Genomic DNA, 60,948 nt, shown 5'->3' with positions numbered 1-60,948 from the left:
TCTTTGTCTTCTCACATCAAAGATCATTTACTTGTGACAAAGCAGAAAGAAACTACGAAAGACGACTCGTGTACACAAGGCAACGCGTTCAAGTTTGCTTTTTGCGTCACGTCTGTAGTTTGGTTCGTTTTTTAAAACTGGAGCCAAAGAAAGAAAAACTTCAGACACATTTAAAGGTACAGTGTGTAGTATTTAAGGATCTATTGGCAGAAGCGTTCTATATTAAGTATGTTCTTCTCTTCAGGGAGCCGGCCGCCATGTTTCTACAGTCTCATAGAACCAAGAAACCAAACAATGACTCCAGTTCTCTACACGCTTGTAACACGGGAGAAGTTTCAGTTGGTTGCATTCTGCATCCTCTCCTCTAGATGTCACCAAATCTCACACACTGCACCTTTATAAAAAAACCTAACTACAGACGAAGAAACGTGAAAATGAACCCTCTTGTCTTCGTATCCACATCACTGATTATGTTTGATGGAGCATGAACGCACCAGTGGTCATCCCCAAAGTATCATCACATTAAAACACACCGACGCTCCGCCTCTAAAACCTTTCACATTACGTCACCAAGAGACCAGGACGCCTGCCGTCTAAGAATCTCAGTCTGCCCACCGGAGAGGCGTTCACTGTCACTCTGGAGCAGGTTGATGGCGGTCGCACCCACCCACCCACCCCCCCACCCCACCCCACAGGAAGGAGGGACACTCGCTCGCTGGAGAAAAGGCAACCAGAGAACATTCAAATCATAGAAAAAAAAAAAAGTAAACAAATAAATAAGGCTATGACAAAACAATATATATATATTTATAGATGTAAAAAAAAAAAAAAAAAAACGAAAAATGTGCAGCGATTCCAGTATCATCTTCACACAAAAATGTTCATATCTCTATAATAACAATCTAGAATCATTTATTTATTCTGTGTTTTTCTTCCTGCATCGCTGTCAGCTTCTCCGTACCAACCAGCTCGACACCAGCAGCCGCTCTGCGTGTGCTCACGACCGGAAAACATTTTAAAAAGCCAGTCTGCCGTTTCAGAAAGCAAAAATAAAAATATCCACAAGTACTTCCTGCTGGAAGCAGAGATTCTGAGGGAGCTGGCTGGGAGTGTTTGAGATGTGTCCCCGTCCTCTCTGGGTCTCCATCTGTGGCTCGGTGGAGGGCTGGCTGGTTGGCACCGCCCGCCCGGCAGTCCCATGGCGTTAAAATCTAACCAACACATCAGCAACAAAAAAAGAGACGTATCCAGAGCCAAAACAACCCCCGAAAAACCCTTCAGCAGGACAACAAACGAGAACAATATGGTGGTAGAAAGACAGTTTCAATCACTCACACACACACACACACTATCAGATATACACACACACTATCAGATCTACACACACACCACACACACACAATCTCTCACACTGCAGTCATTGAAATACTGGAGTAATTAAACTGCTCTATACATGAGCATTTCCCACTTTCTACACATTTACACTGAATATGATTTGACCTCATATTCTTACAAGCTCCTCCCTCTTTGCCCCACAGCCAATGGGGGGGAGTGGAAGTAAACTGGGGAGTAATACTGCATCTACATCAGGTGAGTGTGGAGTAAAACCACAGGAGGACCCTGCGCTCGTTATCGAAGCTCGGGAAGAGAAGAAGAAGAGGCAGCAGGGGGCGTGGTCTCCTGGAGAGAGTGGGCGGGTCTCATGAAAAGGAAGGAAGAGCAGGTGAGTCACTGATCGAGCCGACTGTCTGCAGGATTGTGGGTAATGTCATTCCAGCGATGAAGAAGAAGACCCAAAGGGTGTTTGTAGATGAAGAGGGGGGTGAGGGGAGTTGAAGTGGAGAGGGGGGGTAAGAGAGAGAGGTGTGTAGTTCTCGTCAGCGGTGGTCGTTTCTCTTGTCGTGGGCGTGTCCTGACCCCGGAGGGGGCGGGGTCTACCTGTCCTTCAGCTCCTGAGTGACGCGCTTGGTGAATCGGCCGCAGAGCAGCCCCACCATGAAGAGCAGCGCCACGCCGGCCCCGATCACAGTCAGGATGTAGTTCTTGGACGGCGACGTCATCACCTGCATGGCCAGGTCTGAGAAGCCCTCGGCAGGAGCCACCTGACAGGAAGTGAGGAGTTCACATCAGCGTACTTCATGCCGTTCCAAAATAAAAGCCCCTTTAAGTCAGGTTTTCCTACAGCTTGACAACTCACTTTCAAAATGAAGCTTATTTACAACTGATTTTATGTAGCTCGTGTATCTACAACAAAATAAAAGCCCCATTTCACAAATTAATTCAATTTCAAATTAAAAGCCCATCTACAACTGATTTTATGCTGCTCATTTCACCCATTTCAAAGTAAAAGCCCATATAAAGTATATTTTGCACAGCTCATTGAGTCAGTTTCAAATAAAAGTTCACTTTTTTTTGCAGCTTAATAAATTTCCAAAATAAAAGGACTCCTTTAAAACGATGTTCTAGAGCTCATTCAGTCAATTTCAAAATAAGAAAAGCTTTTAAACAGTTCATGCTGGTTCACCCAATTTAAATGTGAACGTGAATCAGACTAAAAGCTTGTTACATCAAATTAAAGCTAAATTGTTCAAATAAATAAAAGACGCGCAACTCTTCACCACACTGTTGAGAAAGTAAAGCAACTCACAGTTTATGTTTCGCTGAGGACAAATCTTTGAGCATTTTATTGTCGTCGTCTTTGTTTTATTAAATTTTGTGACGTTTTTTCTGAAACTTTGGAAAGTTGAAGCTGATACAAAGAACTCTCATCAAATGTACATTCTCTAGAAAGCATCTTACATTTAAACGATCGGTCTTCAAATGTGTTGTTTTTTTAAAGTTGGACGTACCTTTGCAGCGTAGCTCCACATGTCGATGCGATCCTGAAGCCTCTTCTTGCACTCCGGCTGCAGACGAACACGTTTGTCCTGCAGCGCCTCCATCAGACACGACATCTCTGAGGAAGCAACGCAACATTCATCAGACACGACATCTGAGAAAGCAACGCAACATTCATCAGACACGACATCTCTGAGGAAGCAACGCAACATTCATCAGACACGACATCTGAGAAAGCAACGCAACATTCATCAGACACGACATCTCTGAGGAAGCAACGCAACATTCATCAGACACGACATCTCTGAGGAAGCAACGCAACATTCATCAGACACGACATCTCTGAGGAAGCAACGCAACATTCATCAGACACGACATCTGAGAAAGCAACGCAACATTCATCAGACACGACATCTCTGAGGAAGCAACGCAACATTCATCAGACACGACATCTGAGAAAGCAACGCAACATTCATCAGACACGACATCTCTGAGGAAGCAACGCAACATTCATCAGACACGACATCTCTGAGGAAGCAACGCAACATTCATCAGACACGACATCTCTGAGGAAGCAACGCAACATTCATCAGACACTACATCTCTGAGGAAGCAACGCAACATTCATCAGACACGACATCTCTGAGGAAGCAACGCAACATTCATCAGACACGACATCTCTGAGGAAGCAACGCAACATTCATCAGACACGACATCTCTGAGGAAGCAACGCAACATTCATCAGACACTACATCTCTGAGGAAGCAACGCAACATTCATCAGACACAACATCTCTGAGGAAGCAACGCAACATTCATCAGACACGACATCTCTGAGGAAGCAACGCAACATTCATCAGACACTACATCTCTGAGGAAGCAACGCAACATTCATCAGACATGACATCTCTGAGAAAGCAACGCAACATTCATCAGACACGACATCTCTGAGGAAGCAACGCAACGTTCATCAGACACTACATCTCTGAGGAAGCAACGCAACATTCATCAGACACTACATCTCTGAGGAAGCAACGCAACATTCATCAGACACTACATCTCTGAGGAAGCAACGCAACATTCATCAGACACGACATCTCTGAGGAAGCAACGCAACATTCATCAGACACGACATCTCTGAGGAAGCAACGCAACATTCATCAGACACGACATCTCTGAGGAAGCAACGCAACATTCATCAGACACAACATCTCTGAGGAAGCAACGCAACATTCATCAGACACGACATCTCTGAGGAAGCAACGCAACATTCATCAGACACGACATCTCTGAGGAAGCAACGCAACATTCATCAGACACGACATCTCTGAGGAAGCAACGCAACATTCATCAGACACGACATCTGAGAAAGCAACGCAACATTCATCAGACACGACATCTCTGAGGAAGCAACGCAACATTCATCAGACACGACATCTCTGAGGAAGCAACGCAACATTCATCAGACACGACATCTCTGAGGAAGCAACGCAACATCCATCAGACACGACATCTCTGAGGAAGCAACGCAACATTCATCAGACACGACATCTCCGTTTGTTGTCTTGTGCAGCTTGTTGCTGCAACGTTTGAGGCCGGAGGATTTAGAGACGAACGTAAGAAGCTATTTATTTTATTAAATCTCTTTATTTTGGTGCTGATTAAGTAATTCAACAAACTTGTGTTAAATAATGTTTGTAGACTTAATGTTTGTTAAAGAGAAGTAAAGGCTGTTAAAACATCTAAACTTTACATCTTAAGCATCTTATCACACTTATTTTTGTTGCACTTTTATTTCTCAAGAGTCAAAAATAAGCTCTATGTCAGAAGAATTCAAAAGAATGAACTTTCACTTTAAATCTATTTAATACAGTTCAATACTGATCATATCTGACTTCCTGTGTTCATTTCTTCTGTTCCTGTTTGTTTGTTTGTTTGCTTGCTTGCTTGCTTGTTTGTTTGTTTGTTTGTGTGGACTCACGGCGGCCCCTGCCAGGTGGGATGGCTGCACATTGATGTTTGATGTCCAGAGCGCACGCCGTGTGGAGGACGGGGTCCACGAAGATGTCCGCCTTACTCTCCTTCAGCATGTTCAGCACCTCCTGCAGGAGGAGGAGGAGGAGGAGGAGGAGGAGGGATGGGGGAGTAGAAGAAGGTGATGATAAGAGGCAGATGAGGAAGAGGAGAAAAAGGTTTCAAACCCTGCAGTCTGAAAAAATGTCTCGTACTCGATGCTGAACATTAGATTATTTTCCACAGAAACTTCTCCTCGTCATCTATCATTTCATATTTAATATAAGTTATCATATATTATGAAAAGTTATCATGAATTCTGTGAATGCTAGTTGAGGGAACGGTTGTGTGTGAAAACCCGAGCCGTGACGGCGCTGTGGTTTCCTGCGCTCCCCGGCGGTCAGTGAAGGCAGCGCGCAGCTTTCTTTACCTTCTTACATCCTTCCTGTTTGACCTTCAGCAGGTTGACCTTCAGACACTCCTCCACCTGCCCCGTCTGCTCCTGAGCCGCCGCTTCCTCCGGACACAGCCGGGAGATCTGAAAGACATAAAACAGCTGTTTGTGTGCTGCCACAGAGCCTTTGAGCAAGGCACCGAGCCCCCACGGTCCACATCTTTAACATAAAGAAGAAAGATCTCCTCAGCTGTTCTCATCTGCTCAGCAACCACTCCACAAATATTGAGCTTTGATTCGGTTTCTTTTTCTGACGGAATCGTTCATCACAAATGATGTGTTCAAGGACCGTCGGAAAGATCAAAATGTGACCATTAAGACAGTTTTCAGTTCACAGCTTCTGACTGTGAAACTGTTTGATTTTGGTGATTTTTTAAAAGAAAACATGCTTTTCATTCAGAGCGTTAACATTCTAGACTGACTAATACCACGAGGCTTTCAGTGTGTGTGTGTGTGTGTGTGTGTGTGTGTGTGTGAGTGAGAGAAAGCATGAACGTATGAACCTCCTGTGTGCAGTGGATCTGCAGCTGAGGGTCCAGTCTGTAGTCCAGAGCCGACTCTTGCAGGACGACCTGGATCTGAGCCTCGCAGTCTGGAGACAAACGCTGTGACAACAAACACACAGTTACATCTCTATGACTTAAATTACTTCCAAGAACTTTCCAGGACTCAAGTTTCTTATCGAGGTTAACTGTCTTCAGGCCTTCTTGATTTAAAATGGTTCTTGATTTAATATTCTGTATCTACATGTTCATTGTAAGAAAGATAAAACAGCTAATTCAAGGACTCTGAGGAGCCTTTTATTTGGAGCATGTTGGACGAGTTGTTTCCAGCGGAGACGATCAACGCGTCTCACCTGGTCGGCGTATTTGAGCTTGAGGCAGGCGATGACCTGACCCTCCAGCTCGGTGTCGGCCGTCGCCTTGTTCAGGATGGGCTGACAGAACTTGGGGATGTCGGCTTTACAGGCCTTCCTCAGCACCGGGTTCAGCCTGTAGTCTGGAAGAAAACACGCACACGGATACAGCAGTTTTACTCGTGAGGTAGAAGTCAGATGTAATTATTAAGCCGAGAGTGAGTGAGTGTGTGAGTGAGTGAGTGAGTGAGTGAGTGAACACCTGTGTTCTGGGTGATCTGTCTCTTGGTGATCATCTGTTTGCATTTAGGATCCATCAGCTCACTGTTCTTGTTCTGCTTCAGACACTGAAGAACGTTCTTTCCCTCCGACTCCGAACAGAACCGCTGAAAAAACACATTTCTCAGAATTTCTGTAGTTCAATTCACCGCGTTCACACGGCGGCCATCTTGCTCTTTTGTCACACTATATAGCTTTGTTGAAGTGGTCCAGCTAAGTGTTGAAATCATGGAAACGTGAGCAGATAAGTCCACAATGTTCCCCAAAAGAATCCAGAGACATCCACAATGTTGAAGCAAAGACCACCGGCATGTGACAGCGGGCTAATGCTAGCTGGTTTTACTGGCCTACCCCGATCACGCGGTGCAGGTTTTACTGGCCTACCCCGATCACGCGGTGCAGGTTTTACTGGCCTACCCCGATCACGCGGTGCAGGTTTTACTGGCCTACCCCGATCACGCGGTGCAGGTTTTACTGGCCTACCCCGATCACGCGGTGCAGGTTTTACTGGCCTACCCCGATGACGCGGTGCTGGTTTTACTGGCCTACCCCGATCACGCGGTGCAGGTTTTACTGGCCTACCCCGATCACGCGGTGCAGGTTTTACTGGCCTACCCCGATCACGCGGTGCTGGTTTTACTGGACTACCCCGATCACGCGGTGCAGGTTTTACTGGCCTACCCCGATCACGCGGTGCAGGTTTTACTGGCCTACCCCGATCACGCGGTGCAGGTTTTACTGGCCTACCCCGATCACGCGGTGCTGGTTTTACTGGCCTACCCCGATCACGCGGTGCTGGTTTTACTGGCCTACCCTGATCACGCGGTGCTGGTTTTACTGGCCTACCCCGATCACGCGGTGCAGGTTTTACTGGCCTACCCCGATCACGCGGTGCAGGTTTTACTGGCCTACCCCGATCACGCGGTGCTGGTTTTACTGGCCTACCCCGATCACGCGGTGCTGGTTTTACTGGCCTACCCCGATCACGCGGTGCAGGTTTTACTGGCCTACCCCGATCACGCGGTGCAGGTTTTACTGGCCTACCCCGATCACGCGGTGCTGGTTTTACTGGCCTACCCCGATCACGCGGTGCTGGTTTTACTGGCCTACCCCGATCACGCGGTGCTGGTTTTACTGGCCTACCCCGATCACGCGGTGCTGGTTTTACTGGCCTACCCCGATCACGCGGTGCTGGTTTTACTGGCCTACCCCGATCACGCGGTGCTGGTTTTACTGGCCTACCCCGATCACGCGGTGCTGGTTTTACTGGCCTACCCCGATCACGCGGTGCTGGTTTTCCTGGCCTACCCTGATCATGTGCTTGCAGACTTTCATCAGCTGGTAGTCCAGCTCAGGATCAACCATCTCCACCTCCTGCAGCTTGAAGATCCGCTGGTGGCAACGCTGAGTCAGCTGACGCTTGTTCTCCTTCAGACACTCGATGACCTGCAGAGACAGAAACCGACAGATGTGATGCAACTTCAATCTCAAAGTTAATTCTACAGTCTTTCACACAATAAAGTCCTGCAAAGCAATATATGAACAGTGACTGAAGCACATAGTACCACACACACCTGTCCTCTGTTTATTAAGGAGTGTGTGTGTGTGCTGACCTGTGCGTTGCCGAAGGCCACGTTCTGACACAGTCGGTTGATGTCCTGCTTACAGGAGTCGTACAACTCCGGCTCCAGACGGATGTCCTCCGACTGAGAGAGACAGAGGGAGACAGAGTTTAGAGGATTTACAGATAAAAACACGTTTAATCTGCAGGAGAAGAAGAAGAAACTCAGACCGGCTTAAAGGAAACGCGTCAAGAGAAGAAGAGTAAAGATGCGTTTGCTGTCGGCCTGCTGAGGTTTTTACAAGCTGGACATCAAATCCAGTGAACTACTCTCTGAATACTGACCGACACACACATCCTGTCTGATGGAGAGCTACACACAGTGCACACCTTTATGTGCTAACATCTGTAACATCTGGAGTAAATCTTGTGTTAAAGCAGCAGTTTACTTCCTGTGGCTTTGGAATCAATCTGGTTCAGGTGTCCTCTTACTTTTGTCTTCAGTGCGTCAACTTTAAATGTCTTTCAGTTAAAAAAACAACAGGTTGTGTTGTCTCGTTGTCTGAGCTGCTGTCTGAGCCAATCAGACTGTGTTTGGTGACCCCCCCCCCCCCCCCCCGTGTCAGAACGTACCATCTCCACCTCCTCCACCCGCAGCTGTTTACGACACTTGACGGACACCCGCTGCTCCTTGGCATCCTGCAGGGTGTCGTTCCTCACCGTGGTGCTGAGACAGATCACCACGTCCACCCTGGGGGGGGGGGGGGGGGGGGGGGGACAGAGACAGAGTTCAGAGGTCAACACTCGTTCCAGAGCTTCATGTCAGATTCTCCTCCTCTCAGCTGTGGATTCAGATTCTTCTCGTTGATATTGTGATGAGTAAGAGGATGTTAAAATGCCTCCAGTGTTTCTCAATAATTACGCTTTCATAATGGAGAGACAGGATTTATGAGCCTCTCCAGAAATAACACGGCACTGATTTTATGTAACGAAGTGAAATATTAAACCTTTAAATTCCTCCCAAAAAGCAACAACCTGCTCTGAACGGCTGGAAACGTCGTTTTTTCCAGACGTCCACACAAAAGAAAAGAAAGAAGTCAGAGAAACACTGAGCTGAGCGGCCGTCATTTACTAAAACACCTGCAACACAACAAGAGCATCACTTTCCACCTTTGAGCTCAGAATAGTCAGTCACATGGTGTTCTCCCCAAAGGTCCACTGAGAACAGACAGGAAGTGGACCTTCTGTTGTTACAGGTGTGACGTCACAGTCTAGTTGAGCGTCTTACTTCTTCTTGATATTGGGACACAGCTTGAGGACGTCCTCCTTGCAGGCCGTCTTGAACTTGTAGGAGAAACGGAAATCTTTGATCTGAATCTGTGGACGGACGGAGCAGCTCGTTAGATGAAACATGCAGAGCACGTCTGAGAACTCGTTGAGATAAAGCACCAGCAGAACGAACACACGCTTTATGTTTGAGAAGACGCATGAGTATCATCGGCCCCGTTGCATGTCAGCGGAGATGGAAAACATCATGACGACACACTGTGATCCGTCTGCTCACCAGCTGGAAGTGAGTCACTCCCACAGAACACTTCTCATTCATCTCCTTCTGGTGTTTGTTCTGAACCAAACACTCCATCAGGTCACCACTGTTGATCTGGTTGTCTGCTACCTCCTGAGACAGAGAATATTTCATCAGTTAGAAACATGTTGTGAATTTTGGAAATGATCACATCCATATTTCTTCAGTAGATCTTGACGTTTGGAGTTATTGGATCAGAGACTTACGTGGCAGTAGGTCTGGACGACGGCTTCACACGCCTGCATCAGCAGAGCCTCCATCTGAATATCCTGAGGACACAAAGATGGAGTGAGACCAGATCACCTTTGGTTAAACTGCTCTCATCCAGCAGGAGAGAGAGGCTGGTTTACAGTCCGGAGGAGGACTCAACCAAATGCTCCCACTCTCTCCATTAACTTCTGTTCTCTGGCATTAACCGGTAACTTATCGGTGTGAAGTAAATGTTTATGGCGCAATGTGATGGCGTCAGAATAACGACACCATTACGGCGTTTGGACTGGTTCCCTGTAAGCCTCACTGTCACTCTGCAGCGCGTCAACCATTGAGCAACGAAACAGGAAGAGATTAGCGCTTCCGTTTCTCAAGTTGGCAACATGGTTAAAAAATGGTAAAAATGTGTTCAGTTATGTAGAAACGTTAACTTGGACCAGACTATTTGACACCAGGCCTCCTGAACCTGCTCCAGAGTGTTGCATTATGGGTAGCAGCAGCGGGTGTGGCGGTTACCTCAGACTCCAGCTCCGTCAGGTTCCCCACCACGTCCCTGCAGTCGGACACCAGGTCCTCCAGGTGGTCCTGCAGACACTCCAGCTCCTGCCCGGCCTCCGTCTTCTCGCTGCACCACTTCCCCAGGTCGGTCATGCATCGTCTCTGGAGCTCCGGGTCCAGCTTCACGTCCAGCGCCCTCTGGTGGAGGATCCTCTGCACCTCCACCTTACAGTCCCTGGAGAGCTGGGGGGGGGGGGGGGGGGGCACGTCGGGTTAGAAGAAGAAGCGACTTCACGTCTGTTGTTGGAGGCCTCAAACTGATACTCCACTCTCATTATTCATGAAAAGTGTCCGTTTGAAGATGTGTCAGCAGGTTTATTAAGATATTCATAAAGTGATTCACAACAGAAGACAAAGGCAACTAGGGACACAATCCTAACGATGCCCTTCCCTTGAGGAAGCAGACAAAGGAGGAGAATGATTGTCGTGTTTCACCAGGCGACGGATGAATACTTTGTCCAGTAGAGCTTCAGAGCACGAGTAGAAAAGTGGGAAATCTTCATCGTACGTTCTAGAAACTTGACGACGCGACGACTTGCAGGGTAACAACGTATCCGAGTGGAGTATCACTTTAAGGACGGCCAACACATCGCATTGTTTAAATCAAGAAGTTAATTTCGCTCCAGTTGATTCATCAGCGTAACCACGTTTACCACGATTGGAGATCTGCATCGATTCTTCACGTCACAGTTCAGCGTCAATTTTTCACACAATTACCCTTTACAATCAGCTCCCACATGCACCGATATTAGATACGAATTAAAACCACCAGTCATCATCATCATCATCATCAGTTCAGCAGCACGACGTACTCACAGTCAAACCCTGGTTTCCTGCTTCAGCCTCCCCACTGAGGAGCTACGAGAACATGCTCTGGTCAGTGAGAATGTTCAGACTTCCTGCTTATTTACTAAATGTTTTATTGTTCTTCTCTATGCTGCTCCAGTGTGACTACAGTGTGCACGAAAACCATGAAAAGTCTAGAAACTTGGATCGACACTTTAAAAAGGGAAGTTTTTCAACCCGTCTTTGTCGTGTTTCAGTGTCTAAGAGACCAACGGGACGAGTCTTTGAAACCAGTGCAGCTTTGACGGAGAGCGCTGCAGCCGGCAAACAGGCTGGAATGTGATGTTTTGGGGAAACTGCCATTTACGTCCACTAAAAAATGCTTGTTGTTGCCACTAACAGACTCAGATTATTATCAGTGTCTGACAACATTATGGAAAGAACCCTACAGAGAAATAACACATTTTGCTGTTTGTTATTTTGTGTAACAAAGTCTCGCTCAAGAGAAGTCTCATTCTGAAACACCGTGAGAAGCAGGTGAGAGTTCAGCTTAGTGTCTAAAAGACTTTAAATATCACGGCTGAATATTTAGATGTGGATGTGAATCTCCAGAAGGAGACTTCTCAGAGCGAAACACACAAACACACAAAGGTAACAGAAGGTTGTTGCATTTCTCTGCAGGGTTCTGTTCATAATGTCGCCCGACACTAAGAATCACTTTTAATGGAAGTAAATGGCGCCGAGGAGTTTCACCGATGACATTGCAGCCTGTTCAGCGGCTGTTGTCTGCAGCCTTCTCCTTCAATACTGGACCAACAGAAACTGTCTCCATTCCTCACTGAGACACAGAAACAGGTTGTAAAATACCAAAGACTCATCGATGACGGAGCTCAACGGCCGCACAGACTCTTCTCTGGTGTAGCTGTTTAAAGTACACATCTAATTGAAATGTTGTCGGCCAGATTATTCAAAGTCAAAAGAAGCCACAGCAGCAGACATGTTGAATGAAGCGTCGCTGCTGCGTGGACGAGTGAACGGATGCTAGAGACTCACCCTCCGGCCCTGCTCCACCGAGCGGTAGGCGTGGCGGTAAAGGCAGGAGAAGATGGCGCCGGGCGGCATCATCTCGCTGGTATCGTTCCAGCCGTGAGCGTGGCAGAGCCGGGCGGCATCGCCCTGACACTTCTTATACAAGATGGGATCCAACCTGGCGACAACGCAGGGAGGAGTTATGAACTACCCGACATGATTTGGTGTTATTGATAGTTATTGAATCGCAAGAACACCGATCAGCAACATTAGAGTGAGTATCGCGTCGCATGCAGCTTGATCTCTGCTTCAGCTGTGAGGAATATGAAAAGTTCATCAACAGAGAAACATTTGTTCAAGAAATGAATTTGCTGTTTTCAAAGTCGTCCTATGAAGCTTTGTTAGATATTTAAATAGAGTCAACGATCAAAGACAACATGTTATTAATGCTCTGCTCAAGTTACAGATTTTAGTCTATTTTTCTTCCACAACTCGTCTTCTTTCAGACGAGAGGAAAGAATTCATTTTACTACTTTGTCTGTTTACGTCTGTAGATTTCTCAAATTCACCAAAAGTTACAATTAGATAATGCCTCATTTGCATATTTAAACATCACATGTCAGTAAACTTGTAATACTAAAGATACTTTTCTTACTGTCAGCAATGAACTGGAGACGTTTCATGGTGATATCCATTCGTTCATTTTACAACCGCATTCACTTCTCCAGCATTTCAAAGATGGAGCGTTGAATTCATTGGTCGTTTAATAAAGAACATCGTTCATTTAAAGAACAGGGCTGTGCTGCAACAGGTTCATTTGGCACAGAACTATTCCTTATTGTATCTCTCGGTAAACAGGAAGTAGTTTGGCTGTGTTTTCTCATCTCAGATTTATTGGGACTTTAGTCACAAGCAGCTTCTACGGGAAAGACAAAGCTGCAGTGTTCCTCTCGTGGAGGACCAGGATTATCTGCACTTACTTCCAGTCTCTGGCGATGAAGTACTGCAGCTCCAGCAGTCGGTGCTCACAGTCCTCCACCATCTTCTCCGTGTACAGATGCTCCATCAGACACGACAGGATCCTGCAGCAGCAGCACACAAATACAGCCGTCACCGATTTATCAAACCTCCATCGTGTATTCTGACACATTCCAAACATGCACAACTTTATTCCTTTCATGAGCATTTAAACTGAGACGCCAAACATCAAATCTTTTTACAGAAGGTTAAACTTACAATTAAAGTTTCTTTGAATCAGATTAAATGAACTCTGGGTCGTTACATCAGTGAATAAAAGAGAAATTAAATGAATAAAAAGGTGAAAATGAGAGATTACCATAAATCACAACTCCTATATTACGCAAACACTGTGCAGAATCACATCATTTAACCTTTAAGTCACCGAATGTTTCTAAAAGAAAAATCAGGTCATTAGGTTTGATTCCAGGAAGCATTTTATTTAAAATAAATGAAAATTCACTTTTGTGGAATATTTCGTAATCAACCCTCTGAACCCCAAAACACCACCGGCAGGATGGAAAAGCATGTTTTTATTTAAACAATTGCCAAAACTACACCGTTCATCACAGCCAGAAGCTGTAAAAACTGCCATAATCGTCAGATTGTCATCTTTCCGACGGCCCTTGAACACATCATGTGTGATAAACGCTTCCGTCAAAAAAAGAAACCAAAACTGAGCTGAAAATAAACCGAATAAACCGTTTGAAGTAACCAGAGGACGATGATTACAAATCAAATCAAATAATAATAATAAATGCTCATTGTGTCTGCCTCTGATTAAACACATACAGTATGAATACAACCGTATGACGTGATGGTGAATATGAAGAAGAAGTGCTGGAATCTGTTGACGTTTTAGTGATTTTGACAAAACTGAAGCTGATGAATGAAGCGGTTTGAAACAGGACTGTGAGGACATGCACTCAGGTTCAACCAGCTTTCACTGCTTTTTACCAACTGGTTGTAAAAGTTGTGACTTTGTGTCTTTTTTCAGCCTCAATATTTCATTTTCAGACGGCAGAATGTGATTTGGTTGTATTTAAGTTTTCAATCAGAACGCTTCAGTGTTTAAATGAAAACATTCCTGAAAACATGCAAACTTTATAACATGTGATGTGAAGGGATCGTTGTTATTCTACTTATCAACGCCTTCATCCGTCAGCTTCTAGTAAAAATAATAATCTTGTACTTTCATCCTCGCCCCTCCCTCCTCCATCAAAAGGGTGAAATGACATCAGAGCTAAAGTCTGTTTCGGTAGAATGTGTGCAGACGGAGCGAGTGACGGAGGAACCCCGTCCTCCAATGAACACGGAGCGGATGAAGCGGTCGCGTTCCACTCACATGGGGTCTCCGCTGCGGATGTGTTTGCAGGCGGTCTGGATGACGGCGTCGCAGGCCTCGTTGAGCGCTCGGTCGATGCGGTAGTCGGCTCCGGGGTCGGCTTCCTGGATGAGAGTCTGGAGCTGAAGACACAAAACAACAACGACATCAACGACAACAACAGGAGCTGGAAGCTCCCTCTCCTCTCTGGGCGCTGCTGGTCTGGGTGTCAAGAACTGGGAGTCTGTTCAGAAAGAAGAAGTTGACTTCTGATGACTGAATGAAAGCCTTCGGGAGGATCAGGACACGTGGACCAGAGCAGCCGGGGCCCAAACCGCATGAATAGTTCTGATGCAACCGTCCCGCCCTCGGTGTGCGACGGAGCCTTTTACTTCTTACAAACACCTCCTCATGACGTGGCTGCTGATGTATTGACATGAATGGCGACTCACCGCCCTCTGACAGTTGGGGTCGATGGAGCCCATGTCTCCTCGGCCGACCCTCATCAGGCAGTGCAGCGTGCGTCCTTTGCGGTGCAGGCCGGCGCAGTGGCCCTCGATCTCGCTCCGGCAGTGCAGCACGATCTCCGGACTCAGAGAGAAATCCTCCATCAGCATCCGCCGGTAGTCCATCATCTCGCCCTGACACTCGCCGCTGACCACGCGGCCTGAAAGCAACACAGAAGTTGATGGAGCCGGTGATGCCGTTTTGACGTTTCTTCTTATTTTGGTGTTTTTTAAAAGACTGAATTGTGGATTCACAGAAACTTGATTTTTAAAAGACCGACGGAGCGGCCGGAGTTGAGGCCTCACAGGTGTGAGTCGGTGCGACTGACCTCTGTGAACAGCTGACTCCAGACAGAGCAGCAGGTAGGCGAGGCGAGCCTCTCGGGCTCGGGGCATGTTGACGTCGGCGCTGCAGTGGTACTTCCTCAGGTCCGACTTGCAGGCTTTGGCCAGCGAGTAGCTCACCTTGTAGTCCTGAGCGATCAGCTTCTGCCTGGTGGTCAACGCCTCGCGGCACTGAGGACGCAAAGAGAGGCCGAGGAGGTTCAACGTATGTGGTCGTGGCTTTTCTCTCAGCCCGGTTCATCCAACACGAGCATCTGAAAGTAAGCAGCGTCTCACTCACCCTCTCACTCATCGCATCCTCAAACTTGTGATTGAAGAGACATTTGTAAACGCGTCCCTCTCCGGCCAGAGTCTGGAAACATAAACCAAATAAACACAGAGTGCATGAACAGAAGAGATTCTATTGCATAAAGTGGACAGAATGTTATTTATGAAGGAAGCCGCCTCAATATGAAGCTTCCTCGAGCTTCTGGAGGCACCACAGACCGGATCGTGGCGCCGTGGATCACCTTGTCACAGAAGCGCTCCCGGTCTTCGCGGCAGGAGAAGTAGAGGTACCGGTCCAGGTGGAAGTCGTCCGAGGACAGCTCGGCGACCCTCATGATGGACTTCTTACACTCGTCCTTGATGGGGTGCGCCCCCGGCTGCTCCTCGGCCTCCCGTACCAGACCTTTCTCCAGACAGGCGATCACCTCGCCCTGAGAGTGGACGTCCTGCACGGCACAACGAGGCGTCAGAGGCAAAACATCTGTTCTACAAACAGTGTCCTGATGCGTAGAAGTCAGGGACTGAATAAGAAGCGGACGACGTCGTGATGTGACCAATGGATTTGAGGACGACGGGTTTTGAAGACTCAAGTTCGGCATTTTTAGTCATCGCCATCTTGGGATTGGGCCGTCGCCATCTTTGATTTTGAAACTAGAGACTGAGACCATAAACTCATGTTTACAATGTTTACTGAGGGAATAAATCAAGAGAGAAGTAGAGTCATTTTCTCATAGACTTCTATACAACCAGAGGAGTCGCCCCCTGCTGGTCACTAGAGAGAATGCAGCTTTAACACATGAAGCAATGGATCCACTTTAAAGAACCGGAGGTTGCTGCTTGTTAAAATTCTCGAGTGTCGACACATGAAAACATGTTGGTGGTGTTTATTATCTGTCCGGGTACAACAGCAACTATCATCTGAAACATAGAAACTTAGAAAGTAATAAGCTGAGCGACGTCAAGAACGTTTCCCTCATCGAGGTACCGGTAGTAGTAGTGAAGGCTTTTGATGTAAAATACACATCCCAGCTTCACACGGGGCCGTTCACAGCAGCACTAACCCACAGAGCGAGCTTTCCTTTCCCTCCAGAATCACTCCGTCTGTAGCGTCTGGGATGTTTTACGGTCGGTAACAGACGAGCTCAGTGTGAACGTGCTCCGTCTCATCCGCCACTGAAACGAGCCGTCGTGACAAAAAATCCCCGATAAGGAAGCCGACCCAGCTCCCCGCTGACGAATGAATAATTTGCTCCCGAGTTCTAATTGTGCCGGCGTGATATCCCATAATAAGCGCGTGTCTAACGGTTGACTGAGCAGCAGAACACGTTCACAGGAGATCGATTCGCTCTGCTAGCTGACAACTGCTCCAAAGTTCTTTTCTCACAGGCTCTGGTTTTTGACAGACAGGCAGACAGACAGACAGGCAGACAGGCAGGCAGACAGGCGCACACACACACACACACACACGATCTGTCGGATGAGTCAGCAGCTTCTTTGACCCGTTTGAGGTTTGAACCTACTGAGCTTCCGTCTTTATCGCCGTTCACTCGTGTCGACACACATGCAGCGTCACTGCAGAGAGGAACCGGTTCTACCACCACCACCAACGTGCAGCGTCACTGCAGAGAGGAACCGGTTCTACCACCACCACCAACGTGCAGCGTCACTGCAGAGAGGAACCGGTTCTACCACCACCACCAACGTGCAGCTCAACTCGAGGTTTCATCGACTTTTAGGAAGAAATAAACCGAAAAACGTTGACGTGAAAACGTGTCCGCTTGCTGTTAAATCAGCTGTAACTCAACAGTTCTAGCTCACATGTTACATCTTCTAGTAAGACGTCTCATTTTTGCTGAATCCATTAAACCGTCCACCTCTAAACTCAGCGCATACGTAGTTCATTCTAAAAAGAGAATTCTTATTCCTTATTTTAACTCATAACCAAAGAACACATCAATATTCACAAGAAATTACCGTTTGTTCCAGCTTAAATCTGCTGAATATAAAACTATTTTTACTTATTTTTCTTACAAAAATAATGTGATGAAACTCAAACCAGGCTTCAACGAGAGCGAATGATTAAGCGAATGACTCGGCCCTGAACAGAACCGAGCTGTACCGGGTCAGAGTTCATGTCTTTATCCTGCGTCTCACCTTCTCTCCGGTGCTGATGCTGCCGCAGCGCAGCGTGTTGATGTCCTCGCGACACTTGTCCATGAAGCCGCAGATCAGCCGGTAGTCGCTGAAGACGATGGTGGTCATCTTGGTGATGTACTGGTTGCACTGGTAGTCGCTGATGTTGCCCCGGTGGTCCACCAGGCAGGACACCAGGTAGCCCCTCCCCAGCTCCTCCGCCGCACACTCTTTAATCTGAGTGAAGAGCACAGACCGCTCAACAACCCGAAGGAACTTACCCGGTGTTACCCGGAGAGGCACGTCTCTAAAACGTTAGTGGAGCCAACATTAGCATGTATGTTAGCACCTCTATGCTACGCTAGCTACTGAAGGGATACTGAATGACTAACAGTGAATAAAGAGGACCAGTTGTTCCTTCATGTCATTGTCTTCTGTCTGGATCTCCAGCTGATGTTTCACTTTCTCTTTAACCTGTTTTCACATCCTGGATTCATCCTTCATTCGATATTTATTCAGTGAACGTAGTTAGTGACAGTGTGGGCTCCAGGGGGGAGGGGCTTAGCCGAGGGTCAACTCATCATACTTACACATTTCAATACTTAATCTACAAAGTTTTTAAGAGTCGTTTTATGAATAAATAATACTACACGATAAACAGAAGGCTTCAAATAGATCCAGTGATCGCTGTTGGCAGACACCGATCAATGATCCGCCCCAAAAATCCCGACAGTAGCAACGTTATTACACACAACTACACGCAGCATCCTTTCTAAAACCACTGCGTTCAGTTTGAGGTTTCCTCGCTGAAGTCATTTAGCCGCAGAGGTTCGGTTTCAGCGACTGACCTCAGAGATGGTGGTCTTGCAGACCTCGACGGCGACGGACTCAAACTTTGGGTCGGTGGTCAGGTTCAGCTTGTAGTTCCACAGCAGCTGGAGGAGGAAGGATGCAGAAAACATCTGGATTCACACACACCATCCACATACTAGCAGAGTCTAAACTACCTGGACCATCGAGCTGCTGGATCTCCAGTTGGGATTGTTTTGTCTAAACTATTTTTTTTAAGATGAAGACTAAAGAGAACTTTGAGTCTTTTAAGTTAAGCTAACAGACAGATGGATGAAATCATAGCAGCTAATGAACTTGTATGTCATGTAGTTGAAAGCGCCAGAAAAGGCTGGTAAGTGGACATTGAATTGGGATTTAACCCAATCAGAAGACGTCTGGATCAATGGATACTGGTTGTTTGAGTGAATGTAGGTACTAAACTCCTCTTCAGTGCTTTTATGCTCAACATACACTACACAGAATTGCAGTGCAAACAAGGGGGCATGCTGGGAAGTGGTGTTTTAGGGAAGGCGAGACACTTACATGGTTGCATTCGGTTGCAATCTCAGTTTCCTGAAAAAGAAGGAGAGAAAGGAGACGTTAGAGAGAATACATCGGAGGCAACTTCAGGATTCAGAGCATTTCTCCAGAGACTCTTTGAGAGGTCGATGAAAGCGATTCGGCTCTCGTCCAAGATTAAACGTACCACACTGCCGTTCCTCAAGGCTGCAAGAAACGTGCAGGAATGTAAAGTTGGAGGACACAGCCGGTGCATCCCATAATCCATTGCAAGCTTGTCTGTAGAGTAACGGTGCGTTCAGGCGCCTGTTTAGTCTAGCAGCGGTGCAGACATTATGGTTCAACCCGTCTCATTTAAAAGGCCTTCAAACACGAGGCCGTGACTAAGAAACCGATAAAACAGATTCTTAGAGGCAGAGGACCAACTACCAGGATCATGAACCGTTTAGAAACCTTTAGAACGAGATGCAGCTTCGGCCCACCAGCCCTCAGTAGGACCACAGACTCTGTAAGAAGACAACGTCATCGGGACGTCACTCACTGGCTTTTTCACCGTCACCATCTTGGATTACGGCCGCTGCCATCTTGTTTTTTTGCAACCAGTGAACAGGAAGTGACCATATCTGGACTGAGGAGTGACGTAGAGACGCCGTATACGTCTCTGGTGGAGACCTGTCAATCACAGTAGCCCCGCCCTAAAGCATCCCCTGCTTTATGGTCTGTGTGACTCTAAATGGACCATAATGTACTAAATGAACATCATGCTGTATTGAAGAAGACTTGAAACTAGAGATTGAGACATAAACTCATGTTTACAATGTTTACTGAGGGAATAAATCAAGAGAGAAGTAGAGTCATTTTCTATAGACTTCTATACAACCAGAGGAGTCGCCCCCTGGTGGACACTAGAGAGAATGCAGCTTTAACACAGCTTTGACATCACTCGGCAGAACCGGAGGCTGCGGCATGAGTAGGAAACGCCGACTCAGGACGCAGCTTCTTATTGTCCTGCTTTGTTGACCTGAGGTAACCCGTCTGTCTGCTGCTGGTCGAGACAGGAAGTCAAAGAGTTTGACTGTTTACCACACGGCAGCCAGACCACAGCCCAGGAATAGGCCGTGTGTGTGTGTGTGTGTGAGAATATTCACGTGTTCTGTTTGCAGTGCACTTTACACACAAGTGTCACAAAAGCTCTTCACACAGACCGTGAATGCGTCTCTGCTCATACTGAGGCTGTTATAAACAGCACAGCGCTGACTCAGTGGTCGACTGAGAGGAAATAAAACAAATAAATGGTTCTGGAGAAATGACCCGAGAGTTCAGATCACGCCTTTATTATTTTACGAGGTACATATCTGAATATTTCAGGAGTCTGACATGAAAACAGCTTGTGTGTTATTTAATTCGCAGCTGGTCCTGCTGTGTGTTCCCTGTAGAGACACGGTTTGTTTTTAGAAAGAGAAACTCATCTATGGGCTCCAGTCAATTACACCACAGTGATTTGTATATTGTTATTGTTGATGAGGACTAAAGCTGTAATTCCAGTGCTTTCCAACGTGCACCTGAACGCAGCATCATGCTTTTTGTATTTTTTGGACGGAGCCGGTCAGTCTGACACCGATCAGAAGGCAAAAAGGCCTTTTGTTTGCTTTTTCTGTGCTTCTGGCCCCGCGGGGAGAAACCCCGCCTCTGCACGCGCTCAGTCCACCTCTGGACCACCACGGCTGCAGAGCACAGAGTGACTCATGTGGGAGTCTGTCCGGCTCCGTCAGAGCATCCGAGAGCCCAAACCTACTGTTGCTGTAACCCTCTGAACACAAAGCAGTTTTAAGGCGTTTGTTATGCTCCTCACATCTTTCTCTCCGTGGCGTTGATCCTTCTCTGGAATCTAAAGTGCTGCTCCTCTGAGGAAACAGATCCATGATGACCAGAAGTAGAGAACTAGAACGTCTTCATAGTTTCACTGAGGAGCTCACAATTCAATGTTTTTTACAGAATCTGGTTACTTCGAACGCTTTATTCAGGGAGATATTTTAAATAAGACTTGTAGAATAAAATGTTTTTGATGAAATAATCAGGATTTTAAGCTTCGTTTTTGTTGCATTTTCTGATGCAACCGTTTCCCGTCACGCATGATGTGTTCAAGGACCGTTGGAAAGATGAAAATCAGATAATGACTGTCTTTAAAGCTTCTGGCTGTGATCAACTGTGTAGTTTGGGGTTCAGAGGGTTAAAAGCCCAAATAAACGATGAATCCAGCCTCTGAAAAACACATGAAAACTGGAAGAAATAACAGATTATGTAGCAAAAGGATATGAACGGTTCAGGAGAATCAGATACAGACTGCTGTATGAGTTGCATGTGTGTCAAACTGTGAGCAGATGTTGGAGATGTAATCCAACACAATGGGAGGATTCAGACACACCCTCACACACTGGAACATTTACAGATCTGCCTTTGTGACGACGGCCGTCTCATCTCAGAGAAGCAGATAAATGAAACTTAATCAGCTCTCGTCTCATTAATGTTCCGTCTTGGGAACAACCGACGTGAGGTTGAGCTATAATTGGATGTGGGTGACAGGAAGAGAGAGAAAGAGGAAGAGAGAGAAAATGACATGAAGTGATGGAGAGATAGAGACCAAGGTGATGTCTTGAAGGTTACCAGTCAACCATTTCTTGGCCTTTTGTTGCCGTCAGCGGCAAATATTTGTGTTATCGGGGCCGTTGGTGACTGAGAAACTTGGCAGTATGTTGAAGGTTAGTCACATTTAAATACATTCAAAAGTAAACTTGAAGTTTCAGGCGTGAAGAGGTGGTCAAATAGAGCCGGCGCACACAGATCACAAGTTTAAGCTTTGATTCGGTTTATTTTCCTGATGGAAGCGTTTGTCCCACATGATGTGTTCAAGGACCGTCGGAAAGATGAAAATATGACGATAATGACATTTTTTTACAGCTTCTGGCTGTAACAAACGGTGACATGAAAGTCTTTGTTTCGGACAATAACAGCGTACTTCAGGGATTCAGTTTTTTTTACTTTATCTGTCCAAGTAGCAGTACTCTGTAAAGTACATTATATACATTAGTAGAAGACACAGAAGACAATGTAGCAGTACTCTGTAAAGTACATTATATACATTAGTAGAAGACACAGAAGACAATGTACTCTGTCGTCTCTGGAGTGTTTTAGTTCCAGGGAAAAGGAATCGTAATGCTCCGTCTTAGACTGTGTGTTTTTATATGTTTTTGGCAACAGTTTGTGTTTCCTGTTTCAACATGACATCAACAAAGGCCGACGCTGGCCGGATTTGAGGGTTTCATTTCTCGTGTTGCTCAACAGCAACAGCAGCTGAAAACATCGCAACAAGTCTACCGTTCCACAGCGAACGTCCTGCCGCATTAAAGCGATAGCCAATTAAATAAAACATGGGAGCCGGACTCACGGAGGCTTCACGCGACTGACGGGTCACAGTGAAAACCTTCACTCTCCAGAACCGCCTCCTCCTCCTCTCTGGAGGCTCTGCACCACGTACACAAAACCACAGCAAACCAGCAGGAAGGCCGGAGACACAAAAATGCTACGAGTCTAAAAGCAGCTCTTTAATCGGAGACCTCGGCAGCAGCGGCCGAGGACGGACGAGGTGGACGTCTGCAGAGAGACGTCACACCCAAAAACTAAAACCTGCTTCACTGAGAGGAGCTGCATTCACGTCAACAAACCATAAACACACAAGACGTTTGTTCTGAGAAAACAAAGAAAAACGAACAATAACTACCGTTACACCTCCGACCACACCTCAAAAAATGAAATGGTAATAATATCAAGAAAATGTAATTTAAACAAAAAGATAATCAATTGTGAACATAATTGGCAGTTCAGCTCTACTTCAGGTGGTAGTTTTGTCTCAACAGTCCAACTGAAGCCGAAAATATTACTCCATGTGGAGAAACCAACCACAAGGCTACAAACAGCCACGATCACAGAGGACCGTTTGAACTTTGAACTCTTCAGGAGTCAATATTCCAACGCCCGTATTTTTATCACGCAGAAGGCTCGTTTCTTAAAATCTGTTTTTGGCGTTTCTCCGGCCGCTGCTGGCAGTGAGAGTGTTTGGTGAAGACGTTCAGCACCAGAAGGAACGCCGGCGTGTGATTTTGAGTAAGCAGATAACGGAGCACAAAGCAAAAGCTCGTCTCAGCCGCTGTGGCGTTCATACAGATATAGAGATCTCTCCGTCGGCTGCAGCTCTGCTGTCCACGAGCAGCTAACTAGCTTAAAGGAAGTGAGCGAGCAGCCGGAGAGCAGCCGGCGAACTCTCAACAGACTGGAACAGGCCTACAAAAAAGAGTCTACGTGACCTTAAAAGACCACAAGTTCAACTGCAGACATGCTTTGGAAACACCTCTGTGTAGTAGTGGTGCCATGTCCGCACTTTATGCTTATTTTGTTCTGCACAACTATTGTGAAGTTCACACAGAAACTAAAGGAACAAAAGCATAAATGTCTTCAGTACAACAGAGACTTCAGACACCAGCAGAGACGAGTGTTGACCACCGTTGTTGATCCATCATCTAGTAAACTTTGATTTCAGATTTCAAGTGTTCATTTTGAAATATATTAGTTGAGTGAGTGAGTGACAGACAGACCTGCAGCTGGGTCTGAAAAATGAAACGTCTAAAACTTTCCATGAAATGAGTTCATCGAGGAAGATCTTTAGCATCAAACACAACTTTTCATGATTAAAGAATACTTTATTACTCCAAGCATCCAATCTACTTCCTGTTTACACCGGCACACGTGTACGTGAATAGTCACGTGATCTTTGTTTTATTCTGGACGGAGATCATTTCACAAACGATGCTGAAACACTCGTGTGGATGGAGATCGTTTGTCTTAAAGGAAACTGAGTGCGGCTGGAGCCTCAGCGTGTAAATAATGAGTCATCGTCCTCCACCTTTCTCAAACAACGGCCTGTGGACTCAGGTGGAAAAAGATGAATAAATCCAGCGGCTACTCCACGAGGAAGAGAGGTCCGGTTATCTCTCCGAGGAGCGGGAACAACACCTCTTCACAGCTAAACGTTATATGAAGGAGTGGTTAGTCAACTGACAACACGTTCACCGTTATCTATCATCAAAACTGTTAGAACGAGAATATCTTCAAGTTTTTGGGCTGTTGGCCAAACAAAACACCACTTTGTCTGTGACGGACATTTTACCACCATTAGTGATATGTTGACTAAAGGATTAGTTACAGCCCTACAGCTAATGTTCTTGTTTCTTCTGCAACCAGATGAAACTCTTTAAATATGTTATTTGACTTCAAACTGTATTCTGAGTCGCATTTGTTTTAAGAGTTTAAAACAAATGTTTAACACTTGTTAGAAACAGTTGTCGCTGACAGTTACTGAGAGCAGGAGTCTTATCTTTATTTTCTCACCATCATCTTGTGGTAGTGTGTTGCCTAAACATGTCAGGACAACATTCACGACACTAACCACAGTGACTCCTCGTGCTGCTGAAGAGGAAGGCAAGTCACAGTGTTTAAAACCAGACTCTCTGCAAATAAAACCGGTTTACACTGTTCTTACTGCCTCAGTTGAACCAGAACAACGTTAAAACCAGGTTGAACACACACAGTCAACTACTAGCTAGTTCAGATAGCTAGTAGTCAGAGAAAAGTGGCTTTAGATAAAGTATAATCAAAGGAAACGTTATCTGTGCCAACATCTCCCAGAGACTGCTACAACTGCTAGCATAGCAACGTTAGCACACTGTTAGCTCTACACTGTTAGCTCTACGCTAATATCAGCTTAGCTATCCTGGTTTTACTAAAGTCTCCACGTCACCGATGTGTCTTAACACTTCTTAATGTGCCAGTTGTGGTTCTGAACTTTATGTTCTGCAGGTTGGCTAATGTTGTTGCTAATTGTGCCACGTAATTAGCAGCTAGCTTAGTCCAGGTGCACCTTCGCTTTTAGTGCGTCCCAAACCTCGCTGATAAACTGCCCGTTTTACTGAGTTACAGCTCGCTGTTGAGTCACTGACAACAAACTGAGTAACATTTCGTGTTAACCTGTAACAACTGGGTCTTCTGGTGAATTCGGCTCAAACGTGTTGCACAGAAACATCTTTAACATCGGTGGTATACAGCTGTTTGTTCCGTTACTCTAACATAACGCGGTTACAATGAGACGTGTTAAGACAAGAACAAATGCAGCGACACGAGTCATAAACTTGCAGGTTGTAAAAGTAAGTAAATGCCATTCGTGCATTGCGTCACGCCGAATAGAAGAGTGGGTCCCGGTGACTCTGAATATGTGTTCAGCATTTATCTACAGTGTGCGACATGTTGAATAAGACACCATAGCTCTTCAATTACTGTATTTTTGACCGGGGATTCGCGTGACGTTGGCAGCTACCAGTTAGCTGGTTTGTTCCAGCAGGAAACACCCAGGCTTCTTCTTCTTCTCCAGCAGAAACACGTCGCTAAACGTACCTCTTTCCGGTCCTGGAGACACTCCAGCACCGCCAGGTTGTTGCTCCACGAATGCTTGGGGCACAGCCGGCTCAGGTCGTCCCTGCACACCGCCTCCTCGGACAACTTCCAGCCGGTAGAGCGCCTCCTCTGCAGCGAGGCCCCAGCGACCAGGCTCCTCTCTGCGGCGGCTCCTCCCGGGTTCAGCGGACCTCCAACGGGTTGATCCGGTGCGTTAACGGCGAGTTTGGCGATCACGTTGTTTTGTCCTCGAATTGGGTGCAAAGACGACAAGATGCAGAAGATCCAAAGCAGGAGAAGAAGAGGAACACGTAGACAGTCCGCCATCTTCACAGAGCACAGTCAGCCTGCTGCTGCGTTCAGGGGCGGTGGGAGAAATGGGTACTAGGAGGAAAGTTGCAATTCTTTTTTCTTTTACCGTGGACAGCTCATGAATAATTCATGAGCGCGTGTGGGTTCACAGTGAGAGCAATGGTGGAAAGTAACTAAGTACATAAAAATACTTTTCGACAAAACTCTTTTTTTTCATTTAACCAAAGAAACCTGAGTTTCACAAATGTATCGTTTAATAATAAAGCCTCTCAGTAGTTAGTGTTGATGGAGCTACTACACACAAGTCATGTAATAATTACGGATTCAATGTACAAAGTGTCATTATAACAATAACAATATGTTTAAAGTGATTTACAAACTGATCTATGACATGAAAAGTTGAATTATACACAGAAACTACCCACTTGTTCTTTAATAGCAAATGTAAAGGTTCATATCAAAATGGTTCTTTGTCATTAAAATAAATAAATAGCAGCCAATATATTGTTTACCGCAGAAATCATATTTTACACATATTACTGGGTGATTCCATATTTCAAAAACACAAATATTGACAATTTGTATAGTTTATTATTTTATTTTATTTGTTGTGGCTCAAGGTGGGGCGGCGCCCTCGCGCCCTCTATTGACCAGCCGCCACTGCTGATATCTATCAGCGATACTAGAACGTCTTACTTACCTGTGAAATAGAATTGTACTTTATACTTTGTACTTTATACTGCCACTATAACTATTTTTCATGACTCTTATTTTTATTTATTAAATCACTTTTTTGACTCCTTCAAATGTCTCCCAATATCCAAAGATATTCAGTTTATGATGTAAAATAAATTCTGATCATTTTATTCATATCTGCGTCAGACACTTTAAAGTGAGAACGCTCGATTAAAACAAGTTAAAACAAGCACGAGTGTAGTTTTTCTTACTTCTGTTATTATTTAATTTATTCATTTATTTTTCTTTGAATTATTCTTAAATACAACTTTACTTGTATTATTCTTCGTATTGTTTATATTTTTATTATTGATCAGAAACGACAACAGACAAGCTGTTTGATGATATTAATTTAAACCTGTTTTGTGTCTTTTCTATAAACACGTATAATAAACACACGGCTCATAAAACGATTATTATGTACAGAGTAGAGGATCAATCGGACATTTTATAAACCAGTTCTCGTGATGAACTGATAATATAACTCTGGTTCCGTCGTCCTGAAGGCAGCAATGAGAGGACTCGTCGGTCGCATTCTGCAAACTCACCACATCCTTCACACTGGCCCTTTAGAAGAAGAAGAAGAAACATTGCTTTGTTAGTCCCACAGTGGGGAAATATTCTCTGCATTTGACCCATCCCTGTGTATGTAGGGAGCAGTGGGCTGCCAACGGCAGGCGCCCGGGTTGCAGTTAGGGGTTCAGTGTCTTGCTCAGGGACACGGTGCAGCCGAGGGTCAAACCGGTGACCTTTCGGTTGGCGGACAACCCTCTCTACCCAGTAAGCCACGGTCGCCCCCAAAAATTAAGTCATTGACGTCATTTAAGAACAGATTCACAAAAATAGCTTTTAAACTTACTTCTTATTCTATTTCCTAAAACATCATAACGTGAGACGGACGAGGTGGACGTCTGCAGAGAGACGTCGCACCCAAAAACTAAAACCTGCTTCACTGAGAGGAGCTGCATTCACGTCAACAAACCATAAACACACAAGACGTTTGTTCTGAGAAAACAAAGAAAAAGAACAATAACTACCGTTACACCTCCGACCACACCTCAAAAAATGAAATGGTAATAATATCAAGAAAATGTAATTTAAACAAAGATAATCAATTGTGAACATAATTGGCAGTTCAGCTCTACTTCAGGTGGTAGTTTTGTCTCAACAGTCCAACTGAAGCCGAAAATATTACTCCATGTGGAGAAACCAACCACAAGGCTACAAAACAGCCACGATCACAGAGGACCGTTTGAACTTTGAACTCTTCAGGAGTCAATATTCCAACGGCCCGTATTTTTATCACGCAGAAGGCTCGTTTCTTAAAATCTGTTTTTGGCGTTTCTCCGGCCGCTGCCGGCAGTGAGAGTGTTTGGTGAAGACGTTCAGCACCAGAAGGAACGCCGGCGTGTGATTTTGAGTAAGCAGATAACGGAGCACAAAGCAAAAGCTCGTCTCAGCCGCTGTAGCGTTCATACAGATATAGAGATCTCTCCGTCGCTGCAGCTCTGCTGTCCACGAGCAGCTAACTAGCTTAAAGGAAGTGAGCGAGCAGCCGGAGAGCAGCCGGCGAACTCTCAACACAGACTGGAACAGGCCTACAAAAAAGAGTCTACGTGACCTTAAAAGACCACAAGTTCAACTGCAGACATGCTTTGGAAACACCTCTGTGTAGTAGTGATGCCATGTCCGCACTTTATGCTTATTTTGTTCTGCACAACTATTGTGAAGTTCACACAGAAACTAAAGGAACAAAAGCATAAATGTCTTCAGTACAACAGAGACTTCAGACACCAGCAGAGACGAGTGTTGACCACCGTCGTTGATCCATCATCTAGTAAACTTTGATTTCAGATTTCAAGTGTTCATTTTGAAATATATTAGTTGAGTGAGTGACAGACAGACAGACCTGCAGCGGTGTCTGAAAAATGAAACGTCTAAAACTTTCCATGAAATGAGTTTGTTTGAGTTCATAGAGGAAGATCTTTAGCATCAAACACAACTGTTTTCGTACCGTTGGTGATTCACATTCAACATCAGTCGACTCAGAAGACTTTCATTAAAAATATCTCATTTTATTGACTTTGAAGTCGTACACAAACAGTTGGTAGCAAATATACATATGTACAACTTCCTTTAGAATGAATACGAGGAAAGTAAAACTGTACAACAGACAGCCGAGTCCTTTGGCACTTAATGTTCAGGTTCAGAGGGAAGTTAAGAGGAAAACACAACATGGAGAGAACCGGGAGAACCTTTCATCCGCATTCTGGAATCTTTGACGAGCCGAGACGGTTTTAACCCAAAAAACTACAAATCACTGACATTTTGACACATGTCAAAGTGAAGCTAACTGATCATTTGAGGTCATGTTTCTGTTGGTGGTGGATTCAGGGTCGCTCAGACATCCCAAACTTCAGTTGTGTGACCGGATTAGACTCAAATCTCAAAGCATCTCTGAATGTTTCTGATCTTCCTGAACAAACAAACCTTCTGTCATCTATCGGTTATTCAAGCCTACGGAAGCCCTGAGAGGACACACAGAAAATAGAAAGGTCTGATCTGAAATGATTTTCCTCCATAACTTAAAAAAACCTTTTTGTTTGTTGTAATACTGATTTCAGCCACAAGAGGCCGAAGCGCAACTCTTCTAACAAGTTAACGAGACTAAAAGCACTCGTGTTTTCTTCCAGGTGAGTTTTAACTGCACTCTGAACACTCGGGGCATAAGCTGTGTGTTAGAAAGTCCTCATAGAACTTGAAGTGGTGAACTTCAGCCTCTTGTGGCCACAATGAGTATTACAACAACAAGAACAGGAGAAACAGCAGCTCAGTCAGTAGCTGTAGTTAAACCAGTGGTAATGGTCCTTTAATCTATTGAACCAGTTTAAATGCTGTAGTTTGTTTTTCAAGACAGACACATTTAACTTAATTTCTTTATAGTTTTAAAATCGATTGAACAGACTCCATCACAGTGAACTCGTCTTAAGAAACATTTTGATTTGAGGCCAGAAGCTGATAAAGATCCTTTAACTTGTTTTATTAAAATAACCTGGACATTTAGCAGCTTCAGCACCCTCTGGTGGACAAACGGTGTCATAGAGACGTCATGTATTAATGACCTGAAACATCTCAACGATAACGATATCCACGCTGAGGACTGTTTGTGTGGATGAGACATAAAATTAGTGCTGCCAATAAACTAATGTGTTTAAATGCAGAAACATAATTACTCAGACCAGAGATTAAACTAAGAGAGAGAGGAGGAGGGACAGGTGGTGGAAGGAGAGGAGGAGGGAGATCAGGGGGGGGGGGGGGGGGAGAAATTTATTTTGTAGACTCGGTCGTAAAAGAAGACGTGATCAGTTTATCACATTTTAAATCCAAACAGTTTGTTTATTAATGTAGAAGATAAGCAGAAGTTGAACTGATGATTAAATGTTAGAAGTCAGACTTGATGTTCACTGTGATGGATTCATTTCAACACTTTACAGAAACGAATGAAGATCAACGGCCGAGTGGAGAAGCAGGAGGAAAAAATACATCTCACACACACACACACACACACGCACACACAGCAGCTGAGATGAAGATCTGAACACTGAATTTGACCTTTGACTCGTGTAAACTTTCTGCGGGAGACACAACGTCCCAGTGTGACCGGCCATCACGACCTGGCTGCGTCTGGCTCTCTGTGCAGGTCAAAGGTCACCAGACGAGCAGTAACTTCAAATAAAAAAGATAAAACTAAAAAGATGAAATGTTTTGTTCCCTCGGGTCGATCCGTCAGTTATCAGCTGGTTATGCATCTGCACAGATAAAAGTTGAGCAGCATTTTATGTTGCACACAGACTGCGTCCTCTCCTTGTGTGTGCGTGTTATTGTCTGGTCTGAGGAAGAGGAGGCGAGAGAAGAGTCCTTCCTCGTTCACTCCCACCTGTAGAGCTTCAGCATCTTCTCCGTCAGCGAGGCCAGGAAGTGTTCTCCATTCACCGAGAACGGACTGATGTCCAACACAGGGAGGTCAGCAGGGAGCTTCTGGAGCAGAGAACCACTGGAGGCATCCCACACCTGGGGGAGGAGGAGGAAGAGGAGGGACAGGAGGAGGAGGGAGGAAGAAAGATATTCAGCAACTTGTCTCTTTCAAATGAAACCATTAAACACATGAAATACATCATAAAATGTACTTTAAAATCACAATAAATACATTTATTTCACACTCACTTTACATTCTATAAACAACAAATATATTCAAATACACCCCCCCCCCCCCCCCGACTGACCATGGCGGAGTTGGACGCCTCGTCCCCGGCACAGACCAGCGTTCCTCCTCCGTCTGGACTCCTGAAGACGGCGTTCTTGGTGAGCAGCTTGCAGGACGAGCCGGCGCCGAACGTCTGGACGGGAGAGCAGGAGCAGGAGGGCAGCTGACTGGAGTCCTGCTGGGGGGTCCTGGTGAGAGCCATGAGGACGCAGCGCAGGGACGGGTTGGAACGGCCTGGGGGGGGGGGGGGGGGGGGGGGGGGGGGGGCAATTTTTACAATGCAGCATTTTCTTTTAGCGTGTGTGTGTGTGTGTGTGTGTGTCTCTCACCTGGCCTGTAGGTGACCAGGCAGTGGCGGCTCTCCGTCTCCACCTGGATGTTGGTGCAGCCGGCTGACTCCAGCGGCAGCACGTGCGGCCTGTACGTGGTCTCGTTGACCTGCTCCCAGAAGCAGGCGCCCTCCAGGGAGCCGGCGATCACCCCGCCGCACGGGAACGGGCTGGAGGCCGCCCGCGGGACATAGCACAGGGACGCCACGGGACACCTGGGGGGGGGGGGGGGGGGGGGGACACACACACACCAAGACATCAACAAGCTAAAAAAGACAACAAACAAACTGTGGTTGATTGTCCTTTAAATCCACAAACACCGCAGACGACCGATTCCTCTGGCATCGTGCGATTTATTCATTAAAAAGTATTTGAACCAGACCAGTAACATTATTAGATGCTTTTAGAAACAGGAAGTGTTAAAAATCTACATTTGAGGAAATATTTTGGAGCCAAATCAAATAGTTTACAGGACATTCAACCTTTATAACACATCTAATACTTGACAGGACTCATATAAAGGTAATAAAGTAGTCCATGAATATGAGATACGAGTTTACAGATGATTACCATGTGTGTGTGTGTGTGTGTGTGTACCTGGAGCGTAGCGGCTGCAGCTCCTGGACGTGTGTGCTGGTGTCTCTGGTGTCGTAGACGAGCACGGAGCCGTTGCTCAGACCTGCGTAGACGTAGTTGCTGTTGTCCAAACACCAGCAGCAGCTCCACACGGCTTTACCCGCATTGTAGGTCTGAACCACCGTGTTGGTCAGCAGACTGACACACGCACACGCACACACACACACACACACGTTATAACGTACCTTCAGCCAGTACTCATGTTCACTGAGCAGAGCCTGAAGGCATCGTAACTGAAGTGAACCTCCGTTGGTTAGCTGTTAGCGGTGCTGCTAACGTTACGAGCTCTCCTCTGATTGGTTGTTTACAATGAAACATGACCAGAGACGAGAAACACATGTTCTACTGAGTCAGTAAAACGTGTGTCATTGATCCGAGGGTCACATGCGTGAAGAGTCCTTTCATTACGCGACGACATCATCGTGTACCTGGTCAGTTTGATGGTGTTGTCCAGAGCGGCCGACAGCAGCAGGCTGTCGTTCTGCCTGTTGAAGGACAGACCTCGGATCTGTTTGCTGTGGATGGGGACGTACTGACTCGCCTTCATGTTGACCACGCTCACCTTCTTCACACCACAACCTGGACGGAGGAGACGAGGGAGGGAAACCAGCGAGTGCGTGAGACTGAGAAGGTGGAGGAACGGCTCCGTCACGGCTGTGGACGCATTTTAGACGCCTAAAAGAATCAATATCGGTCAAACTTCTTCCACTACTGTAGGAGTGTTATTAGACCAGTCCAGCCACGTGGCTCTGGACTGACTGGATTAAACTCTGCTGGCGGATCACAAACAGGAAGTAACGGCGTCTCACCGGGAACCAGCGTGGCGTGAGGCGAAGGCTGCGAGGCCAGCAGGCAGCTCAGAGCTCCGCAGTAGGACAGAACCCTGGAGCCTCCGGCCTGAGACACCAGCACCGCCTTGGAGAAGCCGTACTGGGCCGTCCTGGAGCCGCCCGCCCGCTGGGACACGCCGAGGAGGAGGAGCGAGCTCGACGCAGAGGACGAGGAGGAAGAGGAGAGCGAGCGCCTGCCGGCCTGAGCCATCAGAGTCCTCAGCTCCTACACAGACGAGAGGAAATGAGGTTTCATTCACCGGTGACTACAAGAGAGAAACACTCTGCTCCTTAAAGCTACGGGTCCAGAACGCGACGCATCTTCACCAGTTCATGATGCTTTTTAAGTCAATCCCTGAAATAACAACGTTTTTTTACATTTAAAAAAAATAGAAAAATATATTTTTAAAGGATTTGAAATTTGACTTTCATGTGAATTCATTAACTAATTTAATTACCGTTATGATCTAGTCAATAAACCTCCATAAACCCCTCATGTGATCCAGATGTCTGTTACTAATAAAGAAAATATGAACGTAATTGTTAAAAGGTCTGAAATAAATACGTTGTGTGACTTTTCAACCCACGAGGAAGAGTTGCTTTAATTACGAGAACAAACTAAAAATCAATTAAACCGAAACGTTAAAACATTCTTCAGACACCTGCAGCTCTTGTTGTGCTTGTCCGTATTTGTTGGTGACGACCTGCAGTTTCAGTTTGTACTGAGCTGACTCCAGTTCAGCCTTCCTCCTCAGAGACTGCTCCTGCTCCAGAGACCTACACACACACACACACACACACACACACACACACACACACACACACACACACACCTGCTCACACGGTGTTCTTTACGTGAGCAACAGATCAGTCGAGGTTATTAAACGCGTGGATAGAAGCTGCTGTGACCAACGTCGGCCTCAGGGGGAGAACATGACAGCGACAGTCACAGCTCACCGCTAAACTGAGCTGGTTTTTAAACAACTTAACGTCTGGATCAGTGACTTCCCTTCGTACAACATTTGAAAGGGTTCAGGAGACGGCTGTTGGACTCGATGGACCTTTGCGGATGTCGACGCGTGTTGAAGTGCAGCAGAAAGAGACTTCACTCACTTCTTTAAGCTCTCTTGCTCAGAGTTGTCGAGCGCTCTCAGCTTCGGAGCGTAGAGCAGAACGATGTCTGAACGCTTCGCCTTCTTGTTGCACTGAAGAGAAACAAACAAACATGTGACATGCAGGATAAGACAGTGGGGGAGGGGCTGTTCAAATACAGTAAGGTCACTGACCTGTGGACATTTAGCAGACGGGCCCTGAGCCTTCACCCAGCGCTGGATGCAGGTGAAGCCGAAGAGGTGTCCGCAGCGCAGAGCGGACAGCCGGTGCTCACCCGCCGTCGTCCACGCCTCGAAGCAGATGGAGCAGATGTCGCCTTCACCCTCTTCCGGTTGAGACGGCTGGACGGACGCCGAGGCCACGAGAACCGGCTAGAGGCGGACGTGATTAAAGAGGTGTGAGCTACACGGACACCAAAACACCGAAGCTACAGATTCAAAATGAGAATGAAAATGTTGGCTCTTCAGCAGGTACAGGTGAGGAGATTAAATACTAACACGATGTTAATGTTTGTAGGCTCACAAACAGGATTTTACAACATTTTCTCCTCCGTCTTGATGCTTGTGAGGCAAACACAGACTGTTTATAAGAGGAGGACGTAGTCGTCGTGATGTCATTCGTTTGTGGACTGATGTTTTGGAGCCTTGCATTCGGCATTTTGGCCGTCGCCATCTTGTTTTCTTTGCAACCAGTGAACAGGAAGTGACCATATTTGGACTGAGGAGAGACGTGGAGACACCTATACGTCTCTGGTGTCGACCTGTCAATCACTGTAGCCCCGCCCTAAAGCATCCCCTGCTTTATGGTCTGTGTGACTCTAAATGGACCATAATGTACTAAATGAACATCATGCTGTATTGAAGAAGACTTGAAACTAGAGATTGAGACATAAACTCATGTTTACAATGTTTACTGAGGTAATAAATCAAGAGAGAAGTAGAGTCATTTTCTATAGACTTCTATACAACCAGAGGAGTCGCCCCCTGGTGGACACTAGAGAGAATGCAGCTTTAACACGTGAAGCTTTGACTTCACTTTTCAGTGAGTGTTGGAAGAGGTGTGAACGTTACCTGGACGTTCTGGTTTTGAGCTTCTTTCCTCTCGCCATCTGCAGCTGTTCTGGAGTCTGCACACAGATGCAATTAACAAAAGAAAACGGGACTCTCAGAACACAACAGAGAGACTGTTAAACCAGTGAGCAACGTAAAGTGAACGCCGGTCAGACTCACTGGTCGGGCCGGCCTCCTGTGGTCGTGTGTGTTGGACGGAGGCGTTGAGTCGAGGACCAGCAGGCGGCGCCGGGTCGACAGGCCCCGGAGCGGCAGGCGGGCCTTCTTCACGCCTAACCTCCTCATCCTCATCGTCAGAATCGCTGACCTCGGTGGTGCTGCCGGACTCTGGCTCGGCCACGCTGGCAGCCGGTGCCCGGAGCAGGAAGTCTGGAAATCCTCTGGAGGGCGCTGCAGTCTGGCTGGGGTAGTGCACCCTGAGGCCCTGTCTGCAGGAGCGCACACACACACACACACAGGTTTAACATCTCAAAAGGACACGGAACAGCTGCTGAGGAGACCCGAGGATCTGAACTGTGTTTACATCATGTTGCTTGAGTCCTTGAATAAAGCCTTCTTCGTGCATTGGTTGTGGGTACCTGAGTCTCCTCCGTATGGGCGCCCCCTGAGCAGCTGAAGGTGCCGCTGCAGAGCTGCCCACGGCTCTCTGACTGAACGCCCAGGTGGCAGGAAGCCTGGGCGGAGCACGAGCTGCCGTCCGTCGGCCTTCATTGTCTTCGTCATCGTCCTCGTCCACCTCGGTGCTGCTGCCGGAGTCTGAGATGACGTGTGGCTCGTTGGCGACCGCTACTGCAGCATTCACCGCACGCTGTCTACTGCCTCCTCCTCCTCCTCCTCCTCCTCCTCTCTGCACCTCCCCTGGGGAGTCCACCTCCATCGCCTCCATCTGCACGGTGGGAAAAGACACAGGTCAGATGGTTTCAATTCAATTCAAAACACTAAAAAATCTGTGCAATATAAATACACAATACAATTATTCTGTCTGTATATATAATATTTTAGTTGTTGTGGATTTTTTACTTTTTTAATATTCTTTACTGTTTATTACTTATGTGATGTCGTCGCTTTTCTGTTTTATTTGTTGATTTTACATAATTATTTTTACAAAATCTTAATCTTATTTTTATCATATTGACTGTCTCACTGATATTTGTTATTGTTATTATTGTCTTGTTTTTGCTACTTTGTCTATCAAAGCACTTTGTAAACTCTGTTTTTAAAGGTGCTCTATAAATAAAGTTATCATTATTATTATTAATCTGCATGTTGTACTAATTAGCCAGCTAACCGAAGTACAGACGCCTCTGACTGACAACTGCCCAATAAATTACCTTATAAGTGTAATTATCTACCCGTTGTATGCGAGGGCTAATACTTGACGTTGTGATGCCTTTTGCGGCTAAGCGCCGCACTAGAGACCGAGGTCTCCTCCGGGGCCTCCAAGTAAAAACAGAAGCGGACAGCAGCTACTTGTACTAAATTCATACTTTACTGAACTTTACTTGATCAAGCTTCGCGCACATTAGCAACGTTATAGAACAACAGACATATTAATAATAATAATAATAATCCGATTCTCTCCGTTCTGGTGCCCTTGGTAACCACGGACATTGAGCTAACTTAGCTTATCATTTGTGTGGTTGTGAAGCTGTTTTTAATACCTTAAATTAGACACATATTAAAGTCGATACATGACTATCTAACGTTAGCTATATAAAATGTGTTTTCATTGAAAATACGCGTAATAAAACGGGTCCGCTTGGCGTTTTAGCGCGGCTAGCTAGTTAGCTAGCTCCTCGGACTGTAGCAGCAGCAGCTGCGGAGAGAAGCAGAGACACTCACTGGAAGTGAAGGTTTAACAGCTGCCGATCCAGCTCTGGAAGACCACGCAGAGTAAAAATATGACTCCACGGACACAAGACACAAATCAAACGGAGGGTAAATGCAGTCAGGACCCGCGGTCAGGGATCGAATCTCCCGGCGCGTAAGAACCGCTCCGCCCGCCCCATCCTGCCGCGACGTCACCGACGAAGATCGTATGTTGAGAAGATGACTCACTCCCAATTCTACTGGAACGGTTGCGGAAGCAGTGAATTAGAACATTTCATTACAAATAAAGTTTAATTTGAAACATATATAAATTAAATTATCATCCTATCAGTGCCACCTGTTGTTTTCCTCGAGATTACGCATTCATTTACTTGTGATTTCGAGATAATGGCATTAAAAAGTTTATAGAATGGCCATTCTCGGATTCCGTAATAAAGTACTCAAATATTTTACTTTAATAAAAACAAAACTATGGAAGCCCATTTCCGTCACAAAAACAACAAACCTCAGTAAAAGCACAAAAGTATTAGCATTAAAATGTACCAAAAGTAGAAGTACTCATTATGTAGAATGTCCCATTTCAGGATAATATCTAATTATTGGTGCATTAATTTGTTCCTGACTTTAAGCGTGTGAACTCTTAACCTGTAATAATAAATAATAATTTATTTGTTGATTATATTTTGTATTTGTATTGGAATCTGCAAAGTAACTAAAGTTACGAAATAAAATATAGCAAAGTAAAAAGTACAATATTTTCCTCTGACTAGTGGAGTTGAAGAATATTGAAACGCTCAAGTAAAGTATAAGTATCTTAAAATTGTACTTTCCATCACTGATTATGAAATTAGAGTGACAAATCTGAATTCTTTTAATTTTTTTGGTTCATTGTACTTTAACACAAATTAACCCTCAAATCAAACAGTGGCTTTTCTCATCTGCTTCCTGGTTTTGTGCATCATCTGCAGATATTCCATTTGAGATCATTCTGCTATCCAAGCTATAATGTTGAGTATGTTTTAGAAGCAGTGTTCCTGTGTATGGGTTTTGTGCTTTTATTGTGAAGGAGGAGACGGAAGGAGAGAGAGAGGAAAGAGGTTCTGAAGTAGAGCGTGAGAAGGAATAAAGTGGCTGCCATCTTGGCGCTGAATACGGAGCCCCGTGGTTATTGTTTTATGATTATCCTAAAGTATAGGCGCAACATAAACCCTCGGCTACACTGATATTACTTCATTTGACCATCGGTCACAATTGGAAATAAAATTCCAAAAAGAAGAACTAAATTTAGCCAACATACACACTTGAATTTAAAAAGGGCATGAAGATGTGAAAATTAAAAGAATAAATACATTTGTAATATTATGAGATTAATGATCACCCCCGATTTTAAGGGTGCATTGGAAAGAGTAAAAAGAAGACAAGCAATGGAGTTTTTCTGGTTTGTTTATTGATTTTATTCGGAATATTTCAACGTTTAAGCAGCCATGTTGAATCAAACATCGCTTTTATTTGCAGAGAGGATTTGTGCTCATGCGGTCATGGATTTAATTACTGAACGGGACCTATCGGGCACAGGGGCCCCCTGACCTACACCTACAAAATGGCATTAATAAGATGCATACCAACCAAGAAGAGATTAAAAATGACCCCAAAGAAATATAAAACAACTACAAAGAGACACAAAACAGCAACAAAAAGAGGCTAAACAACTACACATTCTTTGTCTTACTCATGTAGGAGAGGCCTTGGGGCCTTTTGCATGTCTGCGTCCAGGGGCCCATAGAGCGGCAAAGTCACGCCCCTTCAGGTGGACGACAATGGGACTTTATTTTACAAAAGTAAGTAGTCATTTTCTCATAGACTTCTATACAACCAGAGGAGTCGCCCCCTGATGGACATTAGAGAGAATGCATCTTTAACACATGAAGCTTTGACATCACTTTTCAGAACCGGAGGTTGTCGCCTGCTCTCACTCGTTCTTTCTCTTCCCGGGCGATATAAAGAGCAAGGGCAAGATAACGCTACATTTGTGTGTGGAACACATAGCTAAGTTAGCTAGCTAGCAAGCCAAGCAAACGGCCGTGTTGGTGACGTACATTGTGCGAGACAAGAGGTAAGTAACGTAACGATGGCCTGCCTCGGTCGGCGCTAGCTGCTCTTGGCCTGTCTCGAACGATTCCGTCGTGACGCCCTTTCCGGTCATTACGCTGTCATTTTCTTCGGCGATCGCCAACCAAACGTAAATAACATTAATTCATACATATCAAATAATCTATGTGTCAAATTTCATGAATATATATGGACGTTTATATGTCTAAATACTATAGGAAAGTGACTTTGATGAGAGAAAGCAGAAAGAACGCTCGGGCGACGCTAAAACAGCTCGAACGGAAATGAAGGAGCTTTTATTGCATCATTTGGAGTTGTTGAAGCGTGATATCTTATTGTGAAGGACAGAACTACGGTCCCGGATGTGTCGACAGCATTGATGGTCATTGTTGCGACCCTGGAACAAGCGAATATCCCCGAAAAACCAGCAGCAGCCAGTGTTTACAACGAGGATAGAAGTCCGTACGGATTAGGCCAAGAGCAGTGCACGGCTAATTCACCCGTGTTAGCATCGTTTTAACGACTCTGGTAAAGGCAAAGCTAACTGTAATAATTACAACAATATTAGATTAATAATAACATTTCGTTTGAAAGGTACGAAGTTTAACTTCAGTTTAACACCATTAAACCAACTGAAAACATTACACGATCATTTTTATCAACATTGTAAATGAATTGTATTGAAACATTAGCTAACAACTGTCCAGTTTGGGGTACAACTCCGTTAGTTAACTGAGCGGTTTCACGGTACTACGACAAATCTATGACAAACTGAGACTTTCAAAATTATCTTTTAAATTGACAAACAATATCTGTGTAATTCACGACTCAATTCAGACGAGAGACAAAATAAATGGTCTTTCGCCCTTGACTAGCAGGTATGTGCTTCTCCTGAATGAACAGAGTGTTTAGTGAGTGCCTGTCGTCGTGCGGTTGAGAAGTGCTGTGAAATAAAGTAGCACCGCTGAAATCATCTGTTACCCTGAAATTACTACCAGTTCTAAAAATAAGAAAACCTCAGCAGGAGCTTTGGCCCCTCAACACGCAATCATTTCTTAAAAAATATTTAAAGTTAGAATTATCAGGTTATTTTTATCCAAGAGTCACAGTGAACTAAATTAAATGAAAAAACTAAAGTATGGCTTTCAGTGTAAACTTTCCGTGTGGATTATAAAGAAGTTACGGGCCAGTTTTATGACTCCTCTCCTGAGGATGCCCGTGACCAGAAGCCCTGAGTGCTGCTGATGAAGAGGCAGAGCGATGAAGAGGCTCACTGCTTCTCTAACTGTGCCACCACGCATTGCAGTTTATCCACCAGCTCTGCAGAAGAGAAAGACAGACATTTTTGTGTTACTTTTAAAGTACATTATTTAGAATTTTAGAATGGACCGGTCTCTGCTGGAGGATCTGGGTCTGTCCACGGTGGGCCGGTCTCTGCTGGAGGATCTGGGTCTGTCCACGGTGGACCGGTCTCTGCTGGAGGATCTGGGTCTGTCCACGGTGGACCGGTCTCTGCTGGAGGATCTGGGTCTGTCCACGGTGGACCGGTCTCTGCTGGAGGATCTGGGTCTGTCCACGGTGGACCGGTCTCTGCTGGAGGATGTGGGTCTGTCCACGGTGGACCGGTCTCTGCTGGAGGATCTGGGTCTGTCCACGGTGGACCGGTCTCTGCTGGAGGATCTGGGTCTGTCCACGGTGGACCGGTCTCTGCTGGAGGATCTGGGTCTGTCCACGGTGGACCGGTCTCTGCTGGAGGATCTGGGTCTGTCCACGGTGGACCGGTCTCTGCTGGAGTCTGAGCTGAAGGAGGTTCTGGTGAACCTGCATGAGTTCATCTGGTTTCACCAGAATCCGACCCGGTGGCTCCGATGACGAGCATCAAGAACAACTCGATAGAAACAGACCATCTTCTCTCTGATGGTCTCTGTACTGATGGAGGTCTGATAAAGGATCAGGACTACACTGAGACTGGTTCAAGACCGGTTAGAGGCTCCATGGAGTACCATAACTATAAAAAGTTTGTAGAACCGAGTATTTTACCTCACAAAGTGTTGATCTAACAATAAACAGTCTTTCAGAATGTTAAAGGAACTTTAGAAAGTTTTTTTACCCCCATAAACACCAACCGTCCACTTAAAGACCTTCAAATGATCCACTGAATCCTGTTCACTCATGTGTCAGCAGATACAGCATGTGGATGTGCCTGAAGGTAACAGTGTGTGTGGCGATGGCAGTGATTGAAGGTTACCTCCAGCAGATGGTCTCTGGAAGCCATCATAGGCCCGACACTCGTCGATCACATCCGTCAGTCCTTTGGGACAGCCCCCCCGGTTGGGGAGCTCCTCTTTAAATTTCTCTTTGCACACTTTCTCATAGATGTCCTTGTCTGACCAACCTGGAAAAAGTGAGAACACATTAAGAACAGAAGTTGAAGCCAAAGACTATATAGTTCATCTAATCCTTCATACTCCATCGTCTTGTGTGACTGTCGGGACGGCAGTGTCGGTCCGTCTGTCCACCATTTTGGACCAGAGTGAAATATCTCACCAACTGTTGGGTGGATTGCCATTTTGTGCAGACATTCATGATCCCCAGAGGATGAATGCTAATAACTTTGGAGACCAGCAAATGTTTCCCTTCTGGCGTCAGCACGAGGTTCATATTTACAGTTCTTTAAGTTAAATGTCTCGACAAACTTAGTTCATGGATCGTCGTCATATTTGGGACACACGTTCCGGTTCCCCTGGAGATGAACTTTAATAACTTTGAATTTCTACCTCGTGCTGTTACTTTAAAAGTACAACTGCCCCGCTGGTCCATTGTCTCTGTAAAGCTCAGACTTACATCGTTAAATAAAGTGTAAAATAAATAAAGCAAAGAAAAGGAGTTGTAGCATCAAAGAAAGACTCCCTCTCCACCTTTGGTTTTAGCTCTTGTAAGGTCACAACATTCCTTCTGTAAAAGGTGTGACTGGAGATATCTACCCAACAACAGAGAGGCCCCATCTATTCACACAGCAGTAAAAGTGAATATTCATGCCTTCAAGTCGAGTCTGAAGACTCGAGTCTCAAAACATTTGTGTTTCCCCCCAAAAAGCTTGAATCCCGGCAGAACACGCTTAGCTTGTCACAAAATGTTTTGAAATCCTGGATGAGATGCTCTGATCATGCTGTGTCTACGAAACACACGTAACTTAAAGATAAAACATACTCTTACGCCTATAACCTTGGCAATGACATTAATCATGCACCCAACCGGGGAGCAACCATAGCGTCCCTTTTTTTCACAGATAGCTGTCAAACCAAAAGAAGTTGAGTCCTTCATGCTAAAAACAGTAAGTTAAGTGTTGGACGTTGTTGTTCTGCAGATACGCACCATCAAAAGGTCTGCGGCCGCTTGCAACTTCCCACAGGACGATTCCAAAGCTGAAAGACAAACATCTCCAAGTTAGTGAGAAACATTTATTCCATTTTATTAAAGAAAACATGCTTTTCAATTCCAACGATGGGTTTACGGGTTCAGAGGGTTGATAAAGCTGTTAGTAACAACTTATAAGCCCTTATTAATGCTTTTAATAAAGCTAGTAACAACTCATGAATCCGAATTAAAGTTGTTAGTAGTGACTCATGAACGTACAAACAAATAAACTGTGGAGAATCAAAAAGACGAGTGTAACTCAGAGATATGCACAGAGACTGTAGGTGTAACCGCAAAACACCATAAACCAACCTCCGCAATGACTCGTAGACTCGTGTTCACGGACTACTTTATTGCCTTTGTACAAACCCTGTAAAGAAACACGTCAAGTATTAAAAGCATTATGAGGAAACAAAGGTTGAATATTCTGAAGACTATTTGATTTGGCTGCAAAATATTGACTTAAATGTAAATAGAAGTAATGCTTTTAAATGTTCCGTTTAAAAGCATTTAAAAGCAAATTGTCCTCCTTTGTAAAATCCCTAGACATGCGAGTCGTGTTTTTATCAGTGAACTGTCTGTGACAGTCACGCGATCGCGATCAGAGGTGCACGACCGAGCACGACAACCACTTGCGCACCACGCGACGGCCGTGATTACGTCATTTCCGCGCCGGCTTCACCACGGCGACGGTAAAGTAGGCTCAGCTGCTGGTCGGTATCTGACCTGTAGATCTCACACTCTTTGCAGTAGTGGTTGATGTCGTGGAGCATCTCTGGAGAGGAGTAGCACAGGGAGCTGATCGCTGTGTCCTTCGTTGGCCTTCTCAGCGACGTCTCAGTTTTTGCCAGCTCAAAGCCTCCCAGCTAACAACAACAACAACAACAAATCAAGACCTCATTCAATCCCCCCCAACGCCTTAAATACCTCCAACCAGTGGGCTTTCAGCAATCCCAGCATGCACTGGCTTCAGTACCTTGACCGTGTAGCCTTCAGCCACCAGGAACTTGTTGCTGTTGATGCATCCGTGAACCTTTGATTTCTTTTCAGTCTGGTGAAGTCTACGAGAAGACAGAGATCATGATGGCACCTTCTATCGTACACAACAAACCACACAGATAGAATTTAGATGGCACATGCACACAATGCAGGAAAGTAACTAAGTACATTTAATCAAGTACTGTAACTTAAGTACAATTTGAGGTACTTTATACTTCTACTCCCCTACATTTCAGGTGGAAACATTGCACTTCTTACTCCGCTAGCTATTTAATAGCTATATTTTCTTTGCAGATTCAGATTTCTACTGAAGAAAATGATTAAATGATGATGTATTATTATGGATTCAGCCACCCAGCAGCATATAAAGCTCCACTTTGATCAGCTGCAACATTGAAGTGATGAATCTAAATGTATTAACATATATAATCAAGTAATATTCGGTAGATCCAGTATATTTTCATGCTGATACTTTTGCACTTTCACTCAAGTGAATGTACACACTGTGGTATTGTTATTGTTTTAACTTAAGTGAAAGACTTGAATACTTCTTCCACCACCGATCACATTTTCATCACGGAGAATGTGTGTGTATCAGCGGCAAACACATGAGAATTTATTATTTTTTTACATTTGAAATGAACTTCTTTTTAGAAACGTTCGTATAATGCTAATACTTTTAAAACTCAAGTAAGACTTTAAATGCAGGATTATCTTCTAGATTAATTGATTCATCGTTTGGTCTATGAACGTCAGAAAATAGTGAAAAATATCCATCCCTGAAACCCAAACATATTCAGTTTAATATACTGTTTAAAAAAGCAGGAGATCTCCATATTTAAGTTGAGTTCTATTTGAGAGGCTGAGAATGCTCAACAATTAATATAAAGTAGTAGTTGGCGATTATTTTTCTGTCAATTGACCAATCGTTGCAGCTCTGCCTAAATTTCTGAGTACTTCTTCCACAACTGCATGCTGAAAACAACAGCGATCCTCTTTCAGTGTTACAGGCAAAATGTAATATATGTCATCGTAGAAGACTGACCGGTAGAGTCCTCGCGCTGCGTCCCGACACATCCGAGCTTTCGTGTGCCAAGACAGACTGCTACCTTCAGAGACCAGAAGCTGGAGGAGACTTCCCTTCTCACAGTACTCCATGATGATGAGGAACTGAGGCCTGGGTCCTAAAAACGGTGATGAAAAGACGTCACGTTAATGTTATTATAAAGGTGCCATGTGCCTGATACTCGCTGAAGTCCTTTACATTCTACAGTTCACTCACCGTCCTCATCCTGGAGACAGACGCCAAACATTCGCAGGATGTTGGGCGATTCAAACCGCTTCATGGTGTCAACCTCCTTCTTGAAAACTTTCTTCAATTCGCTGAAGACAATGTTGAGAGAGAATATTTGACAGTTGCAGTACGTCACATGCTAATACACAGGGCTGTGTGTGAACACGAAGACGGAGCGGTCGCCGTCATGAAAATCTGCAGATGTGAAGTCAATATAGCCACAGCGACATTTGCAGTTTTACAGTATACGTTTTATTTAGATCATGTTCAAATCCCATCAACAGTTCATTTCTTCATGGCCTGAAGCTAATCAAAGCATCCTTGTAAACCATAAAGCTGCCTTGAAAATGGCATTGGCTTGAGAAAAGTGCAGAGATAATTGTGGGGCTCCATGTTGAATAAAAGCCAAATGTGTCTCAGAATCAGAACTGCATCTTGGATGGAGAAGGTCTTTTTTTAACTTGAGTGGCAAAGGGTCGAGCTAAGAGCGTGAATAAGTTGTTCATACGACTCAGGCCCCGTCTACACGTGTACAGATATTTTCCCCTAGATTTGAAAATATTCTGTCCACGCCACCTGCGTTTTACAAAATAACTCCATCCGCACTGGAGAACGTCAAATACGTCAAATGTCAAAGACGTGAAACGTCACTCAAAAACCAGAGAAGAAGATTCTCAGCATGCTCAAGCCATTTTGTAGCCCAGGGATCTTTACAATCTGTAGAGCATGCAACACTTTCTGTTCTCAGACCCACGAGTTGGACAAACTCACAAAATACAACTTTAAAGGGAAAACAACTTGAGCGATAAGAATGATTCAGTGTTGAAATGTGTCACAGACCCCGGGGTGGTGTTCAAAGGGTCAGTGTATCTCTTGACGGCCACCGTGAATCCGTGGTAGCGTCCTTTGTAGACCTCTGAGGTTGACGTTGTCATGAAGGGTTTTTTGGGCTGTTCGTAGTTCAGCTCGCATGGTTTGATCATTCGGATGTCTTCACAAGGGACGCTGGGCTTATTCACTATGGAAACACATGTTCACAAGTTAGTTTATGTTTGATTATATGAAATGTCTCCCAATTACAGATGTCTGACTATGTTCATTAAACCCACAATAACCAAACTATTTGTTTTTGTGTTGCCTAAACCTATTGTTGGTTTTGTTGGTTTAGTAGAAAAAACAACGTGCTGAATGAGGGACACGAAACAAAACAACGGACAATTTGTGTCTCTGTACATAAAAGCAACAGACAAAGCATTTTGTGTCTGTTTCAAGAACTGGCGTGAGACTAAGTTGATATGGTGAACCTGAACTTATTTCCCCGTCCAGCAGAGCAACATGAACATTCCTGTGGAGTTCCACCTGATGAATGCATTCGTAGTGTATGTTGAAGTGGTTTTGGTTTACTCACAGATTTTATCCACGTTGATATTGAGGATTTCCATTTCTTTCTGCATGGCATCCATGTTCTTCTGCTGCTCCACCAAGTATTGCACGACCACTGAGGAGCAAACAGAAAATAGGCCCAACAGCAGGCCATCTCTTCAGTAGTTCGGCCTATTGGCAACATGTTTCTCCATCTGGCTTTTCGTAATACAAAAGTGACTGAAAACTGAAAACCTTGTAGGTTAACGTCAGCTGTTGTTTAAGGGGATTAAAACCCAAAGGTAAATTGATAAAGTGCTGTATTATCAGTGCACAGTAACTGCTTTGAGTTGTCCGATGAGGTGAACGCTTGCAGGACGTAAACAAGTGTTTAAAAAGATTCGCGAGTCCTTGAAAAAGGTCCCGCATTGGAAAGGGAACTTAAGCCATAACACAGTTTGTTGTGTTTTTAACCATCTGAAAAGAACATCAATTATCATGATCCCAACAAAATCCTCAATAAACTCCAATATGTTCAGAACTCTGCCGCTCGACTGCTCACTTCCACCCGCCGCTATGATCACATCGCCCCGGTCCTCCACAACCTCCACTGGCTGCACCTCCCCTCTGGAACGCCCTCCCCATCCTCATCCGTGAGGCTCCCTCCCTACCATCATTCAAACAAGCCCTCAAAACCCACCTCTTCAACCTCGCCTTCACCTGCTGACCCCGGCACCCTACCCTCCCCTACATGACCCATTCAGCACAGCTTCTCCAGTCATCCTTTTTTTGTTTGTTTGTTTGTTTGTTATGTTTGTCCCTGCCTTGTAAAGTGTCTTTGGGTATTTTGAAAAGCGCTATAGAAAATGTATTTATTATTAGTATTATGATGCACCTGATGTAAATTGAGAAGATACCTTTTTTTAAACTACAAGATCAAATTGAAGCTCATGTGGATTGACTGAGCTGATTCTGATCGTCTTCCCTCAACAAACTCTACAAAGGCAAAGTCGACATCAGTTCTGCTCACTTGTCTTCAGCTCGGCGTTGTCCTCCTTCCTGTCCATCTCGTCTTCTTTTTGTCTGGAGGCCAGCTCGAAGACCTGGTGCAGCATGTTGCTCTGCTCCACCTGCAGAGCTCCAGACAGGACCTGGAAGGCGTCATTGAGGCGATTGTTCACACTGTTGAACTCTTCTTCGTGGCAGCCGGCCTTCAGGATGCGATTCACCCAATTGCCCAGAGTGTATTTCTCGATGAGCGCCTGTGCCGATTCCAGAGTGAAGAAGAGTTCATTGAGGGGTTTTTCCACGTCGGCAGTGGTCTGTCCCTGCGCCCTCTTTTTGATGGACCTCACCAGCTCGTCCAGGGCTTTGACTCGGGAACAAACACGCTGGCTGGACTTCTTATTGGCCTTCACCTTCTCAACCAGGGCGTAGATCTCTGAGGCAATGGACAGGATGGGGTCAATGAAGTCCATGTTCAACTGGAGAGAATAGAAATGGAATAAATCAGAGCTGAAAGCAAATCAGATCAAGTTTAAGATGGTAAATGGACTTTTCTAGTCCTCCGACCACTCAAAGTGATTTGATGTTACATGCCATTCACCCATTAACACCCATTGATACACTGATGACAGGGGCTACCGTGTAAAGTACCACCTGCCCATCAGGACTAACATTCACACCGATGGCACAGTCTTCGGGAGACATTTGGGGTTCAGTGTCTTGCCCAAGGACACGTTGACATAGCGGATTGAACCGCCGATCCTCTGATTTAGGGACGACCTTAAATCGTCCAAAAAAAGGCATCCCCTGCTTTATGGTCTGTTGACTCTAAATGGACCATAATGTACTAAATGAACATCATGCTGTATTGAAGAAGACTTGAAACTAGAGATTGAGACATAAACTCATGTTTACAATGTTTACTGAGGCAAACTGAGGTTTCTCATAGACTTCTATACAACCAGAGGAGTCGCCCCGGATATTTCCGTCTGGACCAACAGATAAACTGTTGCCGTCCCGAGAGCCATGCAGCTAACATGGCTAATAAGATTAACACTACATATTAGTCAAACAAATCTCTGAAGTGATCAAATGTGGCCTTTTCTCTGTTTCTTTGGTTGTTTTTTAATCCCTTTGGTTTTACCACTGGATACTTTTACTTTTATTGAAAGTTGCTTCACTGAGCAACAGCTGATTTGTCTGTGTGTGAAGCAAACTGCTCGATTAAATGCATCCCCCCCCCATATATAATAACTCTTCTGTCTGCAGCTCCTCAGACTGAGAGTTCGTATTGATTTCATGTTTGCCTGCAAATCCTCGGCTGCTGAGACTCAAATACAGAAGATTTCTAATGTATTAGTTTGGCAGGTTGTTCTTTTGTCCTCTCTCCTCTCTGTGCATTGATCTGTATGAGCAGGTAAACTCTCACCTGACAAAGCTCCCTCTCCTCAGACACTCAGAGAGGGAGTCACCGCTCTCTGTTGCCCTGCAGGGAATAACTTGTCTTTGTGTTGGACAGTTTTCAACACGTTGACAACGCATACCAGCAACACATTAAAAGCTCGTTGTACTTCTGTACAGAAATGGATCACTACTAAGCTGCTCACAGAGCCAATAACGAGTGGACACATCAGGAGGTGTCATCCGAGACGTTTACTATCCAGATGAGTTAAAGAAACATAAAGATTATTTACCTGCAGTGAAAAGCCTCTCGTCTCAGGTAGTTCTTGTGTGTTTGTGTGTTGAAAATGAAACTGCAGCCCACAGCTCCTCCCTCTGCAGCTCACTGCTTCCTGTTTCCTCTGCGACATTTGCAGTTGCCCCTTGAGCTTTATTCCTGACACACCCATGAGTGTTGGTTTACTTCACCACTGAAGAAGAAGAAGAACTCACTGCAGCCAAGATGAAACCTGACAAAGCTGTTGTGTTGATGATTGATCAGTCACACTTGCTCAGATTATGTCATTTTTAGTAACAAGACAAAAAGACGCCCTATCATGGAAACCATGAATAGACCAAGTAAGAACAGTTGGGTTGATGGATTGTTGCATTGTCTTTATGTATAGGAAAAAGGAAAAACAACACTGATGTTAACATTTGGGGCTCATTCATGAAACTTCTGCAGGGGGACGATTGTGCCACGGCTTTGAAGAGAGCTACTATTAATCCTCTCTGTTCATCCACAAAGTTGTAATTTAAGTACCGTGTCAGCAAAATGAAGCAGCAAAACGTGCCTTACTTCCATTAAATCCCATGTCATGTATGTATGGTGTGTTTTGTTTCGGTGTTCCTTTATGTGCAATGTGAAGTGCATGTTTTTATACATTATATTATGTGAGAAAATTCAAGAAACATAAATTTGTCAAAAAACAAAACAAGACAAAGATGAAGACAGTTCATCTTTTCACAGAGCCTTGTCACTGTTACCACTAATACCACAGTGTGAAAATCATCCACGATAGTAAAAGTTCTGCATACAAATAAGCTTTATCAGCTAAATGTTGTAAAGTAAAAGTATTGAGAGTAAAGTCAAATGTTCCTGTCAGTGTTTTACAATTATATATGATGTTTCTGGATCAAAATCAACCTCATTCAACGGTTCGTATGTTATCTTACAAAACAGTAACGTCACAATAATCATGCATGTACAGCAACGCGTGTCGATTTACGCTGGTTACATGAATTCAGTCTTTTCAAAAATCTTTTTAGGCCACGAAACTACATAATCAGGTTCAGGAAATGATTGTCGTTTGGGTTGAAATAACTATTAAAAGATGGAAGTAAAGCGACACATAAATCAACGTTGACTTCTCGTTTCACAAGAGGAACTAACGGTTTCCTGGAGGAGAGACTGTGTTTTGTTTGACCCAGTGACCTCCCTGCTGCTCTGTGTGGGTTCTTTTGTGGTCTTTATACTTCCTGGTTCATGATGAAGGAGATAACATACAGATTCATTTTGTGGGAGATCTTATAATTACAGTGCATGTATTCTTCGTATAGCTACGAACGCTGAATGAGAATAGCCTGTACTGCTGCATTAATGTGTGTGTTGCATTTTAACTCCTTTATATCCTGTCGGCTTCGTTAATCTACATCAATACATCACATGTTTGTAGCAACGCTTATATGGGGTTAAAGCTGCAGTCGGTAGCTTTAATATAAATAACTTTTTGTCATATTTTCTCAACCTGTCACTACATCCTAACATCAGTCCATAGATGAGATATCCTGTGAAATGAATCAGGTTCCTCTGCCTCCTTTTGGTGTTCCGAGATTTAATCGCACCTGAAGCAAAACAACCAATCAGAGCCGAGGATTTGTCTAACGCAGCTGTCAATCACCGAATCGTGGATCAAACTGTCAAACTGGCCAGCACTGATCAAATATGAATCTAGATTCTGTCACTGTGTTTTCTATTTCCCATTTTACAGCTAAACATGAACTAAAATATGTTTCTGAAAACATTTTGGGAGAAAAATAGTTCATGCAGTAACATAATCCAGATTCATATTTGATCAGCGCTGCCTAGTTTGACAGTTAGATCAGTTCAGAGCAGGCGGCAAAGTCAAAGCAAAGTCAAAGCTTCATGTCTTAAAGCTGCATTCTCTCTAATGTCCAGTTTAACCTTGAAAAGTTTATGTCTCAATCTCTAGTTTCAAGTCTTCTTCAATACAGCATGATGTTCATTTCGTACATTATGGTCCATTTAGAGTCACACAGACCATAAAGCAGGGGATGCTTTAGGGCGGGGCTACACGCTGATTGACAGGTTGAAAGTTGTCTGCGTATCGGTCTTACAACTTTAACACTTTTACAGCGTGTTTTCAGTTCATAAAAGTTAATTATAACATTTTGGTCACCTGAAAATGTCATTCTTCCAAAAAACAAGATGGCAACAGCCATCTGACAGGTTCATTAACTTTACAACCAGGTTCAGTAATAAGCTTAAATTATATCCATAAACGTCCATATTGAGTTTAAGATACTGTTAATAAACTTTCAATTCCTTTATATTATATTGCCAATAATCCCCTCAGGATTTAGTGGACAACATTGGTTCTGTTCGGTGCTCTAGACAGAAAATAGTGTTAAACATATATGCAAATGGTAAAAAATGGAATAAATAAAAACGGAATTACCCACATTATTGTATTATGAAAAGAGTGCATATTTCTTATTAGTCCAGAATATATTCTGAGTTGTGTGCCTGTGGCCTCAAGAGCTGACCAGACAGTGGATCACTTAAGTTCACTTTAACTTATAACTGGTGTGAACACAAGCACCAAACTTCATGTTCCATGTTAGTTTAGCATCATTTCTCGAACTTGGTACAAAGAACTTTGATTTTGTCAGACAAACTGACATCTGGTTCATTTCAACACGTGGAGCCAAATCAGATGCTGAGACAGAGACTCAGAGAGACTGGTCTTGTGTAATAGAGAGTGTAATCTATGTCCATCATCAACAATAACAGCTGTGTTGTTCAGTCTGATGACCACAAGATTGTGCTATAAATCTGAAGAAATGTGGATCTTTACTGATCAGTGACAGATATCCCTCACTAAGTGATCTGTAAAAGACCATGAAGAGATTATGACCTTGATACGTTGTTACGGATCATTAAAGAGAGATAAAAATAATGATTATATATAAAATGTCTTTAATGTATGACATGAAGTTGAAGTGAACTTGAATATTTTTATGACAGACGTGTTCCAGAGGTCAAAAACACTCCACATTCAAGTTCTGAAGTTACTGATCGCTCCTTTATTAACAAACAGGTTAACATGTAGTTATTGTTCTCCATACATAAAGATCATGATCATCAGTTAATACTGATTTACATGTTGTATACACACCACCATTTAAAGTACTATAAATCCTTTAAACCATTGAATATGTAGATGGTTACGAGTATTTTCATGACAAAAACCTAAACAAACAGCAGTAAAGTGCCTCACTTAGTTATAATAATAATAATCTTAATCATGAATAGTGCATATATTGAATACAAACATAAATACCCGTGTAAATATTTACTGAACAGAAACTGGGGTGTAAGAAACGTGTAGAGACACTTTGTAACATGCAGAAAGAATCTTTTCCAAAAACAGCAATAAACTGTTTTGTTAATAGCCATCACAGGTTTACAAAGGTTACAATGTTATTCATTGTCATAGTACAACAGGGTTGCAGTTTGCGGTCCCATTTTCCAACATAAAAACAACATTATAAGTAGAGGGTGGAGGATTAATTACAACAGGAAGGGGCTGAGCACACAGCCCTGGGGGACTCCGGATTGGAGGAGGTGCTGGTGTATGTTTGTGAGGAAGGCTAATAACCAGTTGCAGTAGCGGTTTAAACTGGACACTGCAGATCTTTTAGGTACAGTGTCGATGGTGGCTGTCTTGAAACAGGTGGGAACACTCTGGTGACAGTGATATGTCAAAGATGTCAGTGATGATCAGTTAGTCGGTTAGTCTTAGTAAACAACCGTGGATGTTATCAGGTCCAGCAGCTCTACTCATATTCAATCTCATCAGGGATTTTATTTATATAAACATTTGCCTGCTAGGGTCCCAATGGCAGCGGCAGACATAAAAAATGGCCACCGCTCTACGTTGATTTGAAAGTCAGTTCCTTTCCTTTTCTGTTTCTATGATCCTGCCCATCCCTCTTTGTCCTCCCATTATATAAAATGTTTCCACTTTTTACAGCGTGTTATTATTGTTTTAGGGTGAAAAGCTATAGTTTGGTACAGATGTAGTTTGTGTTTGTGACAAAGTGGGTGAGAACACACCATTTGTCCCCATATTACATTCATCTATAAATCTAACCATGCTTGTCAATTGTTTCTTTACCATAAAGGCTAAAGGGGGAGGCACCCAACCATTTCCTCTATTTATACACTGGATGATGTCATCCGGGATGTCATTGGGTCAGACCAAGTATGGGGGGAGTAGAGTATGTACAGGTAGATTTGTAGGTTAGTTGTGATCTGTTTTACATTGTTGTGAGTGTATAGCAAATTGTAAACCATATACACGCCTTTAGGTACCTAAAGGGGTGCTGTAAGGGAGAGCGTTGTCTGTTAACTATTGGAGTCAGTAATTGGTGTCACCTGCACTCATGGTAGGAACTAGATCCTGCTGTTTTGTTTGTATATATGTTTGGTTACACGTGTAGCAGGGCACTTTTGTAAATAAAACACCTTTTTGTTATCGGAAACAAAGTCTCTGGTGTCTGCCGCCTACCACTTCAGAAGCCACTCCGGTCAGGCTTCACCGCAGTGTTGAAAAAACAATTGGCATGGACAAAGGGATGGAGGACATGGAGTTAGACGTTGCCATAGACGGTATGAGCCAGCCAACAGGCGCAGGTGTTGGGGTGTTATATATTGTCATGGGGGCCATGTTCCTGGGTTGAGGCATAGAGGCTGTGAGGTTATACCCCATGGGGGCCATGTTCCTGGGTTGAGGAATAGCGGCTGTGAGGTTATACCCCATGGGGGCCATGTTCCTGGGTTGAGGAATAGTGGCTGTGAGGTTATACCCCATGGGGGCCATGTTCATGGGTTGAGGCATAGCGGCTGTGAGGTTATACCCCATGGGGGCCATGTTCCTGGGTTGAGGAATAGCGGCTGTGAGGTTATACCCCATGGGGGCCATGTTCATGGGTTGAGGCATAGAGGCTGTGGGGTTATACTCCATGGGGGCCATGTTCCTGGGTTGAGGAATAGTGGCTGTGAGGTTATACCCCATGGGGGCCATGTTCATGGGTTGAGGCATAGCGGCTGTGAGGTTATACCCCATGGGGGCCATGTTCATGGGTTGAGGCATAGAGGCTGTGGGGTTATACCCCATGGGGGGCATGTTCCTGGGTTGAGGCATAGCGGCTGTGGGGTTATACTCCATGGGGGCCATGTTCATGGGTTGAGGCATAGTGGCTGTGGGGTTATACCCCATGGGGGCCATGTTCATGGGTTGAGGCATAGAGGCTGTGGGGTTATACCCCATGGGGGGCATGTTCATGGGTTGAGGCATAGCGGCTGTGGGGTTATACCCCATGGGGGCCATGTTCATGGGTTGAGGCATAGCGGCTGTGGGGTTATACCCCATGGGGGCCATGTTCATGGGTTGAGGCATAGCGGCTGTGAGGTTATACCCCATGGGGGGCATGTTCCTGGGTTGAGGCATAGCGGCTGTGGGGTTATACTCCATGGGGCGCATGCTGCTGAGGTCCTTTCCCTGGTCAATCAGAAGAGCCCCGGATAGTACCTGTAAGTTATCAATGAGCCTTTTGTCCACATTGGAGAACTGGTCGTCATGGTTGACGAACTTCCTCAATCCCAAAAAAGAATTATTTCGGGAGCATTTCTCCATCAGCGTCTGGGCAGATTTCAGAGTGCTGCAGATTTCCTTCAGAGCGTTCTCCACAGTGGGAGAGATTACTCCATGCTCTCTCTGTTTAGCGGTATGAACCAGTCCCTCCAGTACTTTGACTCTCTGGGCGACTTGTTGGCAGTTATTTTTGTTGGCCTTCGCATTCGCAGCCATCTGGTAGATTGTTGAACATAGACTCAAGGTCAAATCCACTTGTGACTGGTATAGATCCCTGTTATCCATGATTAGCTGTAGAGACAGAGAGGCAGTTAGCTTGGATTGAACCGGTGCAACAGTGAAGTGAACCTAACCAGACTGACCTCAACCGAAAGGAACAAAACCGCAGATTGCGTGAATTAAACTGACCTGAGCTGAAGTGAATTAGTGAATTACAGATGAAGTAAATCTGGTAAATTGGAGCTGATGTGTGTGACTCACTGCTCCTCCGGCTGACTTTTTTTTACTTTGCAGGTTGACTGCAGGTAGAGGTGGGTGGAGCTTTCTAACCTGATGTCTTGCACCTGGACAGGCTGGGTTATTTGGTCTCTTTTAGTCTCTCTCTTCTCTCTCACCCCGACATCTACCTTTATTTTGGTCTTCCTTTTATTTTTGCCCTTACAACGACAAATATGTTTGCACAAACAAATATTTTGCTTACTATTTGATCCAAACATCTAGAATTCTGTGTTTTCTACATCCCAAATAGTCAGATACAGCTAGCATGTTTCCCGACATCTTTCAGCCTGACATACCCTACATGAAAGCTGCGTTAGTGATTGTTCTGAACAATTAAATTAAACCTGAAATACCAGATTTTATTTTGGGCTAAGACACGCCCAGTCAACTCTATCAACGGCTCATTTTCGATAATCAGTGTTGCATTACAATCACAGCACAAGCCTTTTCTCTCTTTTGGGTGAATGAATCCATCAAAACATGACAAAATCTGGTTAATCTTTTTATACCATTGACAATTTTTCTATAAAATGCATCATATTTTATGAACTGATATGAATCTGAATTACAACCACTAACCCTAGCTGTGAAAACAACTTTAGTGGAGTAAAAAAGGCAATATTTTGCACTGAAATGTAGTGAAGTTTAAAGTATCTGGTAATCAAGTAAACTACAAGTACATGCTTGGATTGATCTCTGTACTTTCCCAGAATTGATTCACTGTCACTTCAGGGAAATGACGGAGATCTTAATATGAATAACCTCTCCTGTGCTTTTGTTATTTGACTTTACAAGATCTCCATGAAAGTTTACAGGAAAAACTGTTTTCAACTTTAGCCACATCTTTGTTAGCACTGTTTACACAAAACGGTATATTTTTGCAAAACAACCTCCAACATCTGGTTTTAACACCTGTCTACAACTGATTTATTGTAGGTGCATTATGAGTCTACCTGTATGTGCATTGTTTCTGTAAAACAGTCCATGACATGTATTATAGCTATCCACGGGAAAACACATACAGTGTCTCCAAATCTGGGCATTTTTAAATATGTTTGATGAAAAAGGATTCAAGGTGCCCATGTGAACATCTTAACAGATTTTGCATCCTGTAATCAATCCTCCGGTTCATAGTGGCCATTAAAATATCCATTAAAATAAGTTAATATGAGGCTGCAGCAGTCTGAATTAGACAAATCATGTGGATATCTTTCAAAGTTACAGTCATTTTAGTCCTAAAACCTCTCTGTGTTAATGTCACTTCATTGCAGCTCAACACGGAAACACAAAGAGGGAATTCTGGACTAACAAGATTGTAACTTTGGGAGGAAAAGCCACATATTATCTTCAGATTACCTGTGGAATGTATTTCTGCACAGAAGGAGGACTGTGGAATTTGTCCCCCACCACTTATATTACAAAGAAATCTTTTAATGGCCACCGGATAAATTATTAAAACAAGCAAAACCAGTTTAAATGTTCATATGGCCACCTGGCTATCATTGACAGATGTCAAAAGCAACAAACCACCCCATCAATACTCATTTATGGTTGCAGAAAATGTTCCTAATCCAACAGAAAAATTAACAATTTAAAAACCAACTGGATTATCCGATCAACAATTTTTTAAATAATACAATTCATTAATTGTCAAAAAGCTAAAACTGGTTGTTTTTTAAGCCCATACATATTGACACTTTAGAGATCTTTACAGGAGAGCAATTACAATGTAAAAGCATGAAGAAGCAGAGTTTTAAAAAGATTATTTACCTGTTGACAAATGGCCCGTCTGAATCCAGGTGCGCAAGTTGGAGAAAATGAAAGTGTTTGTTGTTTAGCAGCAGTTTCTTTCCACGATGCTGCGCCAACGCAGTGCCACATACATAACATTCTATCTACTTGCTAAACCTGCTCATCCCGTTCAAAGCTGTTGATTTATTTCCTTACCTTTTATTATGTTTAACAGGCGCATCATATGTTCAATCTTATTCTGAAAACTAACTATAGCTGTAAAATAATACAGTGCATAATATAGTACAGAGAAACAAAAAAGGGGCTCCAACACAAGAGGTCTTCTTCTTGACCCTCCCTCTTTGTCCTTAAATATCACAGAGATACTTTTAGTGTCTGGAGGACATGGTGGTGGATAAAAGCATGGGGGACATGGTTCCAGGTAGAAACCTGGGAGACATGATGAAGGCAAAGGAGCTGTGGGGATAGGTACTGGCCTGAGGGGCATGGTGCTGAAGGGAGGCTTAGGGGTTGTTGGGCTGGCCATTGGTATGATGCTTGGGAGATGGACAGGGGTGTGGAGCCATACATTAGCATCGGGGTTGGGGGCTAGACATTGACATGGTGCTGCGAGAGAAGCATAGTGGTTTTGAGTCTAGAACCTGACAAGATGCAGGGGAAAGGCTTGTGACATTGGCATGGTGCTCGTGAGATGTATCAGGATTGTTGCGCTAGACATTGGCACAATGCTGTGGAGATGGATAAGGGTTGTAGGGCTGGAAATTGGCATGATGCTTGGCAAAGCATAGAGGTTGTGGGGCTAGACTATGCATGTGCTCGAGAGAGAGACACATGCGGGGGTTGTGGGGCTTTGCATTGGCATAGGAATTTTGGGGCTAGACGTTGACATGATTCTGGGAGAGGCATAGGGCGCTGTAGGGTTGGCATTGACATTGTGCTGGGGAGAGGCATAAGGCTTTTGGGGTTGGACAATGGCATGTTGCTTGAACAAGGCGTAGGGGTTGTGGGGCTAGATATTGGTAATGGGGTATGGTGCCAGTAAGAAGCTATCCACTGCAATACTCTCCATCTACTCACCTGAATGTCTAGGTGAATGTCATTCAGCTTGTATAACTTGTCTTCATTGCTGATGGACTTCAGGAAGCTCATAACAGTTTTAATTTCGGAGTATTTAATCATCAGAACCTTGGGAGTGGCTGGAGTGCTGCAGAGTTTCCCCAGAGCGTTCTCCACTACAGCAGAGATTCAGACCTGCCGTCTTTGTTTGATGGTGAGGTGAGAACTAGTTTGTCGCGGACTTTCATTCTGTAAGGCAACTGGTTGACAGGGCTCCTCACAATCTCAGCCTTCTTGTAGGTTGTTAGACAAAGGGCCAAGGCCTAATCCACAAGGGACAGGTATGGATCTATGTCCATGATGAGCTGTAGAGAGATAGAGAGTCGGTTAGCTTGGATTGAAATACACTGGTGCATCAGTAAAGTCAATTTATCCACACTGAACTCAACCCAGCTCAACTCGACTGAAACTAACAAAGCTGCCTCTAAATCATTGCTCCTTCTGCAGTCTTGTTTTTTTCCCTTGCAGGTAGAAATGGGAGGAGCTTCCAGTCCTGATGTCTTTCACCTGAGCAGGATGAGCTGTTAAGCCCAACTCATTCTGACCCAATAATTCCAATCCAGTCTCTACACCCTCCCACTCTGTGATAGAGTGAACTCTATCTGTCACACCAACAGCTGAATAAAGCACCCTTCTTAAAGGTGTAGGGTATAAATACAGCAGCAAGACAAACTTCCCTCTCTCTGTCAAGGAAACTTTAAATAACAGAAAGAAATCTCCAGGCCTCTAACTCTCTCTTCAAAACTGGCCTCCATTGTTGTGCACAGCAAACATCAAACATGAAGTTCAGTAATGGACACTCATTTAGCGTAGAATATATACAAAACACTCCATGTCAAGTTTCAGACCCTAATAACCACCAATTAATTCCAATATATTTTATTGAGAATAATCCCCTCAGGATTTAGTGGACAGCGGTGGTTCTGGATGTTTGGGTGCTTCAGACAAACTGTTAGGAGAAAACCGATGGTACACACAGGGTTAAATATAAGCAAAATGTGGGAGTGGAAATCCGGCCCATGCAGGACACAGTTGTACAATAAGTGGAATCAATAAAACTGAATGACCCACGTACATGTTAAAAATCGGATAGAGAGAGACTTTACAGACTTTTAGTCCTGAGTTTTGTGCATGAGGCCTCAAGAGCTGACCAGACAGTGGATCACTTTCAGGGCAGTTTAAGTTCACATTAACTTGTGATTTATGTGAACACAAGTACCAAACGTCATGTTCCATGTTGGTTTAGCTTCTCACATGTCTTGAACTTGGTACAAACAAGTTCGATTTCTGATATCTGGTTAACTTTGCCCGGCTCAGAGACTGCCGAAAACAGGGAGAAAAACGAGCTGATCATTTCACTATCAGTAATGAAATGCGTGTATGGATGTGTGGCAGTGTATAAGAAACAGAACTCAAACATCAACAACGGGACCTGTGCCATGTCGGTGACAAAAACGATCTTCCCCCAGAGAGACCAAGCCAGCTGAATGAAAGAGTATTTAAGGGCAGACACACCGGCACAGGTGTGGATCATATGGCTGATGACTCTCCATTCAGTGCCGGCAACAGACAGTCATATGCACAGCAACAGGGACACCTGCTGTATGGGAGGTGGAGTGTCACCACAATAGTAACAGCTGTGTTGTTCACGCTAATGACCACAAGATTGTGCTATAAATCTGAAGATATGTGGATCTTTACTGATCAGTGACAGATATCCCTCACTAAGTGATCTGTAAAAGACCATGAAGAGATTATCGCTGTGATTAGTTGTTACAGATCATTAAAGAGAGATAAAAATAATTATTATATGTTAACTGTCTTTTATGTATGACATGAAGTTGAAGTGAACTTGAATCTTTTATGACAGACGTGTTCCAGAGGTTAAAAAACACTCCACACTCAAGTTCTGAAGTTCCTGATTGTTCCTTTATTAACAAACAAATTCTCTGTAACATGTTTTAACAAGAAGTTATTGTTCTCCATCCATAAAGTTCATGATCATCAGTTAATACTGACTTACACATTGTATACACATCACCATTTAAAGTACTACAAATCTTAAGCCATTGAATATGAGAAAAAAACATTCTGATGTAGATGGTTATTAGTTTTTTCATTACAAAAACAGTAATAAAGTGTCTCACTTAGTTATAATGATAATCATAATAATGAATAGTGCATATATTGAATACAAACAGAATCAATGTAAACATTTACTGAACAGACACTTGTGTGTAAGAAACATGTAGCGACATAAAAATAAACGCTTTGTAACATTCAGGTTATTGAATGCAGTAAGAAAATCTTCTCCAAAAGCAGCAATAAACTTAGTTTTGTTAATTAATAGCCATCACAGGGTTACAAGGTTATTCATGTTCATAGTACAACAGGGTTGTGAAACAGAATGCAGTTTGCAGTCCCATTTTGCTGTGTAAGAAAATCACACAAAAGAACTGTATTATAAGTGTATTATAAGTAGAGGATGGAGGATGAATTAGAACAGGAGGGGGCTGAGCACACAGACCTGGGGGGCTCCGGTAGTAGAGACGGCATCCTCTCTGGATCTGTTGGCTCTGTATGCAAACGGGTGAGGGTCCAGGCTTGCTGGGATGTTGTTTTTGATGTGCTGGAGAACCAGTTTCTCAAAGCACTTGATTAGAATGGGCTTGAGTGCCACAGGGCGGTAGACTACTGCAGACGTTTTAGGTACAGGGACGATGGTGTCTGTATTGAAGCAGGTGGGAACACTCTCCTGTGACCGTGATATGTTGTAAATGTCAGTGATGAGATCAGTTGTTATCAGGTCCTGCAGCTTTACTTCTATTCACTCTCTTCGGGGTTCTTCTGCTGTAGATACTGAGAGCGGCCGGTCTTCTGGAGGCAAAGCAGACTTCACAGCTGACCCTTTAAGCATAAAAGGTGTTCGGCTCCCTGGCATTCACACATGATGGGGGCGCTCCTTCTTTTGTAGCCTGTGATGGCCTGCCACATATTTTTTGTGTTATTGGTGCTGAGGTCGCGTTTGCTGATATGTGATGTCTGTTGATGTATAGCTAGGTAGCTAGTCCTTCTCTGGAGCAGCGGGGATTGAGGCGGAGAGACCGTTAGACTAAGATCTACTACTGGCCACCAGTATGCTGTTTGGCTCATTTTCTCTACCAGTATACCAATGAAGCATAGTGGAATTAACGAGCTAGTCTGCTAGTTAGCTATCGAGCTTGCTAATTCCACCATGCTTTAATGCTACACCGGTGAGATAAAATGACCCGAACACAGTTGCCACTCAACTGGACAAAAGTGTGTGGATGAAGCCTTAAGTTGTT

General features: G+C 44.4%; 3 protein-coding genes across 3 annotated transcripts; all 3 read right to left on the bottom strand.

Annotated features, from left to right (window-relative positions):
• Nucleotides 1-704: 704 nt before the first annotated feature.
• glg1a (golgi glycoprotein 1a) lies at nucleotides 705-25,938 on the bottom strand (the record flags this gene model as incomplete). Its single annotated transcript, XM_079267299.1, has 25 exons — nucleotides 705-2,102; nucleotides 2,850-2,956; nucleotides 4,819-4,939; nucleotides 5,281-5,388; nucleotides 5,808-5,909; nucleotides 6,161-6,303; nucleotides 6,423-6,546; nucleotides 7,748-7,885; nucleotides 8,053-8,145; nucleotides 8,634-8,751; nucleotides 9,289-9,377; nucleotides 9,565-9,678; nucleotides 9,792-9,854; nucleotides 10,312-10,536; nucleotides 12,193-12,346; nucleotides 13,149-13,250; nucleotides 14,531-14,652; nucleotides 14,962-15,176; nucleotides 15,345-15,531; nucleotides 15,641-15,712; nucleotides 15,870-16,073; nucleotides 17,782-17,997; nucleotides 18,609-18,695; nucleotides 19,135-19,164; nucleotides 25,612-25,938. The coding sequence occupies 25 exons, from the start codon at nucleotides 25,936-25,938 to the stop codon at nucleotides 1,935-1,937; spliced, it is 3,429 nt and encodes a 1,142-aa protein (XP_079123425.1). The 3' UTR covers nucleotides 705-1,934.
• Nucleotides 25,939-28,755: 2,817 nt separating this feature from the next.
• rfwd3 (ring finger and WD repeat domain 3) lies at nucleotides 28,756-36,865 on the bottom strand. The gene is made up of 13 exons (XM_079296766.1): nucleotides 36,743-36,865; nucleotides 35,479-35,786; nucleotides 35,060-35,328; nucleotides 34,901-34,956; nucleotides 34,004-34,201; nucleotides 33,831-33,922; nucleotides 33,380-33,494; nucleotides 32,697-32,943; nucleotides 32,316-32,466; nucleotides 31,849-32,025; nucleotides 31,252-31,466; nucleotides 30,942-31,156; nucleotides 28,756-30,729 (listed from the first exon to the last, which is right to left on the bottom strand). Exons 2-13 carry the CDS (start codon nucleotides 35,784-35,786, stop codon nucleotides 30,586-30,588), a joined length of 2,187 nt encoding a protein of 728 aa, XP_079152892.1. The 5' UTR covers nucleotides 36,743-36,865; the 3' UTR covers nucleotides 28,756-30,585.
• Nucleotides 36,866-38,173: 1,308 nt separating this feature from the next.
• On the bottom strand, nucleotides 38,174-48,681 carry LOC306775863 (mixed lineage kinase domain-like protein). The gene is made up of 11 exons (XM_079266409.1): nucleotides 48,611-48,681; nucleotides 46,942-47,395; nucleotides 45,958-46,047; nucleotides 45,390-45,567; nucleotides 44,538-44,638; nucleotides 44,301-44,439; nucleotides 43,233-43,317; nucleotides 42,983-43,122; nucleotides 42,215-42,264; nucleotides 41,088-41,234; nucleotides 38,174-40,159 (listed from the first exon to the last, which is right to left on the bottom strand). Exons 2-11 carry the CDS (start codon nucleotides 47,387-47,389, stop codon nucleotides 40,110-40,112), a joined length of 1,428 nt encoding a protein of 475 aa, XP_079122535.1. The 5' UTR covers nucleotides 47,390-47,395; nucleotides 48,611-48,681; the 3' UTR covers nucleotides 38,174-40,109.
• Between the last annotated feature and the right edge of the window lie 12,267 nt (nucleotides 48,682-60,948).

The sequence above is a fragment of the Melanostigma gelatinosum genome (genome assembly GCF_949748355.1).
Source record: "Melanostigma gelatinosum genome assembly, chromosome: 1".
In the NCBI taxonomy this organism is placed as follows: Eukaryota; Metazoa; Chordata; class Actinopteri; order Perciformes; family Zoarcidae; genus Melanostigma; species Melanostigma gelatinosum.
This window is presented reverse-complemented; position numbering and strand designations above follow the sequence as displayed.

Bases quoted from the DNA above. Each gene is read 5' to 3' on its own strand.
- rfwd3 (XM_079296766.1), bottom strand. From the start codon at position 35,786: ATGGAGGCGATGGAGGTGGACTCCCCAGGGGAGGTGCAGAGAGGAGGA. The intron at 33,495-33,830 runs GTGAGTGAAGTC...GTGTGTGTGTAG, and splicing joins GAGCAAGAGAGCTTAAAGAA to GTCTCTGGAGCAGGAGCAGT. The intron at 32,026-32,315 runs GTACACGATGAT...TGCGTGTGTCAG, and splicing joins AACACCATCAAACTGACCAG to TCTGCTGACCAACACGGTGG.
- LOC306775863 (XM_079266409.1), bottom strand. From the start codon at position 47,389: ATGGACTTCATTGACCCCATCCTGTCCATTGCCTCAGAGATCTACGCC. The intron at 44,639-45,389 runs GTCTGTGACACA...CATTGTCTTCAG, and splicing joins CCTTTGAACACCACCCCGGG to CGAATTGAAGAAAGTTTTCA. The intron at 43,123-43,232 runs GTACTGAAGCCA...TGTTGTTGTTAG, and splicing joins CTGAAGGCTACACGGTCAAG to CTGGGAGGCTTTGAGCTGGC.